The 71114-nt window shown below is 34.9% G+C and overlaps 6 protein-coding genes across 11 annotated transcripts; 5 read left to right on the plus strand and 1 right to left on the minus strand.

Moving 5' to 3' along the window:
- Positions 1-11044: 11044 nt before the first annotated feature.
- Positions 11045-13602, minus strand: LOC113781614 (vacuolar protein sorting-associated protein 51 homolog). Of its 3 annotated transcripts, none has more exons than XR_003469643.1 (3): positions 13560-13602; positions 11427-11693; positions 11045-11312 (listed from the first exon to the last, which is right to left on the minus strand). XR_003469643.1 is itself a non-coding variant. In XM_027327577.1 (2 exons), the coding sequence occupies exons 1-2, from the start codon at positions 11505-11507 to the stop codon at positions 11109-11111; spliced, it is 285 nt and encodes a 94-aa protein (XP_027183378.1). In that variant the 5' UTR covers positions 11508-11845; the 3' UTR covers positions 11060-11108. The 3 variants fall into 3 exon arrangements, 1 of the variants encoding a protein (XP_027183378.1); XR_003469644.1 differs by lacking the exon at positions 13560-13602 and having other exon boundaries at positions 11053-11312; positions 11427-11563; positions 11650-11846; XM_027327577.1 differs by lacking the exon at positions 13560-13602 and having other exon boundaries at positions 11060-11312; positions 11427-11845.
- A 1140-nt stretch (positions 13603-14742) lies between these two features.
- LOC113779909 (kelch repeat-containing protein At3g27220-like) lies at positions 14743-24219 on the plus strand. 4 transcript variants are annotated; one of them, XM_027325692.1, is made up of 11 exons: positions 14743-15098; positions 16692-17082; positions 17357-17545; positions 17654-17883; positions 18333-18503; positions 19167-19272; positions 19552-19758; positions 20321-22682; positions 23208-23348; positions 23530-23690; positions 23839-24219. In XM_027325692.1, the coding sequence occupies exons 2-8, from the start codon at positions 16861-16863 to the stop codon at positions 20483-20485; spliced, it is 1290 nt and encodes a 429-aa protein (XP_027181493.1). In that variant the 5' UTR covers positions 14743-15098; positions 16692-16860; the 3' UTR covers positions 20486-22682; positions 23208-23348; positions 23530-23690; positions 23839-24219. The 4 variants fall into 4 exon arrangements, with proteins under 4 accessions (XP_027181493.1, XP_027181495.1, XP_027181494.1 ...); XM_027325694.1 differs by having other exon boundaries at positions 23530-23600; XM_027325693.1 differs by having other exon boundaries at positions 20321-22465; positions 22558-22682; positions 23530-24219.
- LOC113780506 lies at positions 21912-30570 on the plus strand. The gene is made up of 4 exons (XM_027326305.1): positions 21912-22024; positions 23456-23600; positions 29228-29875; positions 29965-30570. The coding sequence occupies exons 1-4, from the start codon at positions 21912-21914 to the stop codon at positions 30550-30552; spliced, it is 1494 nt and encodes a 497-aa protein (XP_027182106.1). The 3' UTR covers positions 30553-30570.
- A 3322-nt stretch (positions 30571-33892) lies between these two features.
- Positions 33893-34430, plus strand: LOC113781731 (VQ motif-containing protein 19-like). Its single transcript, XM_027327714.1, has one exon. It carries the CDS (start codon positions 33933-33935, stop codon positions 34419-34421), a length of 489 nt encoding a protein of 162 aa, XP_027183515.1. The 5' UTR covers positions 33893-33932; the 3' UTR covers positions 34422-34430.
- Positions 34431-44424: 9994 nt separating this feature from the next.
- Positions 44425-53828, plus strand: LOC113780956 (probable monogalactosyldiacylglycerol synthase, chloroplastic). Its single transcript, XM_027326748.1, has 8 exons — positions 44425-45271; positions 45416-45588; positions 46460-46621; positions 46693-46834; positions 50772-50996; positions 51333-51395; positions 51525-51599; positions 53383-53828. Exons 1-8 carry the CDS (start codon positions 44759-44761, stop codon positions 53608-53610), a joined length of 1581 nt encoding a protein of 526 aa, XP_027182549.1. The 5' UTR covers positions 44425-44758; the 3' UTR covers positions 53611-53828.
- Positions 53829-58812: 4984 nt separating this feature from the next.
- On the plus strand, positions 58813-69411 carry LOC113779880 (thiamine-repressible mitochondrial transport protein THI74-like). Its single transcript, XM_027325645.1, has 8 exons — positions 58813-59230; positions 61134-61523; positions 62256-62470; positions 65678-65748; positions 65855-65956; positions 66502-66619; positions 68798-68933; positions 69017-69411. Exons 1-8 carry the CDS (start codon positions 59150-59152, stop codon positions 69074-69076), a joined length of 1173 nt encoding a protein of 390 aa, XP_027181446.1. The 5' UTR covers positions 58813-59149; the 3' UTR covers positions 69077-69411.
- Positions 69412-71114: the final 1703 nt, after the last annotated feature.

A 71114-nucleotide genomic window follows, 5' to 3' on the forward strand; every position in this document is an offset into this window, starting at 1 on the left:
TTGAAACATATTAATGTCAAAGGCAAAAGTTATCCCTTGATTACAACATAAAAAACTAGTCAATACTGTTCACTCAAAATTTACAGTATACGAAAAGCAGCTAAAAATCAAGAACAAATTAATCAAAAATATATATTTAATTACATTTGAAATTTAAAGGGTATAACTGTGAATTACTTTCTTTAAAAAAAAGATTCACTTGTTTCTTGCTCTTTTTTCTTTTGACGATAAATCAATAATAATTTGGTAATTGACAGAAGATTGTTAAAAACTTTTATACTTAAACACTTGAGTAGATCTTGAGGAACAACATCTCGTGATCTATGGAGAATTTGGAGATTTATAGCACTTGATATTTGAATAGATTTTCAGGAGAAATATCCTGATCTATCTATTTTTTTTTTACAAACCATGTAGAAGCCAACCCAAAATATTATTAATTAGAAAAAAAAAGGAGGGCGGCTTAAACCTTACAGCTGCAAAATACAAGAAAAGCTTAATGAAATAAGGAATATTTCCTTCTTAAGAGATCATCAAGATCTTTTGTAAAAGGGCTATCCATGATTTAATCAAAATCACTCAACTAACTCAAAAAGATTTAGAAAAGCAAGCTAAACAATAGAAAACTCATAGAATAATTTTCTGTCACAAAAAATATTTTTGACAACTTTTCAAAAAAAGAAACTTACAGGATTATCTTAGATACTAATAAACAGGTTGACCTACGAATTGAGAGAGAATTAGATTGGATGGTAAGGTAGAAGAAATTGTAAATAGATTGAGTAATTAGGGGAGGACTTAAGAGTTCAATGGTATTACACCAACTCATAGAGAAAATAATTTTCTACCACAATAAAAAAATAAGTTAAATAGTAGAAACTTATAGAGAACAATTTTTCTACCACAAAAAATATTTTTGACAACTTTTCAAAAAAAACTTATAGGATTATCTTAGATACTAATAGACAAGTTGATCTACGAATTGAGAAAGGATTGGATTGGGCAAAAAGATAAAAGGAATTGTAAATAGGTTGACCTAGAAATCAGAGGATGACTTAATAGTTCACTAGTATTACATTAACTAAGCAAAGATTTACAAGAAAGCACTCGAACAATATATATATATATATATATATTTATTTATTTATAGGAAAGTGTGGTGATTGCTATTTTTCTTTGCTCATTATGATATTGTTAATGTAGATATACAAGTTTAGATCTTTCTGATGGATTAGTTAGTTTGGTAATTACTATCTTTTTAAACATATTATAATATTGTTAGTATCGATCTATAAACCTAGATATGTATGATTAACATGGAACCTATAATTGCCAATAGCCGGTCCTGGCAATAAGACCATGAGATTTGACAGTAACATCTATAGAGCCGTTAAGATCCCCATGGTCCGAGATTTAGGGCGGTGAAATGTTTAAAAGATCAGATCTAATTTTCTGGATTTATATTACCTTTATTATAATTTGTTTGGAAATCTAGCGGTTGTCATAGTTAACTTGTTACAAAAGTTCAGATTTAACCTTTCAAGATCTATACTGTTTTTATTATAATCAGGATAGAAATATAATCATTCTCCATAGATTCTGAAGAATTCTGTGCCAAAGGAAAGAGATTTATAACGTTATTTTCTTATTTGTCTATTTTCTTTACTTGCTATTTCTTATGATTTCCTTTTTTAGAACAAACTCTAACTCTTCTAGTTCTTCCTCAAATACCAAACTAAAAGAAGAAATCAATATATCAGACATTAATTAAGACATAGACAATTGGAAAATCCCTAAATGTACTCAAACTGATATTTATGAAAAAGATAGAAAATATCCATTTTCTATCTCAAACTATACAATCAAAACAGTAGAACAAACTATAGCTTTATATGCAAATCACAAAGAAATCAAACTACTATTCAAAATAACAATAGAAAAACATAAAGAAAAATATAATTATATTCATTTTGCACTAGTACAAATTACAGTCAAACCATTAACAAGAGAAGAACTAAACACATTCTTATTCCTTTGCCTTAGAGACAACAAATTCTTAGAATTTAATGATTCTTTCTTAGGAATGGCAGAAATCAGCCTCTGTGAAGGATCAATATATTTTGAATATTTTTTAAACTTTACAGTCTCTTCAAAAGACGAAAATATTCTAGATGCTTTAACATTAAACATCAAAACTGTTAACTATAAAGTGTGACGCCCCCACTTCTCCCAAGAGCAAACTCAAGGGTATCCACGGAATGCCTGCCCAACTCTCGTCAGGACTCAATACAATTCGATTCAAATTTAAGAATAATATCCAAATAATAAAAGTCGAAACGAAGAAAAATCGCATCCTTAAATAAATATTCAAATTTTACAACACAAGTTCTCAAAAGTACATCACTTTCCCCAAAAGTACATTCACTAGAAGTCGGCTAATCAAATACCACCCAAAATACTAATCAAAAGTAATCAAACCGGCTTCTCCAAAAATTCTTTCCATTCCAAGCCCCTGTTAAGGAAAACAAAGCTAATGGGGTAAGCTGACGCTCAGTGAGGCCAAGAAAACATGCAAACACATAGTTCAAGTAGCAATGGCATTTGTATGAGAAACAAACAAGGAAGTTCAAATAACTCATAAATAACATTAACACACTTAATAAGGATTCAGGAGCTCTCAGGAGCTAGATTCCACTTGCTTCGCCAAGATTCAATCAAATACCTCCACGAGATGACACTCCGTCAAAATCGGGTAGGTATTAAGTCCTCAGAACTCCACTTACTCTTCATCCTCTTCACCGTTACACCCCCTGTCCCGGGCCCGCTCTTCTTTTATAAAAAACACTATTTCATGAGTATGCCAAGCGAGATCTCTTAATAGATCAAACTTACGATTATCTCATGGTTCACCGAGTTTCTCGACCAAGCCCATATTGGCTCGAGTCGCAAGGTCGGCCAATTGAGATTTGGGCGTCCCCCGAATACTATTATGAGTTGTTGAGATTCACTCCAATCGACGAATACAATTATAAGCCGATGAGATTCACTCCAATCGGCAAATACAACCACAATTACAATTCGATTATGAGCAATTCAATTATATAATCAGTTAAAAGAGAACGAGTGCGATAAAGTACACACTCGACTCGACAATTGTAAATCACTTAATCTATAAGAAGCAATTCACATAATTGGCAATTATTCATGCACTTGACACTCACCAATTCAAAATAAGAGAATAAGTGCAAACAAAATCTTTAGTGGTCGGCTCTGAGATTCTCTTCAAGATTCTCTTGAGTGCCTGAAGAAGTAAAAATTAACTATCACTCACAAATACTTACAAACCTCTTGCCAAACAAGGAAGAATGTACACTTGCATAATACTAAGACAATGTCTTAAAAAAGCGTTCATATCTCGAAAATCGAGATTCGAAAGTGAGGATTTAAAGTTACAAGAGAAACTAGCATCCTCCATGAAATTGAGTTTAAAACGAGCTATCAATGTCAAAAGGAAATGAAAAGTTCTAAAAACTCATTTCCTAAGAAATCATGAATTTTCAGCTTTGTGCGATAAATTTGATAAAATCAGATCTTGAGTTTGGTACATCCAAAAATGAAAAACTTTATACCGTTGGAAACTAAATCCAAAGTACTAAAAGTTCCCAGAAGACACTTTTCCAAGGTTCCAAATAAAAAATATTCATTTTTCAGCTCAAAGTTGCTAATTCAAGAAAGCAAAACAGAACCAGTCTTGGTTTTCGATGATGTTTGGAAATTCGGCAAAATTCACAGAAAGTAAATCAGTCTCTGAAATTGATAACACAATAAGAGTTTTAAACAAGGTTTCAAACACCACAAACGGAACTAAATTTGGAGTTTCGAACAACAAGATATAACAGTTTAAAGTCGGTTAAATTTCACTACTTGAACAGTAAATTTCCAGATTTGAAGAGCAATCTTTGGAGCATCATTTGGATGTCGAAATGGTATTGAAATTACACCAAATTTGGTACATTTAAACTTCCGTATGTGAACTATCTCTCTATCAAATTTTAGACAAAAACTCACGTGGGAAGGCAGTTAACGAAATGACTAAAGTTCATGAAATTTTCAAAGCAAATCTGCCAACCCACTCTTTCTTTCTTTCCAAAGGTTTTTGTCCAATGAAATCAATCCCAATTCACTCCATTTTTTAAACCAAAGTTCCAGTAACATTTAATAAGCAATTGATGGTGAAATGACACTAGAATTTTCGAAATATAATCTCCCAAAACAGGTTTGACCATTCGGCTAGAAAGAAAGGAAAAAGCTTCTAGTTTCCAGCTTTGTCGCGTTTTCGAAATCAAGCCATATCTAACTCTATACAAACTCAAATTGAGAATGGTTGGTGGAGTTGGAAACTAGGTTCCAAATGCCACAATTCATCAGAAGACATCATTTTGAAAATATTTTCACAAGTGGGACAAAATCAAGCCATAAAACGCAGCTTCCAGTTTCATTCGTATGAACAGTCAAAACAGAACAGTTAACTTTGCTGACTCACTGCGGTTCACTCAAAACGAACCAGCAGGAGATTTTTATACCATTGGAAAGCTATGAATGTCTAGTTTTGGTTGCTACAAACGGCACTCGATTTTGACTTTTGTACAAAGAGTTACGTTCAAAAAAAGAGCTACTGTCCGGACATCCTGATCACAAATTCCAGATTTCTTCCATTTTCGAAAACCCTAGTTTTGATCAACCAATTAAAATGATTTTTGGAAGGCACATTCTACACACAATATACAACATATATCCATCAATTTTACAGTCATCCAAGCATCAAAATTTTGGATTAAAATAGAGCAACAATGGACAGAATTTCGGCCAGCTCACTAACCAAAATTTTTCTAACTTTCTCTTCATTTTCTAACCGTAAACCTTTCATTCATCACACAAACAACATTAACCAAGCAACAAATCCTCAAAACAGCTACCTACAAGCCTTCTCAAGACCGCTAGCCTAGAGATTAAAGTAAGAAATGAAACACTTCAAATCCACTAGCCTATTCCTTGCTTAGGGTTGTAGACCCATGCCATCTAACCACTAAACTTTGATTAAATGGAAAGATTTAAAGGAGATGAGGGTTACTTCTTGAACTCTTGAAGAAACCAGAATTTTTTTCACCAAAACAATCCATAAGATGATGCCTTTCTCCAAGCTAGAACTAATCTCCAAGTAGTATGTGATTTGGGTGAGGATTTTCAAGTGAAATGGAAGCAAAAATTGGAGCAAGTGAAGAGAGCTTTCTTCCTTCCCTTTTTCTTCTAGTTTCGGCCGAACAAATAGAGGAGAGAGAGAGTGGTTTGAGTTGTGTGAATCTTGTCTTGGAAGCTTAAAGAAATTGTGGCCAAAAGCTTTGCAAAAGTCAACTATGAATAGGGTTCGAATAGTGTTTCGTTCCACCACTTTTCTCTCTTGTTTGTTGTACTAGGGCACTAATCCTCTAATGTAATTCCTTTAACACTATAATTATTCACTTTTAGTAGTCTAATATTAATTTCTCAAATCTCCATTTAGCCGTTCTGATGCGAAATATGCGAACTTCCGATTCACTGGCGATAAAGCGAAAATTTGGACTCACTCATCTTTAATCCCTCAATTAACTTTTCTTGGTCTACTATTGATCATTCTTACTTCTCCAAGATTATTGCACTCTCGGATCGAATATTGTCTTGAAAAATGTGTACTCGCTATTTCTCACTAAACGAGCCTCCGAAAAATTAAATTTGCTAACAGGACGTTTTAAAAATATAAGTGAGACATTGTTCCATGTAAATGGATTTAAAATGGTTGAAATAAATTATTCGAAAAAAATAGGTGAATAAATAATTAAATAAACCAGTAAAATAAGATAAAAATAAGAAAATTTTTTGGGTCCTCACATAGAGTCAAGATTGGGACTGTTCCAATAGCTATTATTTAAAGGATTCAATACAAGGTTATGAATTCAGCATTCAGGACATGAACCCTAAAAATACTACAAAAAAGGAGAAACAATCTTATTCCAAATAGATCTAGCTAGATCTCGAATCACTGTCTCAAAATCTATCACCTGAAACCAGATCACACTCCTAGAAAACTGGATACTTCCTGAGGTAGCACCAGCAGAACCAGTACAAAATACAATAGTCTCAAACATCCAACAGTTTGCTTCTGGAATTGTCCAAATTGAATTCGATACATCAATGAGTTTCAGGGTATCATCTTTCTTTTCTCCATGGGTGAAGTTCAACCAAAAAGCCCTAAGTTAAGCTTGTTACTCGAATTCAAAAACTTAGGAAAAACAGTATATAGCCTAGACAAAGACATTAATCGTTGCTATTCTGCTGATGTTTTTTCTGCAATCTTTTACCAAACTTAGCAAATGTAACATTGAAGGTGGATTCTCAACACCCCGCCTTCGGAAAAAAAAAATTGTGTCTATGCGCTCATACAAGCATAAATGTGTAAATGTATTCAGCATAATGTGGTGGTAAGCCTAGACTCTCCAGATGCAAATCCGTTACAGTAGGTGTTTGCTTTTGTACTGTGTTAGTTACTCCTTGAGTATTCTTTGGTCTCTTCTATTTCTGCTGCTGGTTATTTGCAACCGATTTTGCTGGTATCTTCTCATGAAACTTCTTTCTTGATCTGTATTTGACTTTCTGAAATATTTTTCTTTATTTGTTTTTGTTTTCAATCCTGGTTTTGGACTGCTAAAGAAATGGTCAGTGGTGGGAAAGCTTCCTTATTGAGTGAAAACTACTCTTGTTGGCTTTTGGAATGGATGGTTGTATTTCACTTCTGGACAATGGGACAGGAGACCTAACGATAACGATCCAGCACCAAGGAAGGTCATTGGGGAAATGTGGAGAACTAAGTTACACTTATGAGTTATTTTTTTGCCAGTTATTTTAATGTATGCAGCATATCTGAATTTTTTCTTTTTGGTAAGTTTAGAATGTAGGTTATAGTGATAATGATTTGTTTACATCGTCTGGAGGAAATGGAAAAGGGGTTGGGAATTGTGGGAAAGATTAGTTACATTTTTTTATTACTTTTGTATCTTTGCTAGTATGAGATCGATACGTAGGATTGATGGTTCTTCAAGAGGGGCACACACAAGCATGACTTGGTTCACTGGGATTCATGAACTTGTATGTAGTGCTCCCGAGAAGATGTCAAGTGAACGTTGTATAATACTGGAACTTTTGATTGTCAAAGTTCATTTCACTTGTTAGAATTTCTTCCTCAATAGTGTTCTAAATCATATAGTTGGCATGCGTATGTATATGCTCTAATGATTTCGCTCATAATTCGCCAAGTTCCTAACACAGGATCCTTTCTCTAATGATCTTGCATGTGGTAAGCAAGTTGCAAGTAGAGAATAGAAGGCATTGGATTATATATTCTTTTCTTCTTTCTTTATGAGTTGTAGATTGCCTCAAAGGTCATATGTCATCATATCAACGAAGTTTGGTCAATCTTAGGCAAGGTAAAAATTTTACAGGCAAGAAACATTTCCAGCCAAGTTCCTATAAATTGTAACGTAATGGGATCGCTAGTAAGCTGCTCAGTACGTTTCATAGGCATCTAAACAAGGGAATCGTAGTACAACAATATACGGTTTGGTTTGCTTTCTTTTTATCAAAGAATCATGGGTTTGCTGGGATATGAACACACGTTCCCATTCTCCATCCATCGCTAGTGTTAATTCCATATTTTATAGTAGCACAACACAAAAATACAGGCATATATGATACAACAGAAATCAAAGCCTGAAAAAGACCACGTCAAGGTAGGAAAAGAAGCATCTGGAATACCACCCAACTTTATCAGCCTTGAGAAGACTAAAATTTCACCGCTAAGGCCAATTCTGTTCAAGCCTCAGAAGGCATTTTCATCAACTAACTACTATCCGAGAAGGCAAATAACCACTCTGTTCGGCAAAGGAAATTTTGATGCTTTAAATTGGGACAGATGGCTTGCTGCTGTTGAAATAAAAAGTACCCATTGGCAAATTATATTATATTATATTAGGCCTGTTCTGCTTCAAGGGATATCTTTGTGTATTTCTCAATCCTTTGCTAGAGTTATTTTCCTCAATGTTAGCAAATCATCGGTCAATTTTAGTTCATAATTTGGCTGTTAAAAAAAGCTATAACTTCGTAACTTTGTAACCAGCCGTAGATAGACGAATTCAATGAGGTGAGGGACTAAATGGTCATTTAGCTTATGCCGGGCCACCCAAGTCATGAGGAGGGTCTATTAAAATTATACTATATCACTACTACTGTTTATGGCATACATGAATGATGTGCGTGCAACTAACTAATAAAAGAAATTTGTGTCACTTTTTTTTACTATATTTGAAATCATTTTCAAGAGAATTGGTTTTATGCTGTAGTAGTAGATATGTAGAAAATTCACTAAAATATAATATATAAATAAATAATTGTTTAGTAGTAATTCATAACCATAATTGATAGTTGTTAATAAATATTATGGTTCACTAAATAAGTTGAAAAACAAAATAATAAGAAATACATATTAGTTGAAAGGATATAAAGTACCATAAAAAAATTTACACCAACACCTCCTTTTCCCTTTATATATATAAAAAATAATATATGCAGTAGTAAATGTAGTATATATATAGGATAGATAGTATGGATTATACAAGGCAGAAATTGTAGTACGCTTACATTTTTTTTTTCAACCATCAATCCTACACTATCTTAATTTAAAGGGAAGATCCAATTGGGTCTAGGGGGGTTGATGGGAACTGAATCACCATTGGATCAGACGGGTGCATACCACACCCGTCTAAATTTTTTAAAAAATCACTTAATGTGGCAATTGGTAGGTCTTAAATGGTTGGTGGTTTAGTACGCTTACATTTAGATATGCATAGGGAGGAATAGCCATATGCATATAGCATTTCCCTGTACTAAACTAAAGTATTCTATACCTTCCTGGATTACAGTAACCAAAAAAAAAAAAAGAGTAGCGCAACTCCCATTTTTTTGCAGAGTCTAAATCGTGTAAAAGGAAGTGCAAATACCAGGGTGCATTCGATTTGAATCGAGTTCGAATAATGCATAACTCGAAATTGACTCAACATAAAATATTTGATCTGGAGTTCGACTTCAATTTACCTTATTGGAATTCAAACTTGATTTTAAGTTTAATTAAATCTAATCGAGTCTAATCAATCTCTATTGAATCCATTCAAGCTCGCATAATAAAAATTAATATTTTACATATAATTTTAAATAAAGAATTTAATTGACATTTTACAACAATAAAAATAAAAAATATATATATATTATAAAAAGCTTGATTAGGCATGTTGATCCTTCAAGTACAATAATTTGGAACTCGATTTGTGAGATCAAACGGGCAACCCAAATTCAAGTTCAAACTCGATTAAAGTGAGTTCAAATCGAGTTGTTGACTGAGTAGTTTGCGAGTTCAAGTTTAGATATTTGATTTAGCATCACCCTTAGTGAAAACCAGTGAGAAGGTAGAAAATGGGGTTTGTCATTGTTGGCTCGTGTCGGTGTTACTAATTAGCATTAAGTTAAGTGTTTATTTCACCTTGGTAATTGATTTTTATTTTCTAAACCTTTTGTTGTTGACAGTACCGTACAACTGCTAAAGATACCACTCTGTAGATGCGTCAGATTGCACTCTGACCGGTTCAACCAATCAAATTGCAAACTGATCATGCCATCGCTTCGATTCAATGAATAATTCGAAAAATAAATTGAACCGATCAAACACGATCGAATCGAGTTTTTTTAAAAAATTGTCATTATAAAAAAATTAAAAATAAAATTATGTTTTTTTTAAATAAGTATTTCAGTTACCAAAACAATAATGCAATGACCGAAAGAAATGAAAAAAATTATCCTCGTCACTGTATAGCATTGTGCGGCCACAGACAGGTTAAAATTTTTAAAAAATTTTCTCTTTTCTCACTGCATAATATTGTGTGACGACTAAGAGACGTTTTAAAAAAAAAAGAGGTGTCAAACTAAAGTGTTTGACACTTAAAAGAAAAAAAAAACATTCCCCACATTTGATTGGATGAGGTCTCGAGCACCCCCATTTTTGAGACAATTTTTTTAGATAATTTTGAGAAATTAGCCCTTATTTTCTTGTATTTCTTTCATTTTCTCTCGTTACTTATTTTTAATTTTCTTTTTACTATTTCAAAAATTCCAAACAGGTTCACTAGTCGCATTGTTAATAATACTAGGAGGAGAACACCGCGACGATGCGCGGTGTAATTTTCAGGCTTGCCCAGAAACATCCTGTTATTCAAATTAAAATATTAATTATAAAAAGTAAAATCTTTGCAACATTTACTAAAAGGACATCAATTAACCCATCTTATTTTGTAATAAAAAGATGGCTTTAGAGTTCAAACTATTGTTTTACCAAATGACATAAAAAAGTAAAGTTCAAGACTCTGACAAAATATTCATCCAATCAAACAAGAAAATTTCACGAAGAAATGCTATTGAAGTTGGCAATATAAAACTACATCCTCTAATAAACCATCAAAAAGTCAGAAAATTTGATTTGTTGATGTCCTTGATGTCCTTCAAGGATCATCATCATTACAAAGAACTAAAAAATAGCTATATTACCAGTGGGAATAATGTAAATTACCTAGCAACAAGCACTGCTACCAAACCTGTGTGAATTCAATTTTTCTAAATATCTCCATTTTTTGTTTAAACAATTTTGCTAGATGGGATTCTAGTAGCTGGCTCGTGGCCCTTTGGGTATTTGACCGGTTCATTCTGTCGTCTCTCAAAGGATTGCTGCGAGAAGAAGTGGTGCTCCCGTTACTGTCTGTATAGCAGATTCAAAGGATCTGATTGTGTCCATAATCTAGCGAGCTAGGGTAATAGTCCTCCAAAAATCACTACACAAATGTGAAAAGTAGAAATTTTGCATGTAGAAACTGAAGTTTTGAATGAGAACAAGAAATTTGGCTTCTTTGAAATAATAATATGAGATAGATTTTGAGTCTCGAATCTAGCGAGCTAGGCTAATAGCCCTCCAAATTTCACTACACAAATGTAACAATTTTGCACATAGAAAGTGAAAGTTTTTGAGCAAGAACAAGCAGTGCAAAAGATGATCCAAAAATCCATACATGGTCCAAGCACTTCTCCCCAGCTACCCGGAAGGTGCGACAAATCACTGCAGGGATGAAAGCAGGGCCATACTCATAACCCCGAGCACCACCAGAAGAAAAGGAAGAAGCTATTTCCTGACACCGTTAAAGATAGGATTTTTTAGAAAGTTTTCAGAATCTAATGGACATTACATATTCTCTAGTAGAATGCAGAAACAAACAAAATAAAAACACAGAACAGAAAGTGACCTCGGTAATTCTTGGGATAGCACTTTGCTCAATGAAAAGAGATAGTTGAGCAAGCAGAAGAACAATCCCAGGAAGGACCATTTCTCCTTGCACTCCCTGCGTCAAACTTAGATCTTGGCTACCTGACTTACTCTTGCCTGAAAGAAAAAGGAATCACTCATTGAGTTTTCTGAAGAATTCTTGAAATCCTTCTTGTACCCAGTGAATAGTTAAGTCTCTCAACTTCAATGATAGTTCAAGTTTTTCATCAAGAAGCTGACGGAAATCCTGAAATATGAAATCCATGGAAAAGACTGAGAACTAATCAAGAAGAACATAACAGGTAATCTTCCATTCAACGAAATCAGTATCATGCATTGCAGAATAAAGAACGAAGCCTCCTTTGCCACCCAAAAAAGAGAAACATGTCAAGAATTATGCAAATACGAACTTATGGGACCTGTTGAGCAACAACAATTGGTCACTGCCTACATAGTGTAGGACATCAATAGACTTCAAGATGTGGCTTTACAATATTGCAAGCATATTCATTACAATAAGCAATTCATTTAACACAAATCAACTAAGCATCAATACAAAATAAGTTTGTCTTCCTACATATGACAAAAGTTGTTCCCCGTGATGCATAAATCCCTAAACTTGTTAAACTTAATGAGTTTGAATCAATGTAATCTGGGTAGGAACACATTACCAGCATATGGCATTCATAAAATAGTGAATTGTATTTTATACAGAGAGAATCCACATTGTAGCTTTTCTGTTTTCTCCTCATAATTGGCAATTGATGGCAGGATTTGTGGTTGTTCAAGCTAGCAGGTGAAGGTATATTTACTTAAAAAATGGAACAACAAAACCTACTCCTCACCCCTACCTACAACACACACACACAAGCACAAAGGGGGAAAACAAAAAGAAACAGAGTTTCACAATGAAGTATAGCAGCACAGGCATTCATGAAAACAACCTTGATCATTACCCGCCATCCTCGAAACAACCTAGTTATTGATGTCCAACAACACTCTGTAGGCAGTGACATCAAGAGACTTCAACCTTGTTACACAGTGTAGGGGCAAGCAGAAAATGTAGAAAATCAGAGCATAGGCATTCTAGAAGACAACCTTGTTCATTACCCTCATCCCTGCCCCTCCTATTCCTTTTGATCCCCATATTTTAAAATTTTATTGAGAGACTTTCAAAGGAAATATGACATGCAATTTCAGAAGTCCTGGCTTTATCGAAAGCCACAAGCTACCAGCTCTTATCAGCAAGACATTCATACAGCCTTGAATCTGCTATACAAATTTTTCATACATTATTCCCAAATTTTTAAGCTGTTTTTTAACTGGCTAGGTTGACATTGCCAACCAAAATAAAGTTCCAACAAAAGGCAAACTACAAATTACCTAAGAAAACAACTTAATTTACTCTTCTTGCCACTACTGAGTTGATAAACAAAAAGAAAAGTAAATTATCAATAAGGTTGACAAATAAACAAAAACTAAAAAAACAAAAACAAGACATATCTCTAGAAAAAGGGAACAAGTAAAGCTACAAGCCAAACAGCAAATGTACAAGCAATAACATGTCTGAGTTGAATTCTGCAAAAAAAGAAATTGAGCTTTAGGTTCTGGCAATGTATGATTCTCAAACAGAGAACTCAAAACAATAAAAACGGAGCAAGTAAAACAAGTAAAAGAAAATAACTTCGGATCTAGAGGAAATAGGATGCCGTCACAAATTTTCACCCTTTCACTTTTTTAAAGACCAATAACAGAGGATAAAGAGAGCAGAAAGTTACAGTAAGTTACAATGAAAAAAAATCTGTTCACAAAAAAAAAAAAGAAATTAAAACATATCGTCAAGGCTTATTGAAGAAAAGTAGCATCCATTATCTTTTCTTCGTTAATCTAAGAAAGACTTAGAATAAGCAAGGCTGGCAAGAGCAAATTTATTAGGGGGAAAAAACGAAGAAGACAAAACCTTGGATCTACACTAAACAGATTAACATAGTCGAGACCAGCATGAACAATATTGGATTTTCTCATATTATAGTTGAAGAAAGAAACGAGTAAAAAAAAACACCATATTATCACAACCAAATAACCCAAAAAAATGAAAGGGCAAGAAACTAACTGTAATTCCTCCTTCAGTGGCCTTCCTTGTGTTTTTTTACCTGAGATAATCACACAAAAATTCCATAAGAACAAAATAATCATAGTAAAAAAAGTCACGAGAAAAATAAACATCATGTGAGATTTTTTACCTGGCGGGTTCTGTAGAGATTGAGGATACCAGATAATAACATGCAAAACCTTAAACTTGCACCCTGAAACAAACATGAAAAAAATCAGTCAAAATAAAGGAAAATTTTAAAACTAAAAAATGGCGAGATCAGCGGAGAGAAAATAAATCAGATAAGAAAGATCTCCAAGGTAATTATATACAAATAAAGAGAAAAATAACTGAGAGAAAATATAAACTTTTCTGCGCAGAAAGAGGGAAAAATCACAAGTTTATGAGGAAAAGGGATGTATAAAAATCAGAAACGGAAAAAGAAAAATCAATCGTGAGCAGTTGAGCAAACAAGATCGACCAAATCTTCAAGGTTCTCCTATTTCAGGATAAGAAGGAGACAAAACGGAAAAAAAACAGAGAGAATAAAAATGTGGGTTTTAAGTGTCATTTTTTTGAATAATCTTTAAAAGAGGGGAAGAGGGGAAAAATGAAGAACAAAGAGAGAATAGAAGCTGTGTGCCGTTATTCTGTTTCTTTTCTTAGGAAATCCATGGAAGGAATGGAGGAGAGAAAGGAGCCAGAGAGGCAAGAGAGAAAATGGCTCGGAGAAGAAGAGATACAGTGAGCCGGCGTAAATGAATTCTCAGCAACCCTATCAATCCAATGAGGAGGCGAAATCTCAATTTTGTCCTCATCTCAATTGATTGGGGGACGACCATCACTCTGCCAATCAGAAGATGCCACGTCAGCAATTGAAACTCAATTGAGAACCAATGGCACGCGAGTCTCACGTGATTGACGACCAAATTTCAGCCAATAAAAACGAACCACGTCAGCACAAAACCACCACACTTGACAACCCCATTCGCGCTTTTACTATATAGGTAGACAACCAGAGTATTTATTATCTCTCGGTTTTTTTTAAAAAAAAATTTCTGATTCTTTTAACTTTTAGTGTCCATATTTTAGTAGTAGGATGATGTATATATTTTTCAAAAAATGGGATGTTGGAGGACGTTATAGCCGGACAGGACAACAAACCCCTTGTTGCGGTTAGGGGTGCATTCGAAAAAATTAGTGAGAGAACAAAAGTAAACAAAGAAAGAAAGAAATGAAGTAAGATGTTGATGGGATCGCACCAGCAACGACAACAGCGCCGACATCAGCCGCAGCAACAGCAGCAGCAGCAGCAAAATCCCAACCATCGCTAACTGAACCCCCAAATTACGTCAATTAGAGTGAGACATCATCCCCCAAACCCCCATTTTCCTCTTTGCTCTTCCTCATCTCATCTCACCCCTTCTCATCTGTGTTAGTTGTGCTACTGCTATTATTCATATTCCATCAACCATCCCATTCTACTCCCATCTCATGTCTCCAGCTCTGTATTTCCCTCACGTTTCACCCTTCTCCTTCCTCTAGTTGCTACTATTTCAGGTAAACCTCCCTCCCTTCACCTAATTTGATTCTCTCTCTCTCTTTCTCTCTCTCTCATTCCTTTTGTTATTATTATTATTATTATTATTATTTTACCATTGTCTTTGCTTTCTCATTCTCCATTGGTTATGCCCCCGATCTTTGGCTGTTTCTCTCCTTTTTGCTCCAAATGGTGAAGTGGGTCTGCCTTGTTTTCTCGATTTGGTGTCAAAGTTTGTACTTTTGTTTGAGGTCTGCCACTATGAACTGGATAAATGTATGCCAATTTACATAGCTGTCTGTTATGGTAGGGTTATCAAATTTAGGCAGTTTCTCCTTGAATTATTTCTCGCTGATTTGCATTCCTGGACTGTCCAGAGCTCAGAATGACTCGGTTGAAGCTTTAACGGTGGAACGGGAAAATATACAAAAGGAAACCCTAGTGGAGTTGTTACTTCTTGGTCTGGTAAAAGGGCTGCTACCCATATATTAAGAAAAAATAGAAAAAAAAAAGTGTTTTATTTGGTTTGATCTAAGTCCCAGCTGTCTTACATCTCCATTTGGCCTTGTTGCTGACTTGTCTTTATTGATTTTGAAGAAAACGAAATGCCAATCCTGTGTTTTATTGCGGTTCTTTGCCCTAGCTGTTGCTCGCTTCACGTTTGCAATATCTATTTGTGTATGTTGATTTATGCTTCTTTATGGAAAACTTTTGGTTTTGCAAAAGATGCAACAGTTGTTCCATGTGATCTACCCCCGATTATCACTAATCTATCAACTCCGTTGAGTTGGTGTCTTTTTCAGGCTTTGTTTTGTCGACTTTCTCTACTTACATTTGTCAAAGATAGTATGCATATATTAGAACATTCTTTGATGCTTGTTGCTTCCAAATCTTTCATATGTTTAGTATTTGTTATGGTATCTGTTGATTATCTGTCTCTATCCACCTTCCTTTAACGTACTCTTTTGACCATCTCTATATTATTTCTTTCAAACTCATAGTGTGCTTGTTTGGGGTTTGTGTAGGAGTGTGTTGGATCAAATGAATGTAAATTTGTATTGAGATCAGTTTGTGAGAATCATAGTTGTGGCTATCCCCATGTAAATGATCTATTGGTTATAGTGTGGGTTGTACACTTTCATTGAAGAAACTTCCCTGAAATTAAATCCGGAATTTGAACTTTAAAACTTAGGTTTAAGCGTGAAAAGGGACCGATTGCAAGGGCTTGTCCTACATGATGTGCATTACTGTGAATAGGAAGTACACAATATTTTGGGACTCAAATTGCAAGAAAGAAAGTATTTGCTTCATCACATTCATCGTGCATTTTGAGATTTTGTTCTCAATTATCACTACCCTCTTATTTGGTTCGTGCTACTGAGATTTGCATAGCCATCCATTTTCTTCTTTGGATAATGAGGGAAAGCAGCTTCTGTTTCCACGTAATGATTGGTGTATGGTTTGTTTCTCAGTCAACTTGCCAGTTATTGTTATTGATTGCACACACCATAATTAGCGTGTTGCTCTTATTTCAATAATTTTGTTGTGCATTCTGCAACATGAAGCATGTTTTTGACTGACAACATTTTCCTTGGCTCAAATGGGGATATTAGATTTCACAGCCATCTATGAATGAATTGATGAGAGAAGAAGACGAGTGGATGATGATGATGATGGGTCATAGATCATAAACGAAAATGACTACTATTATATTTCATACAACAACAATGACAGAGAAGATGATGATGAGATCGCGACATTGTTGATATTGCGATTTGACATATGGGGAGGCCAACGGCAGCTATCGCCAAGCAGCATAAAACCACCGCCGCCAAGAAATTGCTGTTGCCCTGCATAATAGGCCTACTGGGTTTTGCTCTAATCGCAGATCTACTTTGGGCCGCTTCTTCTCCTTCTCCTGCCTCCTCCTCCTCTGCGCCCTTCATCGTCATCTCCCATTCTCCCTTCCCCAATCACACCCATTCCGCTGCCGCTCCCTTCAAGGTCCCCCCCCTCCTCCTCTTTCTCTCACCTTTCTTTTTTTTTATGCCCTCCTCTGCAAATTTCATATCTTTAGAGCAAACAACCAAAATAATAATAATAATAATAATAAACTCATAAACCCTAACACGGATATTTAGCAGCAACACTAATTCTGGTTTTTCAGTATTTATGTACCAAACCCCAGGTTGCTTTCTACTGCTACTGCTTCTGCCTTTCTTTCTTATCATTTTCCGAGTGTTTTATTTCCCCCTTGTGTACACTCTCATTTATGCAGGACAAGGACGCTGCTGACAAACATGTAAAGACCAATCAGAGGTTACTATCAGCTACCTTTTCTGATTTGCCAGCTCCCCTCTTGGAATGGGAGAAGATGGCCCCTGCCCCCGTCCCTCGTCTTGATGGTGCTGCCATTCAGATCGGCCATCTCCTTTATGTCTTTGCCGGATACAGAACCATTGATTATGTAAAACCCATTCCCACCTCTCCTTTTGTACTCTCTCTCGATTTACACCGAATATTTCCTACCTCAACTTGATTCACTATATCATCCCTTCATCTCTCTCTGCTGTAGGTGCATTCTCATGTGGACATTTACAACTTTACCGACAATACATGGGGAGGAAGGTTTGATATGCCTAAAGAGATGGCCCATTCACATTTGGGTATGGTAACAGATGGGAGGTATATTTATGTAGTTACTGGGCAATATGGCCCTCAGTGTAGAGGGCCTACTGCACGAACATTTGTGCTTGACACACAGACGAAGCAGTGGAGCAACATGCCTCCTCTACCTCTCCCTAGGTATGAATGTTCCATTCCACCTGGTTAGTTTTATTAATCTTCGATTTTATCGAGCTTTCAATTGATTTAGTTCGCATGAATTTGTCGTCCAAATGCCTCTTGTCCTGCTTCTATTTTGAGTTATGAATTCTCAAGTTGTTCTTCTTCGTTGTGTGTGTAATTTCTGGTATTTGGTCTTGGTTTTCTTGGGGACCAAATATTTCTTGTCTAGCACATAATGTTGCCCTCCGTCTTACTTAATGAAGAGCATGTTTGAAGCTGCACCTTTACTTTTGAGTGCAAGTTGGGGGTTGAATGGCCCTCTCTTATGGTTGTTAAAATGAAAGATGTGATGTGATTTTCAGCATGTACTGAATTCACTTTCCACTAGGTGTATCCCAGAATGTAACTGTGGTGTGGTTGTCGCTTCTGTACATGTCTTTGTTAAAGATTTACTCGGATAATTTCAGGTATGCACCTGCAACTCAACTCTGGAGGGAAAGACTACATGTGATGGGTGGCAGCAAAGAGAATCGTCATACACCTGGATTAGAGCATTGGAGTATTGCGGTAAAAGATGGCAAAGCTTTAGAGGAGGAGTGGCGGACTGAGGTTCCCATACCCCGTGGTGGACCTCACAGGTTTGTTTCCACTACTTACCTGGAATTAATTGTATGTCACAGTAAATAAAACAGTTAATCTGTTTGTGGGGATGAGAGTAATGGCGGAGAAGAAAGTTTGTTCGGGTTCTGTCTGTAAGAGTTCCTTTTTTTTCATTGGTTTATTTTCCAAAGAGGTTAGATTTCACTACATAAAAATTTAAGTTTGCATTTGGTTTCTTCTCTTATCTATACAATCGTGTTTTCCGTTGCTGGGAATTAAATTTCAAATAATTTAGAAAGATCAGATTTAAACATGCAAGTGTTTGATTTGTAAAGATTTGAATTTATTAAGGAGTCTATTCTCATTGTAATGTGACCATTCTATGTTGCTTGAATTTCTGATGTAATTAGACAACAAAGTTTTCTTAGCTTAAATTTGGTTTCGAAACTGTATTTGTGGATGACTACTGTTTCCGTCAAGATATGCTAAAACAATGGAAGGTGAAGAACTTATCTCTGATATTTATCATGCAATAGGGCTTTATTCTATAATTGATGGAGATTTTCTTAAAAGAAATTAGAGAAAACACTAAGGACGATTCAGAAACACTAGTTTATCAATTTGCAGTTGTAATTTCAATGAAATTTCCAGCACGAGTGAATGATCTTGTTGTTTCTGGTGTAAAAACCACATTCATGCAGGGCTTGTGTCGTGGTTGATGATCGATTGTATGTCATAGGCGGTCAAGAGGGTGATTTTATGGCAAAGCCTGGGTCTCCTATTTTTAAGTGCTCTCGCAGGAATGAGGTAATATACTTCTTTCACCTACATTAAGCACTTTTACTCGTGAAATGACAAAAAAAAAAAAGAGCAGCATAGTGCTTTATTCTTTTTCCAATTATGATTGTAGCAAGTGTCATTTTCTCTAATGGGACTTAATTTTTAATATCTCATGACATTGTTAGTTATGAGCTGATTTATTCACTTCTTCTTTAGTAGTAGACTGAGAATTTTGTCTAAAGCAAAATGAATGTTTTGGAAACATCTAAGATCTATTCTAAAGTATGCAGCTTGAGACTCTTACAGGTTGTCTATGGTGATGTTTACATGCTGGATGATGATATGAAGTGGAAGGTCTTACCGCCTATGCCAAAGCCTGATTCACACATAGAGTTTGCTTGGAAAATTGTGAATAATTCAATCATTATTGTTGGAGGCACAACAGAGAAGCACCCTGAAACAAAGAAGATTACACTTGTTGGAGAAGTATTCCGGTTTCAGTTAGATACACTGGTAAGCTTAATGTCTAAAAAACTTGATAATTAATGGTCTAATGTTTTTTATGCTAGAAAGACGCATCTTCTCCATGGGTGAAGTTCAGCCAAAAAGCCCTTAGTTAAGCTTGTTACCCGAATTCAAAAACTTAGGAAAAACAGTATATAGCCTAGACAAAGACATTAATCGTTGCTATTCTGCTGATGTTTTTCCTGCAATCTTTTACCAAACTCAGCAGATGTAACATTGGAGGTGGATTCTCAACACCCCCCCCCCCCTTCCCAAAAAAAAAAAAATGTCTGTGCGCTCATACAAGCATAAATGTGTACATGTATTCAGCATAATGTGGTGGTAAGCCTAGACTCTCCAGATGCAAATCCGTTACAGCAGGTGTTTGCTTTTGTACTGTGTCAGTCAGTCCTTGAGTATTCTTGGGTCTCTTCTATTTCTGCTGCTGGTTATTTGCAACCGATTTTGCTGGTATCTTCTCATGAAACTTCTTTCTTGATCTGCATTTGACTTTCTGAAATATTTTTCTTTATTTGTTTTTGTTTTCAATCCTGGTTTTGGACTGCTAAAGAAATGGTCAGTCGTGGGAAAGCTTCCTTATCGAGTGAAAACTACTCTTGTTGGCTTTTGGAATGGATGGTTGTACTTCACTTCTGGACAACGAGACAGGGGACCTGATGATCCAGCACCAAGGAAGATCATTGGGGAAATGTGGAGAACTAAGTTACACTTATGAGTTATTTTTTTGCCAGTTATTTGAATGTATTCAGCATATCTGCATTTTTTCTTTTTGGTCAGTTTAGAAGGTAGGTTGTAGTGGTAATGATTTGTTTACATCGTTTGGAGGAAATGGAAAAGGGGATGGGAATTGTGGGAAGGATTAGTTCCATTTTTTGATTACTTTTGTATCTTTGCTGGTATGAGATCGATATGTAGGATTGATGGTTCTTCAAGAGGGGCACACACAAGCATGACTTGGTTCACCGGGATTCATGAACTTGTATGTAGTGCTCCCGAGAAGATGTCAAGTGAACGTTGTATGATACTGGAACTTTTGATTGTCAAAGTTCATTTCACTTGTTAGAATTGCTTCCTCAATAGTGTTCTAAATCATATAGTTGGCACACATGTATATGCTCTAATGATTTCGCTCATAATTCGCCAAGTTCCTAACACAGGATCCTCTCTCTAATGATCTCGCACAAGGTAAGCAATTTGCAAGTAGAGAATAGAAGGCATTGGATTATATATTCTTTCTTCTTTCTTTATGAGTTGTAGATTGCCTCAAAGGTCATATGTCATCATATAAGGGTGAAAGCCGGGGTTCCACGTCGGCGTGGTTGTCCGCCACGTGGCAAGAGACGATTGGTTGGCTGGTGCTGGGTGTCCGGTTGTCTTTTTTTTTTTTCTTCTTTTGTGGTCTAAAAACAGTAGAGTCCGGTTGTCTTTTATTTTTTTTCCTTCTTTTTCTTTTGTGGTCAAAAAACGGTAGAGTTGTTGTTTGGTAATGGGTTGTTGGGATCAGAGATTGGCCAATATTACGGTTGTACCCCTTTGGTGTTCACCTATTTACGTTCCAACCTGTTATTGTATCTATAGGAGTTCCCCTTTTTTTTTTATTATCAAGGTGTGTTGGTAATGTGGCTTTGGCAGAAATTACGCTTCTTCTTTCTTCACCTTCCCACCGGAGCCCTATTCTATTATACCTTACAGCTTCTTCTGATGAGAGCGGTTCAATTCTCAGTGGTGAATCATGACTTTTTTTCACTGCCTCTTCCTCCTTATTCCTTGCCATTTGACTTTCATGTGGTTGTGTATTTGTCAAACAATTTTTACCCAGACTATTTCCCCCCTGTGGCTGCTCCTGAAGCGGTGAAGCAGTGATTTGGTAATGTGGTCGTTGGGCTCCTAGCCCCGTTGATATTACCATTTTAGCACTTCGCTGTGCTCTTTTTTACGCTTGCCCTTTTATTGTATTTTTTTGTTCTGCTGTTTTCTGGAGGTTGTATTGGTAATGTAGTCTTTATTGCGTCTCGCTTGCTTAGCCAGATAGAGTCGCCTTCTTGTTGGAGAAGGTGGGTGAACTGACTTTGTGTTCAGAAGCCGTACATTTCGTCCACTGTTTCTTTCTGTTCTTTCCCGAGGATTAGGTGCTTGCGATGATGAGACCTGTTGGTTGTCCCCGTTACTTTTTCAAGCATATAGCTAATTGGTATGGTGGTGCCTGTTATGTTGTTACTATTCCTTCTTATCGTTCACCATCCAGCAGTATCAGGTGAGCTCTTCTGCTCTTTTATGGACCTATTTTACATTTCCTTGCACGTTTCCCCCTTTTCTCTTCCAATCTTTGGTTGTTACCATTTCCATATCTTAAATTGCCTTGTGGATATTTTGCTACATATATGCTATTGTTTAGCTTTACTTTGCGTTATTTATTTATTGCGTTGATTTCCTTTTCATTGCCTTAGTCGTTTCCCTCCGCATTTTGTCATAATTTTTTTGTTTACTTGCCTTGCTTTTATTGCTTTTTTTTTTCCCTTCTAAGACATTACTTGTTCTGCTTTATTTTGTCTTATGTATGAATAGTTCTTCATTCACTGCTCGTTTCATGCTACAGAGTCACTGCAAATAGTATATCATACTTAAATATTGGGGTTTAGGTGCACTGCAATGCTTATTATAAAGGGTTGTTTTGCTCCCCTTTGAAGGAGAGACGGTTTGACTTCTTCACTTAGTCTTCTGCATTTAGTATTCTGATATCAAGAGAAACAAATGATTTAGATTTATATGTGAGATGATGCTTTACAGAGATTTGGTGTGAAACAAAAGAAGAAGATTGCTTCTTTTAAAACCTCAGTTGACGTACTCACGCTTTCAGCAACGCCTATTCCACGAACCCTCTATTTAGCTTTGACTGGGTTTTGTGATGCCAGGTAATTTTTGCTCATTAAAATGAAAAGTTTCAGGTGCTAAATTCTTGAGTAAATTCAAATTGATGTGAGTTGATATTCTGCTACGTCATTTTTATGATCTTTTACTTGATAGGTAGTTCCAGTCAATGTTCTATTAAACTAATTATCTCTAACCACTGCCTGGGCCACTGTTTGCTGTTTTGTCCTCAGGGGGTTGGGTGAGTCTTGTGTTTGTGTGAATAGGAGGAGCTGGTTTTTGCACTCTGTTGTTTGTCAATGGCGCTCCACTTGACTTTTTAACCATATGAAAGGATAGAAGTACCCCTATCTTTTGTCCCTTTACAGCCTGAGTGAAAATGGAGTGGTGTAATTACAAAGAAACATATGGGCTGGTGATATCAGCTAATACCATTTTGAATATGGAGTGGTTGTAATTAGACTAGAATATGGGCTGGTGATCTCAGCTAATACCATTTTGTTTGTGCAAGTTTTCTTGAATGTGATGTCCTTATTTTTTTATGTATATTTTGTTTCAACCTTTTGCAGTTTAATATCTACACCACCTCCTGAAAGAGTTCCTAATAAGAACCCGTCTTTCATCATATTCTAAGGAAAAGATGATATCAGCTACAAAGTATGAGCTGGACCGAGATGGACAGGTTTTTTATGTGTTGCCCAGAATCAAAGGTGAATTGACTACATTGGCTTTCTTGTTATGACCTTTATATATGATTTTAGACAGTCATCAGGAGATTTATGTCTCATGTGGTTTTAACTTTGAAATTTCTGAGCAGTTTGTACGAGTTTCTTAGATGGTGTTCAGTTACACCGACATTTATTATTCATGGACTTGTGAACTATTTTATAGGGCTTGAAGGAGTCATGGAGCTTCTTGAAGAATCGTTTCCAGAGGTTGAAATAGCTATTGCTCATGGAAAGGTAATTCATTGCTTGAAGCGGAGAGCTAGATCTATGACCACTTCACTCAGCATGGGTAAAATACAAAACTACAAAGCACCAAACCACTATGTAAGGACTGACACCATTAAGAACAAATTTTAGCAGCTTTGTATGAGGGAGACTTGAATTCAGTTAATCACATTGGCAAAGGTGGTTACAGAAGTTTATGATAACCTGCTATGTTGTTTGTTAAGTTTTGATATCTTATTTCCTATAGTGAAACAAGACAAAGAGGGATGCATATGAGGACAACGAAAGCACTATGAGCCACTAACAAAGTTCTTCAAGTATAATGACTGTCTTTAGAAGGCACAGAACTGGAGATGGGAAGAAGATTAACATCACAGGGCCCCAGAAAGTGGTTTTGTGAGAATGAAATGTCTAGATGCCATTGTGTGGAAAAATACACGATTATATGATGTCATGTAGTTTAGGATCTTCGGATTGAAGTATTGCGTGCATTTAATCCATCCACATGAAACAAACATTGTCCTTTTGAACTTTTGTAAATTCTGAATTCCTGCGTAAATAGGATTTATAGTCATTCAGATCTTGTTAATTATTAATAAAGAGTTTGGATTTTGATGGGTGGCAGATATTTCTGTGCTTTAGGATGGGTATATTATAGTAAAACTTTTGACGCTTTTGGGTTTTCTCCAAGCAATATATGCCATTACATTCTCTTATTTGTCTATGGCTTTTGCTGCATATTTAATGATGTAGATACATTGCCACTGATAGAACTTAGTTTCGAGCCACTCTAATATTGAAATTAGAGATCAGTGCTTGGGAAGCTAGAACCATTTTGAAAAGTATATTTAGTCTATGGGATTGATTGGTGAATTATTTAATCCATTATTAGTAATGATATTTTATTGAAGCCAGTGGACACTAGCAGCATTTGATAGGAGAAAAGTAGGTCTGTCTAAAATTTGTGATATAAATTGATTTGTGCATGAAAACTGATGTATTAATGCCTTCCTACAACTAAAAGTGTATGTGAAATTAATCCTCTTAAACTATTTCATATATATATACTTTTTTCAAATTTCTTTCGATATAACATTTTCCACTCTTCTTCCCAACTTTACTTGTTTCTGGTCCTCCTAAATGCCAAAATGTTAGATTTTGCATTTTGATGCATTGTGAAAGCCTCTGTTCTGTACCCATGCATGAATAACTTCTTAACAAGCATAGGTTATAAGGCAGCTGCCCAGCAATGAGAGAACCGTACTCTTCCATCTCCAGTGCAGTAATCCTTTTCGACAACCAAAAATAATGAAACAAAAAGAAGAAAAACGAAAGAATGTGACTTGTGGTTATCACCAATGGTAATTGTGGTTCTTTTGTTTGTTGTCATCTCGTAAATAAATCCTATGCTGTTTCTGCTTGGTAGATCATTTTGTTCCCCGTGCTGCAATGACTGTAATGCCTACTGCTCAAAAGGAAATCAAACAATGGTTTGTATCGAAACGAAGATTGTGGCTGCCTGTACTGTATAAACCTATGAAAAGTACGATCTTGCACATATTTCTCTCACAAAAATCAACTAGAACCTCTTGTATCGAAACTTATTTGATTTTCATATTTAGAATGCCTGTAGAACTAGAACCTCTTTCAGATGACTATTCAATATTTATAACAAAACTGTATTGCTCAAATAATTTTACTCTGTTTAGTATTTCACTAATTTTCATTCTCACCATGATCATTAACTAACCATTAACTGGGCATATATACAATATATTTAATCACAACGGTAGACACCACCTTGTATGTCATCACATCAACGAAGTCTGGTCGATCTCAGGCGAGGTAAAAATTTTACAGGCAAGAAACATTTCCAGCCGAGTTGCTGTAAAGTGTAACGTAATGGGATCGCTAGTAAGCTGCTCAGTACGTTTCATAGGCATCTAAACAAGGGAATCGCAGTACAAAAGTATACGGTTTGGTTTGCTTTCTTTTTATCGCAGAATCATGGGTTTGCTGGGATATGAACGCACGTTCCCATTCTCCATCCATCACTAGTGTTAATTCCATACTTTATAGTAGCACAACACAAAAATACAGCCGTATATGATACAGCAGAAATCAAAACCTGAAAAAAAAGAAGCATCCGGAATACCACCGAATTTTGTCAGCCTTGAGAAGACTAAAATTTCAGTGCTAAGGCCAATTCTGTTCAAGCCTCAGAAGGCATTTTCATCAACTAACTACCATCCGAGAAGGCAAATAACCACTCTGTTCGGCAAGGAGTTCCCCGGTTAGTCCTCCTCTTTTTTTTTTTTTTTTGGGGGTCCCTTTTTAATCAGCAAACCAGTCATGTCTTTTCCTCTAGGATTGCTCCTTAACGAAGGCTATCAACATGAATCTTAATGAAGCACTTCACAGATACCTTTTCTTTAGTCAAACATTTAACCTACAATATCATACTAGGAAAATCCTTTATCAAACAATCAGACCAATCAGACTCCTGATAAAGGCCGAACATCATATTAGGACCAGGTTTCTGATGAATCAACCTGGGATCAGATTCCTAATGAATCAACCTCAAATTGGTTCCAAGCAACTGACGAAAATTCAACACTAGATTAGACCCAAACAACTGAAGTCCAAACTCTAGAAGATGATGAAAATCCATTCTTGATTCCTGGAGATCCTGCTATGCACCCTACTACTCAACCCTTTTACATGAAACTCAGAGATAATGCCTTTTCATGACTCTAGGTAGAGTACCATTCTTACGGAAATGACTGCAAAGAATCTAGGATCAGAAACTTTGATAGTGTATTTTTTAACCATGATACTGGTGAAAGAATCTCAATCTACCTCATACGCAAATACAACCATGTCAGAATAAGAGATTCAAGCTGCTCTGCCCAAACCCTGAAAGAACAATATGTTTCATGAAAAAGAGGAATATTCAAAGAATGATTCTCAACGAATACTTGCTCAAGAAATGGGGAGTCAACGCACAACATTACAAGGAATGGATTAAAAAAACATTAGAAGAGTTATTAGCAACTATTTGCTAAAAACAAATGGTTGCGAAAGACATTCAAACTGTCTCAAATGAATTAAGAGCAACAAAATCAACAAGAAAAATCTCACTATAGCACCGGAAGTCATTATAATGGTCCGGTAAGTTACTGAACAAATACGGCAGCAAAATCGCACTATACATTGTAGTGTGTGCTGTAACGGTACTATACATTGTAACAAACAATAAAAATCACTATAGCGGTACTGTAGTAATACGAAAAAATTGCTATAAATACCTCTTAATCCCAACACAACTCTTAGACAACTCTTCTTCAAATTCTCTCTCTCTCTAAACTTGAAAAACTCTCCTCCTTCTCTCTAGAATACAAATTAGTTAGGTTTCAAACTTAGAAATAAGTTTCGATCAAGGATCAGGCAAGTTTCAAACTTGTAAGTTTTTCTTTCAAACTTTTATTCAATAACATTTTGTTGAATGGTCGGCTAAACCAGCTAGTATTCATATTCACTTACTTGTTTAGATGTTCTATTTATATTCATAGATCTCATTACTGGTTATAGCACCTGATCTGTTAGTGACAATCCAACTGAGATCCACTTCCTTACTCTTATTGTTTATGTTCATTATTTTTCTGGTTTAAGGGGCTAACCTTATCCTGCCATATATATATATATATATGTGTGTGTGTGTGTGTGTGGCAATTCATACTTCTAGTCAAACCTATATTGAAGAAAAGCCAACTGGGCTAAAGGGAGAGGATCTCACATCTAAACCAAAGGGATTGCACTACTACACACCCTTAGAATTTTTTGCAAGTGCAAAGATTTGAACTCTTGACTTGTAGTCAGGCCTACACCTTATGCTTTATTTGGTGACCAACTCATCTAAAACGAGTTGGCTTTATAGTAGATATATATGCTTTATAGTGGAATTGCACCTTGTGTTTCGCGTGATGACCAACTCATCTAAAGAGAGTTTGGCTATCTAGTAGCTACATAAGCTTGGCAGTGGAATTGTGGAGTACAATTCGTGGCCCAAATCAAGGTGAGCTTTCCAAATTTCGGACTTTGACAATAAAAACAAATGAATTAAATTGAATGACTCGGATTGATCTTAGCTATTATATTTATGGCTTGACGTGGATGATCAAGCATACTATGTAGGTGCATAAGTTCTTGATCTAGCTAGTTTGACCGTACCCTATTTCTACTACATCTAATTAACATGCTTATTTAATGCAGTTCACTTAGTGTGAATTATTCCTGTAATATTGTCGATTGGACTTCTTTTGTTGTTTATAAAACCTTGGGGAATTGTTTTTTTCCTTGATATGGATTGGGGTACCCTGGCGCATCATCTCACATGCATATCGGCCTAATCTATATTCCATATATGGCCCCAACGTGCTTGTGAAATGTGGCAACTGTGTACCCAATCCATAATAGGCCCTCCCTGGGAAATTCCATACGACCACTCCTTAACGTGTTTGGTGACCTCTAAAACGCATAATTTGAGGTGTAAAGGAGATTAATGTATTTGGTCTCTGATGGCATGGCCTTAAAAATTCTTAGTCCCACGTGAAACAAGTTCTAATAGTCTTCCACTTCGATTATGGTCATGAGAAAAAGATTGTTGTTAACTTTTAAATTTTTAATCACCTGAAGAGGGTGCTCGCTCATGTACGACTAGTGTGAAAGAGAGAGGCAAGTGCCTTCGTGTGATAAACGTTGCTTTGGCTCAATAAAGCGTGCTACTATTATTTTGTTTGGTAAGAACCCATTCGTTTCAATTTATTAAGTCAAAGGAAGAGTTTTCGTTATTTTAAATCTCTTAATGATTGGGGTCACTTCTATTGTGCACCCTTCAATTATACCTCAATTTCTACTTTTGCTCCTTTAAGTATAAATGGGGATACTTTAGTGCTTAAACTATAAATACCGTCTCATTTAAGTACAACCATTAATGAAATCCCTAAAACTAATAAAATACTTGTAACAAGCAGAAAATAACATTAAATAATAACCAAAAAAGTTCTAAAATTAGAGGAAGGAAAGAATTTTAAGAATCAAAATGACAATCGAGATATAGTTTCAGGACTAAAATGTCACAAATTAGAGTTTAGTGGTCAATGTAAGAATTGGGGTATAATTTATGGACTAAAGCGTCCCAATTTATAATTTAAGAACCAAAGTGTAAATCAAAATATAATTGCAGGGTGTAAAACAAAATTAACCTTAATAATTATTGTGCCACCTTTTTGCATCCTTCTTCACAAACTATCTGCGTGCCTTCAGCCTTGCCCGAGCTAAATGTACCATCTTTGTTTCTTTACTGCAACTATAACCAGCCACGGATTTAAGGGGGGGCTGGTGGGGGCTTAAGCCCCCCCCCAAGGCGCCGGAAAACCCGTGGCTGTGGTGGTGAGATATTTGTTTGGTTTGGTGGAATTATCAAATCAGTTGGACATACGTGGAAACCCGTATGGATTGCTTGCCGCGCACCCATTGGCGCCACTGGTGTCACTGCACCATCTGGACTACGTGCAGCCCCTGTTTCCGGGCACCAATCGCATTGACTCCGTCAAGATTCTGGTTGAGGCTTACAGGTCCGACCCAGTGAATTCTTTGTCTATGTCTCTATGATTGTCAATTTAACTGGAGCATCATGTAAAAGGAGAGATCAATTAAGACAAATAGAACATGATAAGATTGTTACACTTTTAGACAGTGGAGATATTATTAGTGGAAAAGGCAAAAATCAAGAAACTAGTTTAGCAAGACCAGGGGATACTCGTTGGGGATCACACTATCTAACATTACTTCGTCTATCCTCTATGTGGGCTTCGGTGATTGGAATATTGGGAAATATACAAGATGATGCCACCACTTCTGACAATAGAGGTATGGCCAGGGGTTTGATTGATAGAATGAATGATTATGAATTTGTTTTTGCATTGCACCTGATGAAGTATTTATTGGGAATCACAAATGACTTGTCACTTGTTTTGCAACAAAGGGATCAAAATATTGTCCAAGCCATGAGTTTGATTGATACTATGAAATCTCAATTGCAAGACTTTAGGGAAGAGGGATGGCAAATAATTTTAGATGAAGTCAACAATTTTTGTCAGTTGAATATGATTCCCGTGATTGATATGGAAGACAGTATAGCAATCCGTGGCAATGCCAGGCGCAGTCGCAGAGGTCAAACCATCACTAATTTTCATCATTATCGCGTGGAAATTTTTTGTGAGGTATTATTTTTGAAATTATTATTTTATTACATTTGTTACTTGTTAGCAGATTTTCTTAGTTATTAATTTTATTATTGTTGTGATGTCAGGTTGTTGATTTAATTATACAAGAGATGAATAATCGTTTCTCGGAAGTTAGCACGGAATTGCTTAGTTGCATAGCATGTCTTGATCCAAAAAGTTCTTTCTCTCAATTCAATGTGCAGAAACTACTCCGTCTTGCTGATTTATATCCTGAAGACTTCTCAAGTAACGATTATTTATATCTTGAGTCTCAACTTCGAAATTATATTTATAATGTGCAACGCGATCCTCAATTTTCAGAAGTTGGAGATTTGGGAAGTCTTGCTCAACAAATGGTTAAAACTGGTAAAAATACAGTTTTTCCATTGGTTTATCGTCTGATCCAGTTGGCATTAGTTCTACCAGTTGCGACTGCTTCTGTTGAAAGAGTATTTTCTGCAATGAATATTGTCAAGACTGATTTGCGCAACAAAATGGGAGACGAGTGGATGAATGACTGTCTGGTTGTATACATCGAGAAGGATATTTTTGCAACAATTGAAAATGAGCAAATATTGCAGCGTTTTCAACGGATGAAGACTCGCAGAATGCAATTGCCTCCTCTTCGTTATTCGAGTGCAACAACTACCAATACTTCAAGTGTTAATCAATAACAAATTTTTGGGTATGTATAATTATATGTTTTTATTATTTTTATAATTATTGATTCTAAATTTTACTTATTAAATATATTTATTTCGTCACAAAAAAATTTTTTTAATACACTTCAGCCCCCCCAAAAATAAATTTCTGGGTCCGTCCCTGTACACATTGATACTTTTTACCCTTCCTTACATTTATGCACTTTTTCTTATTAACTTTATTTTTTTCAAATTTAATATAAAACCTGCATCTTAACAAGTGCCCATTTATTAGACATAAATATGTTATAAATGCATTGTACAACAAACAAAAAAAGATCCAATAATAGAGGCTAACTAATAAAAAATTCACTAATAAAACAACATGTGCTAGATAGAGACTATGGTGCGAGCTTCTAAAGTGAAAAAATGTTTGCTGTAAGAGCATGGTTGACGCCTTATATACTGTAAAGCTAATTGATACAAATTCGTGTAGATCTAACAATGAGCAGATGACCTAAATAGTCCCTTAACTACTTGGATAAAGCCAAAATCGTCCCTCAACTTTATTCTTAATCAAGATAGTCCTTTAATTTTATTTTTTTTTTTAGCCTCCCACCCTTTCCCACACTCTTCCTATCCCCATCTGCCACTTTTACTATTTTGTTATGGCTAATTGGATTCTTATTTGGTTGAGCCACCCAAATAGTACTTAGTTGTGTTTGGATTGCATTTTTCTAGATTTTTTGTAGAAAAATTACTGTAGCGATTTGATCTATGTGAGTTAAAAAGGTAATTGGGAAATGTGATCACGGAAAAAGTAACAATTTTTCAAAGCTGTCCAAACAAGGCTTCTCCACTGATGACTGGTTACAGCGGAGTGCAAAATAAAAAAGCCATCCACAACCCTTCTTAAAATTAGGGAAGCCTGATTTACTGGAGCAAATTGCAAAGAAAATGAATCAGAGAGTGAAATTTGGAGCCTTTTTAACAATATTTTTAAAATACAAGGACTATTTGTTGAAAAATATTTTTTAGTGTAAATTTGATTCAATTTCTTTGTAATTTGCCTGATTAAATCCAATTTTATTTTTTAATTTTAAGACAGCTATGTGTGACTTTTCTATTTTGCCCCGCCTTTGACTAGTCATCAATGGAGAAATCTTACATTTTGGGTGGCTCAACCAAATAAGTTTTCTATTGGCTACAACAAAGTATTTGAAGGAATAAATTGGCTAAAAACAAAATTGAGAGACCATTTTGATTTTAGTAAAATAGTTGAGTCATATTATTTAGGTCACTTGCGGTACAAAATTAAACTAATGTCATTACTAACAACTATTGTCCATTGGCCCAACTAGGTTTGCAAACGAGTCGAACTCGAGCCGAGTTTTGGCCTAATCGAGCCAAACTCGAGTTAATTTTGTAAAGCTCGAACTCGAGCTCGAACTCGACGAACTCAAAATATCAAGCTCGAGCTCGACTCAAATTCGAGTCTTGAGTCGAGCTTGAACTCGAGCTCGAGTTTAAAAAATAAAAAAATAATTATTATTATTTTATTTTTAAAAAATAATTATTATTATTTTATTTTTAAAAAATAAAAAATAAATATTTATTTTTAAAAATGAATAAAATAATAATTTTTTAACAAATAATAAAATATAAGAGATATATATGTAATTTTACTATTAAATAAAAAAATAAAAAATATATATAATTGAGCTCGCGAGCCAACGAGTTTAATGTTTTTGAGCTCGAGATCGACTTAATTAGCTCGAACTCGACTCGAACTTCGAACTCGATATTGACGAGCTCGAGTCAAGCTTGTATTCGAGCTGCTTGCCATCGATTCGCGAGCGGTTCGATTCGTGAACACCCCTAGGCCCAACGTCATATCTAGAGTCAGTTGAGGAATACAAGTAGATAACAATCAGTTTGCAGGTCAAACGAAAAGCAGTTTAACTGTACGGTACCATGTTGCTGTTTAAGCAATCAAAAAAACAAAAAAAAAAGGAGGAAATATAGATCCTGTATTGACGTTTCATTTGGCAACTTCCATTTGGCCCTGGCCCCTGTCCTTATCTATCGTCCAACTATACCAAGAAACACAATTGAGTTGCGGCTGCTAGAGGACAAATGCAGAAATTTAGGCAGAAAGTGTGACATTGTGGAAAAAGGCAATCATATTCATCTTGTTTGCATGTTTTAGGTGACCAGGAATCCGGGATAGAAAACCACTGAGCTTTGCCTCAATGATCCAAAAAAAAAGATTAAATTTCTCTTTAAAATATAGATCGGGAATTCGAATATCATCTATAATTAAAAAAAATTCAAAAGAAATGTCAAAATATTCATTTGATCTAATCAGAATTAGAAGTGTCAAAGCACTCATTTGATGTAATCAGATCTGTATATCTCCTAGGAATTCAATATAAAAAAATGAGAAAACAAAAACTTTATGTCCCAAATTGAACAAAAGGGAGAGAGAAACAAAGGAGAATTTTACATGCAAAACTAACAAACGATAAACAAATAAGAGTTGGTCTAAAAAACAAAAGAAACAAATAAGAGTATTATAAATGAATCCATTCTAAACTTTACATTCATAAGGTAGACCTACCAAAATTTCCTTTTTCTTTTGCTTCCTATTTTTTCTTACAAGTAGAATTTTTTCTTTTTTTTTCTGCAACGGTAGATTTTGTATTGATTAGCAAAAGATGTACACCTAGTTTTTCTTACAAGTAGAATTTTTTCTTTCAATGCTATAAATTTCGAAATCAGACCCTAAATGACTATGAACAGAATAAACAGCAAGCCATAGTGCTGTACATAAGATTAATTGAATTTCTCCATATTTCTGTCCAGAGAGTTGGCCTGCAAAAATTCAGTATGATATCATTCCTAAACTAGTACTCCATGTCTTTTTTTTATTGATATCTAGTTCTTAAAGAATTTCTTGAAAAATATTACTGTTACACTTTCTGTTTAGTCATGTAATTAATACAATTGTATGCATAACATGACAAAACTGGTTGGAAGATTAATATCTGAAATCCAAGAGGTTGACTTGCAACGATGATATCCCTCTCAAAACAACTTTGTTGGAAAGAAAAAGAATAGAAAACTGCTAAATGTGCAAAATTTCATAATTTATTTCAACTTTGACTCTATGGCTTAAACCAAAACAGCATTCTTAAATGAGTATATCATTTCCACACTCCTAACCAAAATTATAGTCTAATAACTCATAAATTATTTTGACAATCTTCCACCTTTTCTCCCCTTTCTCTTCCATCTATATATATGATTAAGGACCATATAGTATATACATCTTCTTTAAAACCATATGGCCAAAGAAAAATTAGTTTCAAGATAAAATAAAGTTTGAATGAAAAAAACCCTTCAACAAGAAAATGGGACAGTCACCGCCGGAACTAGGAACATATTTTCAGGTAGACAAAACCACCTTTAGAGAACTAGTCCAGAAGTTAACCGGAGCAACCGGTAACTCCACCAACAAACCACCGGAAATCCAAAGCCCCTCAACTTCACCAAAACGCCACGGCCATATTGACCCACCCGGTGTTCGTAGGTCACCGCTCAAGCTTCGAGAAAGAAGGCAACAAACTGCCATGCGTAAAATGGAGATCAAACTCGGCCTTAAAGCAGCTGGTGAATCAGTGAGTCAGCCCGACTCTCCTGGCTGCCCGCCGACGCCAGTGCATAGCCCCATGACGCCACTCGGGCGTAACTCAGTGGTCTCCACCCGAGTTGGGACCGAGTCACCACCCTCTGAGGAGGAAAGAGCTATTGCGGAGAAGGGCTTTTATTTGCATCCCTCCCCAAGAAAACCGGAGCCGCCGGAGCTGTTAACTTTGTTCCCGTTGACATCTCCAAGATAAGAGCCTTGGGCTTCGTGTTTTTCTTTCTTTCTTTTCCTTTTTTTTTATTGCTGATTTCAGCACTTTGGTTGTTTATGATATATTCGAATCGATCAGAAAACAATCCATTTCCTTTTTACTATCTTTAATGCAAAGATTTTGGTACCCGTAACTGTTATTTAATATCTGTCATCTAAAATTCTGTCATTATGTCTTTTTATTAAAAGGTTATAAAAATTTAATGGTTTCAATCAAGTCGAGCAATGTGATAGAAATTTACAATAAAATGTACTTAAATGCTAAAATTGTCAGTTTAGGGTCCACTTTGATAGGTGATATTTCAAGGGTACAAATTACAGCCAAACTTTTTTCTAACATTAAGGTATTCTTGGAGTTTGCTGCTCCTTGGGTTTTTATTGATGCAAGTTTCGAACAAGACCCTTAGAAATGAGAAATGGCAGTGTTAAGGCTTTGTTTTGTTTTTCTATTTGGAATCCAAATCTATGAATATACACCACGTTTGGAAAAGTTAAAAAAGGATGGTATGCCTTAGCTTAAATGTCAAAAATTCATCAAATGGCTATTAGTACTTGATTTGCATGACTACACCCAATAGTGCCAAATCCTTGTGTTGACTGGGAGTTTTGAAGTTGGAATTGTTGAAGATAAGGTTAGAGACAGTAAGGATGCGAATTGAAAATGTGATATGAAAATGTAGTTAAAAAAATAATTGAAATGTGCTTATAATGTAATGCTAAAATTTTTTCAAATAAAACTCTACTAAACAAACCCATTCAACTTATTTTTTCTTGTGTCTTCACCCTTTATGAAAGTCACGAAAGGTCTTTTCAACTTTGCTTTGTGCACTGGTGCGTTAAAAAGTACCCTTTTTTCAAGGGATAATTTCAGAAACCTCTCTTGAGGTTTCTGATAATTGCACTCGACTCCCCTCAGGTTTAAAAAATTACGCTTAGCTCCTTTGGCATAGTAAAATACCTATAATGCCCTCTACTTGGTAAACAATTTTAAATTTAAGGCAAAAACCCAAAAAAAAGTCCATTTTTTGTCTCTTATCTATTTTCTCTCCTCTCTTTTCTAATTAATATAACCTTTTTTATTATTTTCAATTTTATGGATATTAGCAAATTGAAATTACAAAATCAACAGAAAGAGCAGATTATGTGTCAAATTAGAACAAAATAAAGAGACTCGTAGTAATGCAAAAATAAATAATGAAATTGATGAAATTAGAAGAACTAAAGATGTAGAATTTGTCATATTTTGTTTGTTTTCAAGAAAATCTTTATAAAATGTCAATAATTACATAAGAATTTCTTTCATTGGATTAGAAATTTTTATTATGATTTTATTATGGAGGTAGAATTTATTCTCTAGTTTGAGATATTAATATTTTTAAGACTATAGGAGGGTTATAATGGTAGTTCTAATTCAGACTAGCTTGTATTGAAAAGATATTTAAGCATTCACATTTAATTTTGGAGTACAACTGGTTGTCAATGGGGTTTGTATGTGTATTTTTTTCTTTTTTCTTTTTTTGGCGTGGCAAGCATTGATACAGTATGTGCAATTTGAAAATTTTTAAATGGCTATTTGGTTTTAGAACTTATATTTGAATGATTATTAGGGATTAAGCTTATTGATTTATGCAAAGTGTGGAAGAAAATGATTGAGTATACTATATTTTTCTTTCTTAGTTTTGTACAAAAGGGCAATTTAGAATTTTTGCGAGAAAATCTATCTTATTGGACCTACATTGTTACTAAACATTAAAAGTAGGGGAGATATATGTCATTTTTAAAACCTAAGGAGAGCTCTCCGTAATTATTAAGGGAGGTTTGTGAAATTATCCCTTTTTTTAATTCTATAGGAGATTCCAACCTTATAAGGAGAAAGGGAGAAGGAAAAGAGATTAAAAATTGAATCAGAGATCTTACAATCATATGATTAATCAACTTAAAGAATCTCTCTTTTTATCAATTCAAACTCGAATTCAATGAGTTTAAAACTTTGAACGCAGCTTGTAAAGTAATGAAATTGAAATTGATTTGATTTGTTTAGAGTTCTATGCCTAAAACGAGATAAAATTACTTGTTGAAGAAAGCCTTGATACAGCAAAAATATTAAGATTATTAGGTGGTCTATGGCAATGCTCGCCATACATAGTGAAAATAGTTATAAGATGATTAGGCAGTCTACGGTAATGATCGATCGTATTGAGCATTCAGTCGTTTTGTGCGCTTGATCGAGGGTTACATGTTTGTAGTGCCCAACACGATATCATACAGAAATGAACTTTGTGTGTTTTATAGTGCCCAACACGATATCATACAGAAATGAAGTTTGTGTGTTTCTTGTTGGTGTTAGGTGGTACACAAAGTACAACAAGCACACAAAAATGCAAAAATTTGTATTACATAAATTTCACAAAGAAAGTGATGATGAAAATGATAATCTTGAGGTGTGTTTGACACTGTTCTTAAAGTGACATTTGCTCTCTCTATACAAAATATTTACTACAGAGTTATGGCAAATTACATTTAAGATATAATAAAATTTAGAGAAAATGAGATATCAAATATTCTAATTTTCTCACGAAAATGATGAATGGTTAATAATTAGTTGATTTGTTAAGAGATATGTTGTTTGGATAAAAAGAAACAATAATGTTTTCATAAGAAGCACACACATTCATACTCTTTCTTAGATGTTCAAACATCTTTTTGGATTAAAACAATTAAATTCACACATGAAAAGGTGCTAAAACAAAGTTTAGAAGTTTCTGAATGTTGTCAGGATCCGCGAGCGAATCCAAATATCCGTAGAAGCCGAACCGCAATTTTGAGACCAAGTCTCTAAGGATCCACACGCAGATCCACTCTCCGTAGGAGCGGATCCAAGGTGCAGATTCGATTCTGTGATCAGTCACCTGTCTGGACATGATCCATGCTTGGATGAGACTTTATTTATTTATTAATCTGTTGATAAGTGAGAGGTTTCAAATCTAAAACTCTTTATTTACACTCCCTCCTCCTATATCATCAAACTCATCCCTCTTCGCATGCCTAGATTGGACTTGAATCAAATTGAATTTGCATTCGGATCTTTAGTGTGACGATCCCACCTTCCCCCTAGGGCGTACCCAAGGGTTTGGAGGACTGTCTGTCCAACTCTCGTCAGAACTCACTAACTCACTCAATCAACTCTCAAGAGCAAGTAAAGATGTGCCAATCAAACTTAACATATATACAAACATTAACACAGATATACAATCCTCAAAGTTAAGTACAAAAAGTTCAGGATCCAACCAACTACTAATACTATTACTATTACACAACAAAAGTTCTAGTCAAAAGTTTAGTCTTTCTCTAATCATTCGTCCTTGCTCTCAAACCCTGTAAGGAAAACAAATGAAACGGAATAGAGAGATGAGCTAAAACTCAGTGAGGTTCCCATACACATTAATCAAGCAATTGAAACAAGGACATTAGTCATTTAATAACAATCAATCGAAAAAACATTAATAATATAAAATCAATGAGAACACACTCATTAAAAGGGTACATGCTCACGTGGAGCCATTCGTTTATTCATTCGCCAATCATTTTCCTTATCCCTCCAATATTAGAAAACATTTGCAAGTGAAAACTCCTTCAGTATTTTTTACATTCATTCATTGATTTCATTTCCCGCCACTAGCCAATTCACTGGCCAATTCTCCACCAACCTTCGTGGTCATACTCGAGTATGCCAAACATTATCCCAGGATCACCAGTCGCCCGACCGAATCCAATTCTGACTCGAGTCGACTGGCAACGAAAAGCAAGGGTCCAATTCAGCCAATGCGGTACCATACAGCCCACATAACTTACATTCATGCACAAGTAATGCTCAATCAGTTAATCATTTGAAAATTTACTTTCACTTAGATCAAGTGCGATAAAGTATACACTCAACCATTGAAAATGCATTTAACAGGCATTGGAAGGCATTTAACACTCAATCGAATATTCACAACAAGTACACAGTCATTTAATACACAAACATGCAAGAAACACTCACCCTAAACAAGTCACGTTTTGTCAAAATTCAGTTCAGGGCCGGCACCTTGGCCACTCTCGAAATCTACAGTCAAATATTGTCCACAAAGAGCCAATCATACACGAGTGCAAGCTGCATAACTTATATTTCTATATTAAAGGAAAAGGCATGAAAAGTATAGTAAGTCATATAGGCAAGGTGCATGCATAATTTGTAAAAGAAAATGATCAAAAATGGTTAAATTCAAAGCTAATATGTACAACTAAAAACCATGTTTTAAATACTTGTTTAGAATGTTAGAAATCAGGTTTAGAACACTGGAGAAGTACATGTTAAATCGGACCAAGGAAACGGAAAACAAGAGAAAGGCAACGAGAAACAATGAAGATGGCAGCTTTGCCATCCTTTGGTGTTTTGATCACAACTGAAACTACACTTATCGGATTAAGGCAAATTTTATGGCGTTTCGAAACTAAGACATAGAACTACATTTCTTATGAAGACATTGACACCCAATTCTTGCATTTTCAGGGTAAAAAATGAACGGTCAGAAGCACATGAAAAACAGGTCAGGAAAATTAGAGTTTTTGTGCAGTCAGGAGTGCTTTGGCCAAATCATAAGCCAAAATGATCCAATTGATCTGAAATTTTGCAGGTAGAAAGTAACTCAAATCTCTATAACTTTCATGTTTTGCCCAAAAGCTGATTCAGTCTAAAACATGGAGAAATTCACAGCCCAAGTTGAGTCCAAAAATAGGGCAAAATTGAAATTACACTTCTTAAGCTAAAATTTGCATATAACCATCACTAATTGCGATTAAAAGTTAGAAATTGCACCTTAACACTAAACTAGCTTCTACTAATCATATAAATGTCAAAGTAAAGATGAAATAACTTATATAAAATCTGAAAAATATCAATAAAACTGAAATTTATCATCCCAACCCTAAAATCGCAAGAATCTCCAGAAAATCAATCAAAATCAAGTTATCCAACAACATTTAAAGAACAAAAGGAGCTTCTAATGATTATACCTTCCAACACCTTGAAAACAATTAAGGCAAACCCTTTTCTTCTCAAAACACTCTACCCTTAACTTGCTATCACCTTAGATGCGAAGTTAATCGGGGTAGATTTTGGTAATTGGAAGAAATCTCTCAAGATTTGGTGAAGGAAATCAAAGGAAAATGGAGTTTTTTCTCTTGGTCTTGCTCCTCTTGAGGTTCGTCCAACTAGTAAGAAAGGGTGAAGGGTTTTTGTGCTCCAAATGAAGTGATAAGAATGAAAACTTAAGTGCTCCAAGACTAAATGAAAACGCGACACGTGACACTACTTTGACTAATGCTTATCTCTTGATCTTTCTTCCTAGTTTCTAATTACTCATCTATGTGGTGTTCCTCTGGCTCACTCTTAACACTGTTAGGCATATATTCCTTGGTATATAACATCCGTTCATGTCCACTAAATTTAATACACATTTACTAGTGAGCCACACTACCAAAATGCACTATAATTAAACACGCACCATAATATAAAATCAAACAATTAAAATTTAACTCAACCATAAAAATACCTTAAAAATTAAAAGATTTAAACTGGAGTAAGTCAAAATATTATTTAACGCATGCAAAACGAGAAAAGAATTTAAATTTTTTTTTCAAAATCTCACACTTAGTTCATTTTGATTTTCATTTCATGTCTCATTTGTATTCCAACTCTTAATTGTACATTACTTAAGATTCAATTGTACATTTTGAATCTTATTTATACATTTCTAGTTTCACTTGTAAATTATACATTTCATTTACACACTATACCAACAATTCAAGCTTTTGCTACAGGGTTATGGCAAGTTACTTCTAGGATAGTGTCAAATATACCTCAAGATCATCATTTTCATCTCCAATTTCTTTATAAAATTTGTGCAGTACAAATTTTTGTAATTTTTTTTGGTATTTGTATTACTTTGTGTACCATCTAAGACCAACAATTTTTTGGTGGCTAGACACCATTTAATAGATGTTGCTTAGTGATATATTATCCAACACAAGAAGTTTCTATTAGTGTCGTTAGCGAAAATGAAGTGCCAATGACACAAGCCAGCTGAACTCTACTTTCCTAGATGCTTACACGCTTTTAGTTATACATTATGACCATTTCTTTTTTACTCTATAACGTACTTTCGGGAAATTTGCCATGTTATATTTTTTTTGAAAAAATCGTTTAAAACATTGATCACATTTCATCAAATGAATTTTTCCGTCTTTCATTTTTAAAATGGTAACTTTAGATCTCTTACAAAATCAAGTCAGTAAAATTTTTGGTCCCAACCTAAGTTTTTAATCAGTTTTTATCTTGAATTCATCACATAACCCACACATAGTCATTTGTTAGGAGCCAAAAAAGTTAGATCCTATTTGTCGTTAAACAAATAACCTAATCTATGTTCATTTTTGCCCTTGAAAAAGTAGGATATGACTTAAATCATATTCATTTTTCTCCTAAAAAAAGGATCTGACTCAATCTATATTAATTTTTCCACTAAAAAGTAAGATATGATCTTTTTTTACATTAAAAATGATTGTATGTGAGTCACGTGATGATTTTCACGCTAAAAATGGTTGGAAATATAGGTTGGGACCAAATTTTACTAATTTGACTTTATAAGAGGCGTTAGGTTAACATTTCAAAAGTGATTGACGAAAGAATTGAATTGGCAAAATGTGAGGAATGTTTTAAACTATTTTCTCTAATTTCTTTTGCAAGTTTATGATGTCTTTATTTGATAGATAGTTTTAGTTGTTTAACTATAAAATAATACTCATTCTTTTAATAACATTCAAACAAATTCGTCCACTTTTAACATGATAAAAATTTTGGTTATACTTCAAATAATGACATTTATGCTAGTAGAATGGAAACTAGGGTAATTACTTTTAACAATAGGGAATTTGTACAAGAATTCTATGATATACTTATCTAATATATTTATATAAAGATTTTCAATGTATTGATAATGTGAGGGGCCAATTACGGTTGATCAAAGCCAATTACGCTAAAATTAAATATTTGAATACTACAAAAGTATAATGAAACATATTAATTAATAATTATAGCGCTCTTGAGTATAGGTCTAGTTAGTGTTTAGATTTGGGTATGAATTAGGGTTTGGATCCTACTAAATCAAACCCCTCCTTGGCCATAATTTTCTTACAAGGTCTGGATTTAGGTAAAATCTAGATTTGGAAATTTGAGTTCAAACCCATTACAAACATGATGAGTTTGGATTGAATCTAGATGAGACCCGACTCACCTTGATATGTCTAGACATGAATACAATTTACATTGTCATTTTTGATAGTCTATGAAGGAATGAATCATCCATCTAATAGAAGAGAATTAAAAGAGGCAATTTTAAAGATGTAACAAGGGGCTCACCTATGGATATCGAGCAGAGTGGGTGCCCACGGGTAGAATAATGGGTCCGGTGTGGGGATTTTTCTCCCTCTGCTTTAGATAAAAAATAATACTTATATGTGTGTGGTAAAAGGATAAATTTGTTATGTTAATTTACTTTACTCCTTTCTTTTTAATTTCATGAATCGCATGTTGTTTACAAGGAAAAAAAAAAGTATCAGTTATTGGTTTAGATTCTACACGGTATCAAATATGAGGTAGCAAATTCAGTAGGTTTTTAGATTTTTTTTTTAATTTTTTTTAATGTAAGTGGAAGGTTTCGAACCCGAAATCTCTCACTTGCACTCCCTCATCCTGTATCATTCAATCCATTCCTTTCTCCCCAATTTTTAGACTTGATTTCCTATTGACTATTTAGCTACAAATTCAAAAGAATGATTAATAAATTGTTATAGCTTTTATTTATGTATAGAAAAACAAAATAAATTAAAATATTAAAATTTGAGCAGCCACCATAGGGCTGGCCAGTGGGCGGGCATGGATGGGGAAATGGGGAATGGCCGAATGGGGCGTGAGACCAGGAGAGGCTTTACAAGCTACAACGCGGGCAAGGGGGTTGGTTAAAGTTCCCCCCCTCCAAATCCTCTTTGTTGTCATCTTTAGGCTCACTTTTAAAAAAAAAAAAATTATATAGTGCTTTACTGGCACCTAATTTGAAAAAAAAACATTTTTTTTTAATTTTTACAAGCTAACTTTATATATGTCAAAGTTTTTTGCTTAAAGCTAACAGTCATTTGATCTGTTAGTCACTATCAAGACTTTAAGTTTTGGTTGTCCACTATTTGTGATTTGTCACTTTTAGTGATTTTCTCTGATGGTGTTTTTCGTTGGTTAGGTCCCTCTTCTTTCCGGAATAGAATAGAGTAGGTTATAGAAATGTTATCGTTGTGACAAAAATTTTTTTTTTTCTTTGCTTGGACATTGAATTGGATTCTCAAGGTTTGGTTACTTTGCCGGTTTCTAATGCTCATTCAAAATGGCCACTCAGCTGTAATCTTTCACACATTCGAAGCGTTCTACAGCTTATTCAAGGATTAGTTCGACAAAATTTCCAGGAAGTGAATTCAACAATATATTATTCCAGTTAAAGTGGATTTGCCAAAAAAGGGTTCTCTCATGGTAATTAAATGACCTTTTCTATTCTATGCTCTTAGGATACAAGATAAGTACACAAAATAGAGGGGATAAAATTTAAACACTATTATGATATTATCCACCCTCTAAATTGAGGAAACTTTTGTCTACAAAATTTAAAAATTTTCAGACAACTACACCTGTTATCCTATGCCCTAAGGGCACATATTAATTCGGGATATTTTAGATTACAATAAGGGAACATTTTCAGCTTATTTTAGATTATAAGAAGGGAACATTACTCCTTTATTTTTTAATGCTTTTGATTACTCATTGTATTGGAATTTGCCAAAAAATAAAAATAAAATCATTTTTTTTGGTTTTTATGCACCACGTAAGTGTTGTTAATTATTTTGTACAACTAATGCATTATATAGTCGAATTTGTACACTTTCTAGTGATTCACTTTGCTACACTAAAAGATAAGACCTAATAATTAGACAACGGTTGAACCGGTTGAATTGGATATTGGGTGGGCGTTACTCTAAGCATGTGCTAAAAATTTGAATGTCTGTTAATCGATCAAACTCAAAAAAACAAAACTCACTTGCAAAAAATAAAACAAAACTCAGGTAATAGGTGCATTTTTTTTTTTAAAAAAAAGGTGTCTCATACCACTTCTTGATTTATTGCTTTCTCTTTTCCTCAAAATTCTCAATATTTGTGGACAGGTCAAAATTCTTGATTCGACATTTTAAATTTATTAAAATTCATCACGTGTAGGTCATGTGACGATTTCATACAAAACTTCAAAAAGTAATTTTGGAATTGAATTGGTAAATTCTATTTTCTATGAAAGACGTAACATATCATCATTATAAAAGTGAGAGACTAATCCTTGTTTAACACTGAATTTTTAAAAAAAATTTGCTACAAAAAAAAGTGATAAAACTAATTTTTTTTTTTTGTCGATACGATAAATTATTTTATACTAGAGAGGAGGGAGAGGAACTGAAAAAGTCCAAAAATAACTCGGAGGGAATTGAATCGCCACCAGACTAGACGGGTACACTACACATCCGTCTGAATTTTTTAAACATAGCCACTTTAACGCGACAAATTAGTGGGAGGCAAAGAACCGCCAAACTTTAATACATTGGTGATGGCCACCGCCTAAAGGCCGTTCACTTATTAGTCAAACACATACAAAACGCATTTCAGTATGCTACGAGTTATAATCCAATTTGCTAACGATTTTCTATACCATTTATAATGATTAGAAGACTAACAATTCTAAGTTATTACCGACGGCGACCACCCTAGCGTTACCGACCACCCTAGCGAGCCAAAGACAGTAGTGTTTTTGTTTAGAAGGGAAATCGCAGGCGTTTATCACATGCCAGTCTCCGAATATTACAATGAGAATTTTCATAGATTCGAATCCCTCCAAATATCAAACTCCTCCCACTAAATCCACTCTCTGTGGCTCCCAATTCCCTTCTCTTTCTGTCTTGCTTTCATACAGTCCCCAGAAGTCTCTCCTTCTCTCAGCCATAATCTCAAGCACTTGTTGTACTTCACTGCCTTTTGTTTTTCCCTACTACTTGTCCCTGTCTTCTTCCTCTTCTCTTGTTTTCTACTGAAAGAACCAAACTTTTTGCTATATGAAGAAAAACCCACAATTTTTTTTTTCACATGACTAAAGACCCTTATGGATTGATTGAGATTTCAGAATAGCAAAAGAAGCTATGCAGCCTTCATCTGTTTCTCAAGAACCCATTAATTTGTGGAACTCTGCATCCCAATTGGGTTCTTTTTTACTTGATAATTCTGTTAAGTTCAATGGGAATTTCAATTATGAGGGCTACTCCTCATTATTGTCCAACAGTTTGCGTTTTGATGGCTTAGTTAGTTCATTTTCTCAAAAGAAGCCAAATACTGTTGCTTCATTGAGTTTGAGTACTAAAGGTGCTGCCTTTAGGATTAGGAGAGTTTTGAATCAGTTTAATAGGTTCATTAAGTTTAATTGTGAGAAAATCCCACTTGGGTTTGCCTCATTAGGGTCTAATTATGGGGAAAGCAATGGCTTTAGGGAGGATGACAATGGAGTTTGTGTGAGTGAGGGAGTGCCTGTTAATGGTGTTGAATCAGAAAATCCTAAAAAAGTACTAATTTTGATGAGTGACACCGGTGGTGGTCACAGGGCGTCTGCTGAGGCTATTAAGGCTGCCTTTAATGAAGAATTTGGGGATGATTATCAGGTTAGCTTTCTGAAGTTAATGATAGATATATTTCTTTTATTATTGATGATCAATTGCTGTAAATTGATTCTGCAAAGGGATTACTTGTTGGATGGGTGTGTTTACGTGTTGATTGTGGTATGTTTTAAAGAGTGTGTGTTGCAGGTGTATATTACTGATTTATGGACTGATCATACGCCTTGGCCTTTCAACCAACTGCCAAGGAGTTATAACTTCTTGGTGAAACATGGACCTTTGTGGAAAATGACATATTATGCTTCTGCCCCACGTGTGGTTCATCAATCCAACTTTGCTGCAACATCAACTTTTATAGCTCGGTGAGACTTATTCCTTGCTGTAGTTATTTTCTCCCATTGTTGCATTTCTGCAACCAATGTGAAACTGTTTGTTTCAGTTGCTATAAGGACCTAGGAGTTTGTTGATAATAACATGGAAAGAAAGCATATGCATGCCTGTACTTGCTTTTTTAATGTTTATGAAACATCTAATTTTCTGTGCCATACTTGTTATGACGTAACAGGTTTTCCTCGCCTATGAATTGACTGAATGAATAAACTGTCATGTTGCTACTTAAGCACCTTATGTTTGGACTGATACTTGGACCTATATACTAGGTTATTTCTTGTAGGCTACTTGATTGAATGAGGTTTTGTACCTTTGGAAATTGGAACCTTTATTTTGCTGTCTCTGGGCTTTTGTAAGCTGAGATTGGATAGTAAGTGTTTGCTATGGTGCTAGAATTGTTTTGCATCTTAGTGTTGCAGCACTGCACCTCCACAGCATGAAACAAATTAGTTCTTACTTCTTAGTACTCACCTTTTTTTTGGCTAATAAATGAGAAGGTAGCTAAGGTCCTCCGCACCATTTTTTGTCTACTTAGATCCGATCGGACCTATGTGGTGGCAGAACCTTAGGACCCTCTGAGGGTGGTGTGGTTATAATGAAGCCACACTTGGAACTTATAGATCTTCTTTGCTTGATTGTCTGATCCTGATGGATGAATTTCACAGCAATCACTTATGTATCGAGATTTCTGCTAATCAATACGATAAAACAGAAAAGAGAAATAGAGGAAAGATGTTTCTTTCTTCTTTTCTGGCTTTTCGGTTCGTGCTCAATTTTTTTCAAATTGGTGCTTTAAAGGTAAATGATATAGTGTCTCATGCTGCTCCTGTTTCACTGGTTCAGGGAGGTTGCTAAAGGTTTAATGAAGTACCAACCAGATATTATTATTAGTGTACATCCCTTGATGCAGCATGTCCCACTCCGTATATTGAGAGCAAAGGGTCTTCTGGAGAAGATTGTATTTACCACTGTGGTGACAGATTTGTGCACGTGTCATCCCACATGGTAAGAATTGTGGGCATTTTGCAAACTGTCCTATTTTCCTACAGGTTTGATGATTTGTCTTTAATGACTAGGTTTCACAAGCTTGTAACAAGATGCTACTCTCCATCTGACGAGGTGGCAAAACGAGCGGTAAAAGCTGGATTGAAGCCCTCCCAAATTAAGGTTTATGGCCTTCCAGTCCGACCTTCCTTTGTCAAGCCTGTTCGTCCTAAGGTTGGTAGATTTTCCTGGGAGATAGGAATCAACTTTTTCAATTTTTTTGAGCTGTTACAATTGATTTCCTTTTAAATCCCATATATATGCCGTATGGTGCTGCACCTGGTGTTATATATTTTTTCAATCATCTAAGAAGCAAGAAGTGATGCCCAAAATTATGAAAAGTGCAAATTAGATGGTAACATGTTCCTCCTTTAATGGTTCAAGTGTTCCGTTAAGAAGATATATGCATTTTTTGAACATGAATGTTGTAAGTTTGCATAAATGTTGTAAGCAGTGCCCAAAAAAAAGTGATGACTTTTTAGAGATGGCATATTTTTCTTTTTTGTTTTGTTGGGTTGATGTGGTTGAAATTATTAACTGCATAAGGAGGGCATATTGTTGGAAACTCTCAAATTACATTCAAGTGTAATTTTAGTACCCTTTTAAACCCATATTTGGGTAATATTGTTGCAGTATATGTTTGGGTAAGTTAGGTTGGGAGCTTTTGACCCAACTGTTGTCGCAGGGCTGATTTAGTACGTTAGGCTGATTTAGTACGTTAGGTAGGTTGGGTTATATGCATCAGGAGTTTGAAATTATGTTTTTTTCCTCGTCCAAGTCTTGTACGATCTGTGGTCTGATGCATTAAAATTGATTTAGAATGGAATTAATGGATGGAGGGTGTGTGGTACAACATTATACCTTTACTATGCTGCCTATTAGCCAAATGTGTCTTTCCTCTCTGCTCAATTTTTCCGTGGTCATGTTTCCAAATATTCTAGTCATAGGTGATTTAATTCTTCTTTCCTTTTTCATCCTTGGTAACAGCATAGCTGTTCCCTAGCCTTTCAGTAAACCTACCCTCAGCCAGTAATCAGACCATTTTTTTTTGCTGTAAAAGTTGCACTGCTGAAGTTTAGCGGCTTCACCAGATTGATATCGGAGCCCACTCAGCACTGTTTAATGTTGATAGATGCAGGAAGGAGCAAATGATCTTCAGGCCGTGTTTGATAACCCAATTCAGTACTTAAAGTTTATAAATTCAGATCTTAACATGTTTCGATGCATTCGATAATCAAAAATTGAACATTTGAATTACTTAAGTGGCACTGAATTTTCTAAGCAAAACTTGTTCACAAAGATAAGTGATAAGTTATTCACTTATCACTTAATGTGATATACACTCAAATATATCAAATTTAATATTTAACAATTCAATAACTTAATGACTTCAGACTTTAGGTTTCAAATTTTAGTATTCAGACTTCAGTTTTATCAAACGCATCCTCAGTATTTTGAGACGACTTGGAGTCTTTGAGAAATAATGATTTGTTAAAAGTTTGATGGATCAACTTTGCGGAGCTGAAATTTTAGGATTTTTAGCAAGAGGTGGTTGTGGTAGTACCATCCTTTTGAGGTCACTTCAAATTAAAGTTTACGTGCAAGACTAGATCTTATTGCTGGTTTTATATTACAGGTATACCTGCAGGATGTAGAATCACCACTAAGCATTCCATAAGAAGATATGAAATTTTTAATGAAGATATATGTTGCTGCACACCGTCATCAGTAGCTCTATAGATTTTGCAGAGTCAACAGCAGGAGAATTAAGTGTAATTTGAGTTTAAAAAATGGTCCAAGTTTAAATTCTTGATGATCCTGATTGAATAATAGCCTGAGGCAAAGATTTTTTTTGGAGGGGGGGGGGAGTGAGTGGAATTAATTGCCATGTTGGCTGTAGTTGGCCATTAAAAAGATGTGCCTGAGATGCTTGTAATTTGCAAAAGTGGCTTCAGAGCCAAGTTTGGCAGCAGAAAAGACCTTCTAGTGCTACTTTGTGGTGCAATAACTGCTACTTTGCTTTGTCAAATGCTTCAAGACTTTGTGCTTTAGTGAGCTTTGGTTTCACAGCCAAAAGAAATTGACTATGGGAGCCAGAAGTACCGATTGCTTTAGTTTTGGATGCCCCATAACTAGCCAAGCCAAAGTTTCTATAGAAGGGAATCAAGTGGAAACGCATCAGGCTATGAACATGTTTAAAAAGTTCTGTAGCTTTGTCAAGAGTTTCACATGCAAGGCTTGTGTCTTAAGCAGAATTTGGAGCTATAACCTTTTCTTAGTCCGTGTGCTCATATATGACTTTAAGACAGCTGTTATATCCAACTTATGCTTGTACCTCCCAGCTTTAAGTTGGACTTAGCTGTCTACATCCCCAATAAAGAGTTCCTAACAATGTTTAAAGTGCATTCTTGTTCAAGATGTTCAAACTTTGGGCCCAAATTTATTCCACCACATAAATGGTTCTATTGCTTTGAACGGTTAAATCATATTATTATTTATTAATAGAGGACTAAGGATGTCTGATGCATCTATATCTTGGCTCTGATTCATCAAATTCTGCGTGAGAGTTTTTCTTCTCTTTTTAACCTTGGATATAGTTTTTTGAATTTCTGATCAAAAAGCTGCCTGGCTTTGGTTTTTTATTTCAAATAGTTTTTATAGTTTCATATTTTGGTCCTTTGCTTCTTGATTTCTCGAGACATTTAGTTAGTAAATCCTTATAATTATGAATAAAGCACCACTTTCATGGAGCTAACATTATGCTGTGCTGAATTGTCATGATCTTGCAACTAGTAACCAATTAGAGCATTGTAACTTAACAGCTCCTTATCTTTGCTGTACGTGGACTTTTGACTTGAGATGGTGGTCTACCAGCATTATTACATGATATATTAATGTGTTGGTTAAAAATTTTGATCCAGGTAGGCCAAACGGCCATTGCTACACATATCGGAAAGTGTAGAATGTGGTTATTTTTAGTTAGTACTAATCTAGCCAGCAAGACACTTTTTAATAATCAGTACTCTGGAAGCTCATAACATTGGTCTTGATAAGATCGCATTCATGATTAAACATATAGATCAAATGAGATTGTTTGCTCATGTCAAAGACCATGCCTGAAGTCCCTGATATCCCATTTTTTCTTGAAAACTCCAGCAGAGAGTATTATTCAGTTATATTCTCCTTAAAATTAGGATAGTATGTTGCGCATGCATTGTCCTTTTCCGTATGATTTAGGGGTTTTTGGCATTTCAGTAGTTTGTATGTCTTTTAAGTCACTTGTAACTGAACAAGTGTGACTCAATTTCTGCTGGCTTTCTCCATTTCTGACTTGTCTAAATACATAGGCTACATTATATCATTTTAGCTATACTTCTTACTCTGGTTTATGGGAGTCTCAATGTAGTTTCAAAGAACAGATGGTATCTTTGTGTATCTAGCTTGAGCATTGTAAGGGAGTTCTGTTTTTCTCTGCTTGTTCCTCCTTTTATATGTTGTGGGCCCCCGAGCAGTGCAAACAGGCGTGATCTATGTTGTTGGTCCCTAGACTATGTTTATGACCATGCCTAGCTTAAGTTTTCATTCTTCTTTATGCTTGTACAGATTGGGATGTAGGACCAACTAGCAAAATCATGATCTACATGGAGAACCTTGGTCTAAATAATTCTCTTTCTCGACTATCATGTTGGTCATAGAAGACTCAAAGGAAAGGGATGCAAAGTTTGGGGCAAAAATAAAAGCTGGAAAACTTATTAAATTGGTCAACAAATTCAACTTTTAGCTGATGAGATACTTGCTTGAAAAAAGAATACAGAAAACTCAAGCAGAATACCTGGAAATGAATTATTGAAGCAAATGAAAATCCAGGTTATTGAAAATGATTGTACTACGTAGTTAAAAAAAAAAGAAAGAAAGAATGTCATTGTAGTAAAATATGTAGAATTACTGAGTCAATACCTAGGTGTTACCCAACAATATTATAAATAAAACCATATTAGTTTTCTGTGCATGCGTATGTGGAATTCCTTCTGGGTCATGAATCCATTTGTTTCATCAGAGCCCTGGCTTTAGTTGTCCATGTTAACTACTTTACTTTGTGTTAAATTTCTAGGTTGAGTTGAGGAGGGAGTTGGGGATGGACGAGTACCTTCCTGCTGTATTGCTGATGGGTGGTGGGGAAGGAATGGGTCCTATTGAGACTACTGCACGAGCTCTTGGTGATGCATTATATGATGAAAGGACTGGGGAGCCCATAGGTCAGGTCCTTGTAATATGTGGTCGCAATAAAAAGCTTGCCAGCAGATTGCTCGCCAATGATTGGAAGATTCCGTTCCAGGTATGCAATTCCTTGGAAATTTGGCAATAGCCTCAGCATGATTTCCTTTTTCTCTAAAGAAATGTGTGGGCCTGAATAGAAGCAGAATATTCTGTACAATGTCAAGCCTTTTATTCAGTTTTGCTGTTTTCTGCCACTTCCCTACTTTGCTAATTTGTGACGTGTTGTAGAACTATGAAAACAATTTTTTGACTATACACTTTTTTTCACTTTTACCTTTGGAATTTGGCACTACTTGATATTTTTGTCAGAAGAATGTGTGTTTGGGTCTAGGACTGCAGTTTTTGTATCTTCTTGCACAAGTAGATATGACTTACATGAGATGCTTCTTTTTAGGTTAAGGGTTTTGTCACGAAAATGGAGGAATGCATGGGCGCTTGTGATTGCATCATTACCAAGGTAAATCTCCCATTAACTGATTCCAAACCTTTTCTGCTCAGATAAAGACTGATGGTAAATTGCCTTGAAAAAAAAAAGGACTAATGGGAAATTTCCAATTATCCAACTTATTCCTTTGTTCTTCTATAGGCTGGCCCAGGAACTATTGCAGAATCTATGATTCGAGGCCTTCCTATAATTCTCAATGACTACATTGCTGGGCAGGTAATGTGTTGAACTCCTCTCACTTTTTCTTGTTTTAGGGAGAGTTTTCGCTGTTGATTATGATTGATGTCTTTTTGTAATCAGTTCATCTTCTTTTGTCCTCTCAACATGTTTGATTGTCTCTTTCTACCAAGAAGTTGGAGACAAAATTCTCTAATGGGAATTATTTCTAGATAATTTACTGGTAAAATAACAACCTGGAGTAATTTTTTATATATATTTTTTATGTAAATTATTATTTTTTTTATCTTTTAGAAATGCTAAAAGATCCCATTTCGTTCTCGTATAATGCAAGACTGTGGAAGAGATCTGGGTAAAAGATGCCGATATTTGAGCAAACCAACATAAGTAGATGATATGATGTGGTTTTATCTTCCGTTTGTTGCATTAGATGTTTGAGGAGGAGCAGATAGCTCAGATCGCTTCCTGTTATTTTTAGCCTCTTGATGTTACATAAAAGCATTAGGTTTTTCTGAAATCCTTGCCCTTCTTATGGTAATTAAAGGCATTGTGTGTTTTAGAAATCATTGAGTTTGTTTGGACGAGTTTATTTGGATGATTTGTTTGAAATAATTACTGTAGCACTTTTTGTGATGTGATGTATGTGAGATAAAAAGATGATTGGAAAGATAAAAAGGTGATTGGGATTTGTGAGGCAAATTATTATTTTTTCAAATATCTCAATCCAAACACGCTCATTGCCTCTTGTTGCATGCCGATCTTTTATGGTAATTTGGTTGAGTTTCAGTGGTTTGCCTGAGTTAGTTATTCAGACAAACATATTGTTTGAGTGGCAATATGGATTTATAGAACAGTGAAAGCTGGTAATCTCCCTCTCACCTGCCCTCACTCTTTGTTTCTCTTATAGTCTCTGTTTCTTTGTTGCTCAAATTGTACACGTTATGCATACACCTTTTTTTTTTTTTTTTTTTTTTTTATTAATACCTCTGTTGGTAAGCTTACGTACCCCTTCTATGATGTTTTCATGCTGGCCCTATGTTGATTAAGTTTTGCCATACCTCTAAAGGTTCTAATTTGATTTTGCAAAATATGGTCTACCTTCGCTACTGGAGGGAAGGTGGCACAGAAAACCCTTCGGTTTAACTGGAGACTTTCTTCCGGCTGTCTCATCTCTTTTTTTCTGTGTTCCCTTTTAATCCCCATTTCCTTCTCTATTTCTTTTAGAACGTTAATCTCAGATCGTCATTAACATCAACAGTGTAAGATGCTGATGGCTAGCCTAAGGTGTTTGCTGGGTCTCAGTGTCAGTTGTGCAATTCCATTTTAGTGCTTCCCAGAATATGAAGAGAAAATAATAAAGAAACAAGAGGCTAAATGCAATTGGCAATGCAGAAGTAGTGAAAGCAGACTGAAAATTATGACACCAGTTTAAAGATTTGCTAAGTTGTTTAGCGCGACATGGATGATTCGCTGAATAATACATTGCTGACTTCACCACAATCGGTCAACTTCAATCTCACTTCTTTCATTCTCCTTGACTGTGGGACTCGAGTCTCTCTTTTTTTTTTGTAAAACCATTCCTCTCTTCCTTGACGTCTATTCACACTGAATTAGAATGAAAATGGTGGATGGTATTGGCTATTCTAGCAAAAGAAATATCTAGCTTCTACACTCAAAGAGTAGCAAGACTATGCAATGATCTTGTAATATGTTTTATACCTATTTCACAATATTTTTGATGACTAATTGATGAAAATATTGGAGATTTACATATAAGCCCATGACCCCAAAAGTAACGCTGTCCCCATGTCTGTGATTGCAGGAAGCTGGAAATGTGCCATATGTTGTTGAAAATGGATGCGGGAAGTATTCAAAATCTCCAAAAGACATAGCTAGAATAGTTTCTCAATGGTTTGGTCCAAAGCAAGATGAGCTCAAAGCCATGTCACAGAATGCACTGAGACTGGCAAAGCCAGATGCTGTATTTAAGATTGTCCATGATCTACATGAGCTCGTCAGACACAGAATTTTTGTACCGCAATACTGTTAAACCTACTGACTAAATTTAAGTTTTGATTCATTTTACCAAAAAAGAAAAAAAAAAGTGCTGTTTTTACACAATAAACAATGCGTTGTCTTCCTCTAGAGAATCCCATATATTTTGCTGTGTGAGTATTTATGCTGATTAGAAAAGGGTAAGGATAGAAAGGAATATGACTACAAGACTTGTTCTTAGAGATGATTATTTTCCAAGGTTGCCTGTTGTTATGTTTCTGTTTTAGAAGAAGCAAATGCAAGCTGATATAGATGTCATCTCTGTGTCCATTGGTCTTTTGCTTGATCATGGTTCGATTTCCGCAATTGCCTTTTCCCACGCCTTTTCCGGTTAGATGACAGATCAAGAAATGGATATCCAATTTTCCAGTAAGTATCAAGGCACTGCCATGAATGAATCCTGTCATGCGATGAGCTTGAGTATTGACCTACTAAAAGTGGAGAATACCTAATATGCCTTGAAATGGAATGGCCCATGGAATAGACTAACAGCTATTATGGAGTTAAGCTGACCATTTTGTGATGGTTATACTTTAGCCTGGTATACTTTTTTAGATCAAGTCTTTCATTCTAACTATGATGTAGGTCTTACATGAAACTAACACACAATGAACGAGCGGAAAACAAAAGAAATTTATAATAGGGAGTCAAAGAGTGATTAAATTATGAAGGGACTTGGGGCCTATTTTGGCTCTGTCCAAGCTCACAATTTAGTACTTTATTATGCATTTAACATTATTTGTTTTTATAAATTAGTGATAAATTGCAAATTGTGTACATTATAACATATATAATCAAATTATGCATATTTAAATGAATTACTTTTTGGACCGAGCTTTAATATGATCGAATTTAGTAATGCCCAAACTTGGTCACGACTAAATTGGGTTTCATAGTAATGTTCAAGTTTTACTTAATTCAAAAATACATAAAGCTCGGACTCAAATTCTTTGGGCCAAGCTCAGATTAATCCAACCTATTAACAGTCCTAGATCGTAATGTGGATGGGATATCTTCCGACAATTTTAGATTGGCTAGCATAGGGGGTCTTATAAGGGACTTCTCAGGTACTTGGAAGGTGAGCTTTTCTAACAAAATAGGGATTGCTAGTAATTTTGGCAGCTGAGTTTTGGGCCATAGTGCTTGGATTGCAATTGCCTTGGACTCGGGGTTGGGCAAAATTTATCCTGGAATTTGACTCCTTTTTTTTTTGGGTACTGAGGGAGAGGTAAAGCCTCAAAACAGCAACAAAAAAATTTTTGACTCTTCAATGACCATAGAACTGGTTAAGAAAACTGATCAGAAGCGTCCCCACTATAACTTACTCCATAGGTGAGGCATTAGTTGGATATGCCTTGTGATGGCTCTCTTAAGCAGGCTTGGAGAGAAGGAAATTATTGTGCTAATGGAATGACAAAATTGGCTTGAGAAACGGGAGAGTGGCAAAAACAGTTTTCAATGCAATTGTTCATGAACAATGTAATAAATTTTTTTTGAACAAGTTGTAATTTAGAACAAACTATTTCTACAACTTTGTAACGGCTATATTATATTCAAATAGTATTCACATGAGCTTGTACACATCAGCTACATTAGAGTTAGTGGCGTGATTTAAGCTGTACATTTTCAAAATTCCACCTGCTTGCTAAATCTGGACAGCTGAATCTCACAACCACCCCCCTTTCCCTAGAGAAGCTGCATGGGATTGACTACATTTGCTATAGGAATAATTTCATAAACCTTCACTGAGGCATTTTTTAGGGTCATTGGTTTCCTGTAAAGTTTTAGAAATATTACATACCTTCTCTAATTCATATGTTTTTATAACATGTCAATCCAAGTGAGACTAAAAAACTAATTTCATGGGAGAGAAGATAATTTTATCCCCCAAATGCCCTTTTACTATCCTCAACATTAGTTTGTTTACATATCTAATTTTTGGCTTTAATTCAAATTGCCCCCAATAATTACAGGTGTATAGCAATTATACCAAGTGCTTTCGTATCCATATTAAGAAATTTTTAATGCTCAAATACATACTTTTTATTTCTTATGAAAAATTTTAATCGCCATAATTAGACATCATAAATGAAAAAGTTAACAACCTCATATCATACAATAAATGTCAACAACAATAAAAGTTAAATGATCGATAACAATGTTGCACTTTTAATCCTATTTATTATTGCCTCTTATCTTTTTTTATCCTTATTAACATTTCTCTTTATGCTCAAATGTATATTCTTATTGTTTCAAGGAGAATATATAATTATGTGAAATTATATAAGAAATTAAATATATGCATATAGTATAAAAGTTTTATTAATTTTCTATTTTTATTAGTATTGCTAGTTATTAGCATACTTTACTTTTTATTAACAATTAATGCTTCACCTAGAAATTAGTAATTTATTTTTTGAACAATAACTAAAAAATGATAAATTAATTGTTAAAAATGTTAAAATGACATAAATGACACTATATATTAGAGAAGAAGCTTATTCAAATCAAAAGTTTATTTGAACATATACACCTGAATATAAAATAAAATGCACTAGCAACGTAAAAAAAGGAAGAAGAAAAAAGATGAAAGAGAAAGAAGGAAAAGAAATATGAATGTTAAACTTATAAGAAAAAACACATATAGAGTGAAACTTAAAAGAAACATATATGAAAATGTCGGCATTTCTATCCAACATATAAGTGGAGAATCATTAGAAGGTTAATGGCGTTAGTCATCGTGAGGCATTCTTTTATTTTGTAAAAACATTAAGAAAATAGTTATCGACACCTATATATATTGGTGTAATCTGTAATTAATCCAAAATATATATCTCAATCAAAGTAGGGTGTAAGAGTCATTTCACTATTACTAATGTCAATAGTAGGCCCAATTGACTGATAGGAGAGGTATGTGATATTTTTTTAAAGTTGAGGGCGAGTAATAACATTGCCAAAAACCTTAGGGGAGAGTTCAAAAATTATTCCTTTACCATACCACCATCTTAGTTAGGAGCTCATTGGACTTTAATCTTGTGGGAGTAGTTTCTCCGCGTTTTGCACATTGCTAATGGGTCATTTGGCCCTCTTACCAAAAGCAAAAACTAAAAGTCAAACATGTGATTATTGGTAGCCGATTAACACACACCCCCCCCCCTCTTCCCCTCCTCCTCCTTCTGCTCCTTTCTTGGTGGATCAAAAGTTGTCCTATTTGTATTGTACTAATTGATTAATTGTATCCAAAAGTTGCAATTTAGCCCAAAGTCTCATTCTACAACCTATATACCAATCCATAATTTGGAGGAACCCCACCCCCACCCCCCGCCCTCGGGGTTTCCTGATTTTGGATTTAGACTTGTTAAGTTCTTATATTAGAAAAAAGAAAAAAGAAAAAGAAAAAGAAAACTTTGTTATGTTAGAACTGGGTATTTGACTAGGCGACCACGAAATTATTATATTCTCCACTAATCATTATTTTCCATTACCCTATTTTAATTGGGATACCAAAAACATAAATGAACGTAGAGATGCCAGCGGATCAAACTCTTAAAAATCCATCATATCAAATCCTAACCTGTATATTTAAATCTTTTACAAAAATCTATCATTCAATCCTATGACTTTTAATTCTCATTACTAAATCCTTTCGTTTTGGGTTCGGATTACCTGTCAGGTACTCTCTATCTGCTAATATGAATAATTAAAAAAAAGGAATTAATTTTTATTAAACTAAAATCAATACACATCATGTTAAACTAACACACTACATTGAATTTTAAACTTGACCAGAGCTATAAAGAAATTCAGCATTTTTATGAAGGGTGAATTTACCAATCCTCTAAAAGATGATTTAAACAGCTATCTACAAGAATTGTAAATAGAACATGATAAATAACAGTTTACAAGACAAACATGTGTATCAACTAAATACAAATTAAAGAGAATAAGCAAGTTCTATAGACATACCAATTCCTTAGTACATACATACATACATATGTGTATATGTGTGTGTATGTGTATTATTGGTTTTTTGGGATTCTCTTATTAGGGAGAGGGTGGACTGGGTGATTTGGAAAAAGGGAGTATAAGTGAGAGATCTCGGGTTCGAACACTCTCGCTTATACTAAAAAAAAAAAAAAACTCTTGTCTAATCAGATTAACCACCATTCATCAATATCAAACCCTAATACCAAACTCTAATAGATTATTTATGTGTAGTCTAACCTGATTAACCATCAGGTCGAATACCCACGGAGACCGAGTTTTACCCTACTCATTGCCATCTATGAATAACCATGTTCAAAATCAAATGAATGACAATTGTATTCAAGATGCAATCCAATTTTAACCCCTTGCCTTGATAATTTAAAAAATGTTACTATATTTCCCATGTGCGTGTGTATATATATATATATATTTCCCATGTGTGTGTATATATATTGTGTAAATGAGAGATCTTGAACGCAGGATCTCCTATAGTTTCCATGCATATAGCTTGGAATGCAATGTAGTTCTAATCCTAGATACATAAACACTTGTTAAGTTATTTACGATTTTAGTATAAAATTTTGGAAAAAATTTGAAAAAGGGGATAGAAAAATTGAAAATTCATAAACAGGGTATACGTTTTTAAAAATTTAAAAATAGAGTATGAGACACAATTCATGAATTAAAATAATTAATTTTTTATCATTAAATGACCAAATTACCCCCCACAAATGTGCACTTTTTAAAAATAAAAACATGTACCTTACCAAATGAAAATGTATATCTTGGTAAATATAGATATACATCCAAATGTGCACATTTAAATTGATATATGTGCACATACATATATATATATATGCTCGAATGTGCATATTTCGTGTTTGTGCACACAGAAGTGCTAATCGTGTATGTAAGGGCAAATTCATAATTTTGACTACAACAAAAATACTTTTATAAATTATGAACAATGGTCCATACCCAGTCACAATTTTCTTAAAAGTTGAACACGGTTATAAATTTCTACTTTTCCTGTCTTCCCCATTCCGGTTTCCAAAATAAACCGAAGCTCTAAAGCTATAAATAAATTTTTTTTTGGGTGTGTAGTTTTGTCTTAAACTCCACTAATTAAGTTATTAGTACTCCTACTCAGATTATTACTCCAAAATTGCTCACAAGGGAACTGTAGGCGAAAGCAGGAATCCTAACCGAAAATGCGTAAAAATTCTTCTTAAGGTTAATACTTTAACGTAGCTAACGTTTGACATCAGCCTTGTCATATTCACAGATGTTAGAACATAGAAGCTAGAACAAGTTCCAGTCAACCGCGCCAAGCTCCAAGAAAACCCAACTAACTTTCTACCATTTTGTATGCAGTGCACCTTTCCAAGTCAAATTGTTCTACTAAATTGAAACTCCTCCAGGGCATTAAATATTACGTTGAAAACCAAGAATATTTAATATTTTTATCCCTTTAAATAGTGATTTTGCTGGCAGGATTTTTTTTTCTTTTTTTTTTGAAATTTAATTGTTTCTCCTGTTTTGGGGTGATGGGGTGGAAGTACCATGCCGGGTTGGGGTTGATTGGAGCTGTTGTGTTGATATGGGTTGCTTCTGCAGAGATTACTCAGGTTGGATATATTTTGCTCATTTATTAGTTTATTGGTATCTGAATTTTTTCTTTTTTTTCTTGAATTTGAATGATGTATTTGTTACTTTTTCTTGGTTAATTGTTACTATAGCTTTTCTGATGGTAATTGATGCATGATCTTCTTGTAGCTATGCTAGGACTAATTAGGTATGTTTCAGGCATGCAAGGTTAGCTTAGTTGATTAGCAGTCATGAAATGTTAGAAATTGTTGGAGGGTTTATTCTCTCTCTGTCTTCCCTTCCCCCCCGCTCCCACTCCTTCCAACCCTTAATTTCAGTATTTTTTAGGTGGAGGTAGCAATTTTTAAGAATTCATATGAATTTGGGTGGGACGAGGGGCCTGATGTTAATACAAAAAGTTTCTTGTATGGTCTTCACATGGACTTGTAAGAACAAAGAAAAAAAAGTAAAGAGAAAATAATTGTTGATTGTAAAAGCAAGAAAGTCAGTTTTAGAAATGTTGAAAGGTGTATTCCAGAAAAAGTAAAGAAAAAAAAAGGGACATTGCAGGAGGCTAGATGTTGTCAACAAGTCGAAGGTTAGATGTCAATCAAACATAAAGAGAGAAGGGGACGATGTTTAACATCTTGGAAAGCTGGATGGGTTGGGGAAGGAAGGGGATGGAGTGGACTGTACTGATATGATCAAGGTTGATATTTGAGAAGTTCTAGGATAGTGGATGCGTGGAAAGGAGGCAAACAATTAGAATTCTCAAAATTGAGGAAGAAGCTTGACAAAGTTGCAGAGAGGGGTGATTTGGAGTTCCTAACATGATAAATGTTAATCTTGTACAAATGTTTTACAATAGAGGATGTATAAAACTGTGTCGTAACCAGTTTTAGGCATTCCCATTTAGCATTTGCTGGTTTGGGCTTCTTCATGAATTTGCTCACTGATTGGTGGTATAATTCAGTTCCTGTGTAAAAAAAGTGAGGAAAAAAAATTATTAGATGCAATCATATGCAATATGGGAGGTATATTAGAAGTCTCATGACTCGAATTCATTCATAGCCTTTGACTTGTGAATTGCATTTATTTTGTCCAGTGCTTCCGTGCATTTTGATTGCCTGGAATTAGAGTATTATAATGTCTGACGGGCATTAATTGTTGGTGTTGCTTGTGTGGCTTCTTCAACTCTGGTATGTTGGATATTCCAAATTTCGCCTGAGTAAAAGGTTATTATTATTTATGGATATCTTTCAGGTACATATATGGTGCATACCGTGCTTAACATTTCACTAAGAAAACAAAGGAACAGAGAAGTGAGAAAGAGTGCTAGTTTTTGTTCTGCCTTTTTCTGTCAGATACCTGGTTATAGGAGTGATAGTACTGTTTTCATTGATTTAGTACTGGACATTGAACAAGTATCTTAGATGCCTATTAAGATGGACTTCTATATCCTTTTGTGAAATTCTAGTGTGTAGCCTATCTATTGCAACCTATAGTTTTCCTGGAGTCTTGGTCACTCTACATTCAGTAATCATTTGAGTTTAATCTTGTGCCGTGCAATTGTTTGCCCTTTGAGTTTGTTCTTTCTTGCTGCTTTTTAATTTTAGATACTATAGATCAATCAGCTGGCTATATGAAGACATATTTGTCACCAGGCTGGGTATTGTTTCTAGGATAATTAGTGTCATCCTCTGATTTAATTGGGAACCAGAAAGAACTTCCCTTTTTATATACATTGGAAAGGACTGCAATTCTTGAAATTTATGTCAAGTTGATATAAGTTTCATAAATGTCAAGTGCCAAAACAAATGCCATATTTCTTTTATTATTGGTTTAATATGTGATTTTATCCACTTCTAAATGAAAGTTAACCTATTTGCGGGATTCGATTTGTGCATTAAATCTCTAAAGTCAAGCACCTGCAACTTCTTGCAGAAAATTTTTGCTCAGTATAGACAACCGTTTGCTCTTACTTATCTGGGGGTATCCCTAATGGTGCTATTCCTGCCAATAGCAGTTTGTAAAGATTGGATTTTCCATTTATTGGGCAAGAGCTCGTCTACTAAGTTTTACGGGGACAATCTACTCATAGATCCATCAATTGAACTGGATGTTCCTCTAAGAGCAAGTGAAACTACCTTTGATTCAAGGGACATATTGAAGAGCTGCGATCTTGATGATACAAACCTAAATGCAACAGAAGAAGGGCTTTTGACGTTTAACCGAGATGATGAAATTCCTATACTCGAAAAGGCTTATAAACTTAGTTCGTGGGAAATTGTCAAATGCAGCTTTTATCTTGCTCCAATATGGTTTGCGACTGAGGTAATTGTTTTTTTTCGATTGTTGGCCTCAAAATCACATCTTATCTTAATACACACCCTCAACACAGTTGTAGGAAAAGTCTTGACTATACTTGACTTATTTTAGACTTCAAAACATGTATTTTTTGCCAACCAATTAAAAATTTTAAAAAAGAAGGAAAAGAAAGGAGAAGAGGAGATAGAGGACTCCATAGAACAGGGTTTAAGAAATTTCAACTCTTACCTTAAACATCTTAAGCTATATGCAGGCCATACTTTTTTAGTCATAAAACAAAAAAACTTATTCAACTACAATTTGATATTTCCATATTCACAAAGTAATCTTTGAAAAGTTTGCAAAGTGGTAGAGAGGTAGCAATCAACCTAAAGGATGGCTTGCTATTTGTTAGAAAAATTGTTTTCAATAGACTCGTATCAGTGCAATATTGATGTTTTTCATGTGATGTAAAACTGTTTTGACTCGTATCAGTGAAAATGAGTTTTGTTTGGCCAATAATTGTTATCCTAAGTTGCACAATAAAGCTTTTCAACATTTTGTTTGAACAAGTAAAAAAGGAGCTAAAGAGGAGGGAAATGCAAGTATTTAAATGATTCTCTTAAAAGTCAGCCATATGCACTGTTGCATGAATTGTGCCTACCATCTGTACATATTGATGCTGGATCCTTTAGATTATCCGTTAGATGACCAACCATGATTGTCCATTAAATGTTGACCACTTTGAAACTTTTGCAGTATTTATCAAACTCTGCCCTTGCTAATACTAGTGTGGCCAGTACGACAGTGTTGACTTCAACATCAGGGCTCTTCACTCTATTCTTTGCAGCTCTCATTGGTCAGGATTCCATAAATGTTGCTAAGGTTCTTGCTGTATTTGTTAGTATTGCTGGTGTTCTCATGACCACCATTGGGAAAACATGGGCTTCGGATGAAATGCTGAGTGCCTCTCAGTAAGTATTATTCGTTGAAAGCTTTCTACATTTTCCCCTCAACAATCATGTACAATAAATTGCTCCCATTTTTTTTTTTTTTTTTGGAAATTTTCTTTATTAAGTTGCATCTTTGATACTTGATTTCTCCATATGGTGTAGACTCTTTTTTAGTATTTCACCTTAGTGACTTCTTCCAGAAGAATATCTGGCAAAATAAATGTTTTCCCAATGTGCAAGCCCTCTAAAAATTTATGACAAGTTCTCCAAAAAAAGTGGAAATTTCTGACAAATAAAGCAAACTGATGGAAACTAGATTACTATATGGCATTGACATTGGTTTGAACCTAAATGCTTAGTGGTCAAACTTGTTTATAGTACGATCTTATGGTGTTTCATTATCTGATGTGAACTCAACTTCAATGAATAATGGATGTAGTAATAATCAAACCAAACATATTGTATAAAAATGTACACCGTGTCAGAAATATCAAAGATTTTTTTTTACTGAAACACAGACGGTAGGTGAAAATCTCAAAAGTTGGTACATATGTATGAAGATATATACGGTCATCTTTCTTTGTCAGTTGCTGCCATAACTAAAACTCTCACAACTAGCAGTGATGTTTCTTTCTACCCTCAGGAACTTTGCTCAGTCCAAAAAGTACCATTGTTGACAATCACTAATTCTTTTGAACACAATGTGATGGATATCACATCAGTTGTTAACTTGGCGTGTATGTCTAACACATCATCTGTCATGCTCTGAACCTAGGCATTTCTTGACAGTGCACAATTACATAAATGCCCATTTTCATGAAAACCTTGGACAGTCTCATGCCTACTAGGCTACCAATCCCAAACTTAGCCATATGGAAGCTTATCATAAATACACACTACTGTCACCCAATCCTTTTAATAGGACATTCTCATTTTCTGCCTAGTGTTGATTTGTCTCTTTTCGTTTGGCACTATCTCAGTCCTGCCAAAACTTATGTGAGCCTCCTAGAATAACTGACCAGAGATTTACCTCAATGACCATTACTTTCCTCAGTATAAGTAGTGGAAAGAGTGTATTAACTGGCAAGAAATCCCACTCAGAATTTTCATAGCATTCGTATTTGCAAATGCATGCGTCTGAGTCAAAACATCAGGCCTACTTATAACTCGCCTGCACCTAGGGTCATGCTGATTCTCTGAAGTAAGTCTTTCCTGCACTTTTTATGTACTATTTGAATAAATACCACTAGGCTTTGTTTCACTTTCTATATTTGGACTGATTGAGGTTCCACATGTGGTTGGGCTGCTGGACAGTTAGCATTCCGCCATATTCAAGATGTTAAAACTGCAGAGCTCTTTTTTTGTCAAGAAGATTACTAACTGGTGCATACAGTGTAGATCTGAAGTTTCCAAAGTGAGCTCTTGTAAATCTTGTACCTGAAGAAGGAAGTAAAAGGAATGTTTTGAATTGACAAAAAGCTATATGACACAAATCATAAACATGCAAAGTTCTGAGTAATATACTATAAATTATAATAATCTAGTAGTACTGAATACATGCACTAAGCACCCATGCTTGTCATTCATCAGCTAATCATTTTTCAGTTGAGTATCCTCGCAAGTAACACACTTTATTTTCACTTAACACTTGCATTATTTCCCTTATACTGGCATTTTCTCATGTCAGGACCCAATGGTTATGATTTAATTTGCTTTTGAAGACAGATTATCAAGTAATATTTTGAAATGCTTTTATGACAGTGTTAGATATTACATTTTTTTTTGTTTTAATGAAATATATTCAGGTATAGCATGTGTCTCTACATTTTTATGTTCATGATATCATCCCTTTGTTAACTATGCTTTCCAAGCAGAAACCACGGGGGTGCTAGGATAAAGTTTCTCCCATATTGTTGTTTCATGTAGTGTACATTTTCACTTATCTTTGAATTTTTCCTATAGAATGAGGAAGCTTTTCCTCATATAGGAAATTTCCAGAAAATAACATTGTGATTGAAATTTACCATGTGAATTCAACAGCAGAAGCCTCTTCTATGTCTTTCCACTAAAGGGCAAACAGAAAGAGAGAAACCAAAGCTTTTACTCTCTACCATTAGAGTTACCTAGACTTTTTTCTTATTAGTCAAGTGGTAAGCTAGGGCACTATTTGATGAAGAAAATATACTTCAGAAAAATAGTTCACGTAGCTCAGCTGGTTAGAGCAAAGGACTGAAAAGGTAGCCAGTACAAAGAAGTTCTGGGAGCTTAAGAATGAAGTGTCTAGCTCATAGTGGTCATGAGTCGAGAACAGGAATTGAATTTATCCTTCGCCTCCCTCAGCTCCTCTTGAGAAACTTGAAATTGGATTGATGACAAAAGAGAATCCTGGGTCTCCATCGGGCCCTCTTATCTGTTCCTTCTCTGAGCTTGCACAATACGTCCAATCGATTAGAATTAAAAAATTCTCTCCCTATTGTTACAAGCATACGATTCATGGGGAGATAAAGAAATAGATCTAGCTGAGTGCCTGTGGAACTCCTGTTGATGGTTCAATCAATTACTTCGTTGGAATGTTTGCTAATGATTTTATTAAAATCTGGCCCAAATCCTTTTTTCCTTATTGATTTTATTCTTTTCTTTCAACTTCCAAATAAAAAGATCTAATGTTTATTCAAGTTCCTAGTAAATACCAAGCAAGATTTCATTGATTCGGTCTTTTGTTTATTTGGATCATAAAAAATGATCGATTTGAAAAGGCTGTAAGAAAAGAAAAATCAATTTTTTCCATGTTTCATAATATGCTTAACCAACATGGCGACAGTCATGCAGTAAACAGAGCTACTGATCCATGCCGCTACGAAAGACATTGGAAATCTAGCCTGGAAGTAACCATTCGATAGCATTGAGAAAGGGCAGATGTATAGAACTTTTCGACGTGATAGTATTAGACATAACACGATTCCAAATAGCAAAAACTTAAATCATTTCCATTACTTTATGAGGGAAAAAAGTCCACATCTATTCTTTCTTACAATTTCTTTGTACTAACATGACTTGCATGTCTATTTACTTGACAAGTCCAGTTTATGTGCTAGATCTTAATAAGATCTTCTTGCCTGATCGTCCTAGATTAGTTTTAATATCTAATTGCTCAAGAGGTCTCTGCTTTTTCCTCTAGTATTTCTTTATTGTTCACTTTATTAATTAAATTTGCTTTACATTGCCTAGGAGTAAAAGACATAGCATCATTGGAGATTTTTTTGGTCTTCTCTCAGCAGTGTCCTACGGCTTATTTACGGGTATAGAATATACTTTCATCAAGAAGTTCTGTTTATTAATTTTAATTTATATTTTGCTTCGGTGAAGTGGACGACTTTTTCTAAATAAATGCATCCTCAAATCCAGTGCTACTAAAGAGATCTGCTGGATCAGATGGAGAGAGAGTTGATATGCAGAAGATTCTTGGATATATTGGACTTTTTACTCTTCTTGGCCTTTGGTGGATTAGTAAGTGACAAGTAGCTCAATGCATTCCCTGCAGAATTTTGTGTGGCTAAAGAGGACTATCATGCAAAATTTGGAACATAGAATTACTACATTAGTTTTGGCACAAAGCGATCACATTTGTATGGATTTTGATGTTAAGTTGGTGGAAAAAAAGGCCAACTAAATGGGCTTTAAGATGTCCTGGTTCCACAATAGTACATTGTACAATGAGGAGCCAACAATAGCGTTTCACAATAGACTTCTAGAAAGGAGATTAATACTGATACTGTTCCTATGCCAAAATAAGGAACCTCCAAGTCACACCATCTGTACTTTTTAAGTGGTCATACATCCATAAAGTCCTGTACTTGTTCAGTTTTGCTAAAGCTTCATCCTCCATAGAACAGTTTTAGCTTTTAGACCACTGCACTATCTTCGTTATTCAAAAGGAAATCCAAATGCTTATTGTTTTTTCCCATTTTTTTCCCTCCAAATACTGTCTCCTTTGAAGTTCATTTAACTTTTAACTACATTGCTTTATTTACTCTCGAGTTATGTTTTTTCAGTATGGCCACTTAATGCTCTTGGAATAGAACCGACTTTCGAATTTCCAAGTTCAGCATCCATCAAAGAAGCTGTGCTGTTAAATGGCTTAGTGGGGAGCGTTATTTCAGATTATTTATGGTATGGTCTACCTTTCATACTATTACAAGTAGTTAGTCTTTTACATTATATATGGTATGTTTTCATAGATATCTTCTGTGTCTTGGTTAATCTGCCTTGGCTCTTGGTTCCAGAAATGTATTTAGTGTATGAGAGATATTTATTGAAGTTCTATAACTGGGATATGTAAACAAAGAACTTTTGGTATGACACAATGTCAAGTGGCTTATGCCACCAAAGCACTTCACTATAATACACTTGCCTGGATAACTCTACAAAAAAGCAGTTTAGTCATTTATGGTCTAAAGGGTAACAGGAAAATTAAGACCACTGGAGTTACATTTCCTTCTACTAAGGTAATGAATAGAATAAAGTACTGTACTGGGTGATTTGTGAGTAGATCAACATCACTGGATCTTCAGTTGCAGTATTTAGTCAAAGCAACTTCAGATCTGTTTTCCCATTCATAGGACTTACTATTTTTTTTTTTTTTTTTTGTGTTGGGGGGGGGGGGGAAGAAATCATGTGTTTTAATAAATGTGGACATTTATCTTTTTGATATCCTCCAAAAGATATGCTACATGGACAATGTATGACAAGTTTAATACAGCAGAAGATTTATAGAAATCAGAAGTTGTTTTGCTACTATAAAATACAACTTCAAACTTGACCAATAACAGAAGTTAACTAAGAGGTAACCTTGCTTTCAACTCTCAGGGAAAGCCCAACACAATGTCACTGAACTTAATCAATAACATTCATTTAATTCCAGTATGATTTTTGTCACAGTAAGCAGACCAGAGATTCGAAAATCATAGTTATGGCTTCACGAGATGATTAAGTGGTTCCTGCCACTGATGTTTTGACTAACCTATGGTATTTTCTACTAGTTTTCTGCTTTTGAGCAAATTAATGAGCTAGTACCTGTTACTTAGCTGGAAGAACAGAAGTTAATAAAATGTATAAGGTATATCTACATGCATAAAAAAGAAGTGAACAAGAAAAGAGAAAGATTACAGGAAAAGGATTCCAACCATGTAAATCCAATTTGGAGTTTTACATAGTTTTTTGGTAGTCTTCTTTTTTTAGTTCTTCCCAAGAAAGCAGGGAAAATTTACTGGAGATACAGATAGAAAAAAGACAGTATGCTTTGTGTTTTGCGGTTTGTCATATGTGAAATTTTAATAAACCATCTGAGTCTATGCATTTCAGTATTTCCTTCATGCATAGATTATAACAATTAATGAATCTCCGAATGAATCTCTCATCCTCTCTTCGTGGCTATGATTTTCTATTGTAGTTGTCTCACAAAGAATTTCATGGCCACAATTTAAAGGTGAATTACCAAATTTCATAAGGCACTCTTCTTCTTTTTCTTTTAATGCACTCTTCTTCTTTTTCTTTTCAAGGTGCTTAATCTCAATATTTTTATTTGAAATTGTTCTCATGAGAATTACTTTTGGAATGTCTTTGAAAAAATTAACTATTATGTATACCTATTGAAAACTATGTGGCTGCCAAAAGTGATAAAAAAATAATAGGGCTAATATGTATTCATTCGTGTTTAGTTAATCAACCTAGGAAAAAAGAGAGTAAAAAAAAAAAAAAAAACTAAACCCCCACTTGAATTAAAGCAGCACTATGAAAAGGATAGATCTTCTTGTTCGGATTTCCTAACTGGTCGTTATGAAATGACTGTCTCCCTATGGCGAAAGATGGAAAGATCTACCTTAAATAATGGATGTTGGTTAGATTGTGAGTAGGCAAATTGTTCGAGGTAGTCAGCTCTCTTGTTGATTAAGCTTTGCAGGTAGCAATAACTGCTGTTGATTACCATTTGTATTCATACGTGCCTACTAGCTCTACTCTTTGGAGTAGTCTTCTGTTATTTGAGTGCCTTACGAGCTTGATTTAAGGATATTTTGTATGTTTGACTGCAAGTCATGCTTCTATGTTCTGATGTTTCAATTTGTAATTTGCTTCTACAGCAAGTAGTTAGCCCCATGTGAGTGACTAAGGTTGTGAATTCGATTCATCTTAGCTAAACTTTAGGACAAGATTCTAATCACAACTGGATTAGCTTATTTTACTTGTGCAATTTTGTCTTTCCTATTCAATCAAACTTCCAGTTTTCTTTTATATGTCCCCTCCAACATTGTGGTACTATTATGGATTTATCTAGTGTTCTCTATGAAACAGGGCGCTTTCTGTGGTGTGGACTACGCCATTAGTCGCGACACTTGGCATGTCCTTGACAATCCCCTTGGGAATGCTGGCTGACATGCTTATCCATGGCCGTCACTACTCTGCAATCTACATCCTTGGATGCGTCCAGGTTTAGTTAACTTATTTTTCTGAACTGACTTGGATATGGTGTATTCAGTTTGTAACTTACTGATAAATGGAGGACGCAATCAGGTGTTTGCAGGTTTTGTCATTGCTAACCTCTCTGATAAGTTTGGGGGTAACAGAAGATGAAGTGCTTTACCAACTACATGACCTTAACCTTTTGACAACGCTGGAAGAAAGTTAATTTTTCCTATACAGAATATTATCTATGTGTTAATATGATTAGGTGATAGAACTATATTCCCATATTTTTCGTGGTCAGTATGTAAAGTGTGTGAGGGCTGCAATGTTATGCATGCCTCTTTCTTCAACATCCTATTGCCTAGTGTTAATTAAGGTGTAATCTTGGATACTTGTTTTAGTATTCTGGAACAATGTTTGGTCCTTAGTCCTTTTCTGATGGAAAGCTGCAAATGTGAAGTAAATCCTCTAGCTTATTACCAGCAATTCTCATAATTGACCTACAACTTTGTCCTCCTCCTTGCTCAGCTGGAGGATATGAAATGCCAGAAAGATTGGATCCTCAATGGATCGTTTTATTTCTTATTAGACGACAAAATACGTAGAAAGCTAGAGATATTCAAGTAAATCACAATGTTTTACTTCTTTAAAACTTTTCAAGATGAATTCCCAAGTTTTGGATAATAAAAGGGGGTAAAAATAATCTTTTCAATGCACCCAATTTGAATTCTAGTTTGCTTCAAAGTAGAGTTTTAACTTTCTTAAACTTTTCTTTGACTTTTCGTATTCTTTAATTTTTAGGGATAATTTCAGAAACCTCCCCTGAGGTTTCTGACAATTTCACTCACCTCCCTTCAGGTTTGAATAATTACACTAACCTCTCTTTATGTAGTAAAATGATTATGATATCCTTCACTTATAAATAATTTTTACATACAAAAAAAGTCTACAATCACAACTAGTCTTTTATTCTAAAATAGCTGCTGACACACAAACTAAACTCTTGTTCTATCTCTCAAACTCTTTCTCTTACCTTTTTTCTCCTACATCTCTTTTTTAGCAAATAAACACACTCTCTCTTTTTTGTTTTATAAGTATTATTGAATTGAAATTACAAAATGACAAGTTGTCGGATCATATTTGTTATCAAACTAAATGAAGGTGAAAAAGATGGCCGGTAATACAAAGTACATACAAGAAAATAAAAATGATAGCTAAAAAAGGAATGTGGATTAAAGAAGGTTACGATATTATACCAATTGTGTAAAAAATAATTTTGAGATATAAAAACTATAATCAAATTTGCCTGGAGACATGGGATGTGGTCTTTAGTGTTGCTTTTGGTTGTTCCGTGTTGATATTCTTGGAAGGTTACATTATTTTAGTAACAACAAGGTTGAATACTGACATTGGTCAATTCAAACATTGAATTTAGGCAAAAAAATGAGGCTAAATATTAGGTTGAATGCAGACTTTAATTGTCACAATTGATTTGCATGGGAAGCTTTGGGGCGGCAATAGTAGGATGTCAAAATTGTAAGAATATGGGAATTAAGGTGAAGTGATTTATTGAGTTCGTTATAATGGTGGTTATGTTGTTTACAATAGTTGCAATGTGAAAGAAATTTATTAGTTTGTTTTTCCCCCTTCTAATTAATAAAAGAGTATTTTAGGATTTTTGAGGAAAAAGTTAGCATATTGGTTCTATATTGTAACTGAAATGCTAATCATAGGAGAGGTAAGTATAATTTTTTAAACTAGAAGGGAGCTTCTTGCAATAGTCAGAAACCTCAGGGGAGGTTTCTGAAATTATCCCTAATTTTTATGTGAAGGTTCAATTTCAATTTTTAAAACATATTAGCAAAATTACCATTTTCTTGGAGTTCCAACCTTGAAAGCATCCTAGCCAATACAAATTAGTTTTTAAGTTTCTTGGCGCATGCCCCTGAAATTGCATTGTCAAATTCATTTTGAGACCTTAGTTTTCATGTCCCAAAACTAGATTGCGAATGACTCAACCCACGTTTTTAAATCTTGATTAGACCCAAAACTACTACTTACAAGACACATTGTCTAAATCTTGGATGGACACATAAATCCTACACTTACAAACCACATTGTCAAATCTCGAATGGACACATGACTACTACTCACGATTGGATCTGGCTAAAAGTCTACACAAGTTAAAACTAATGGTTAAATGCCA

Source organism: Coffea eugenioides, chromosome 8 (assembly GCF_003713205.1).
Source record: "Coffea eugenioides isolate CCC68of chromosome 8, Ceug_1.0, whole genome shotgun sequence".
In the NCBI taxonomy this organism is placed as follows: Eukaryota; Viridiplantae; Streptophyta; class Magnoliopsida; order Gentianales; family Rubiaceae; genus Coffea; species Coffea eugenioides.

What these genes read in the sequence shown, in the direction of transcription:
- LOC113781614 (XM_027327577.1), bottom strand. Translation starts at nt 11,507, where the DNA reads ATGGTCCTTCCTGGGATTGTTCTTCTGCTTGCTCAACTATCTCTTTTC. An exon ending in CTATCCCAAGAATTACCGAG is followed by an intron (nt 11,313 to 11,426) that starts GTCACTTTCTGT and finishes TAACGGTGTCAG; the next exon opens with GAAATAGCTTCTTCCTTTTC.
- LOC113779909 (XM_027325691.1), top strand. Translation starts at nt 16,861, where the DNA reads ATGGGGAGGCCAACGGCAGCTATCGCCAAGCAGCATAAAACCACCGCC. An exon ending in GATACAGAACCATTGATTAT is followed by an intron (nt 17,546 to 17,653) that starts GTAAAACCCATT and finishes TCTCTGCTGTAG; the next exon opens with GTGCATTCTCATGTGGACAT. An exon ending in CCTCCTCTACCTCTCCCTAG is followed by an intron (nt 17,884 to 18,332) that starts GTATGAATGTTC and finishes GGATAATTTCAG; the next exon opens with GTATGCACCTGCAACTCAAC.
- LOC113780506 (XM_027326305.1), top strand. Translation starts at nt 21,912, where the DNA reads ATGAGACCTGTTGGTTGTCCCCGTTACTTTTTCAAGCATATAGCTAAT. An exon ending in TAGCTATTGCTCATGGAAAG is followed by an intron (nt 23,601 to 29,227) that starts GTAATTCATTGC and finishes TGAGGCTTACAG; the next exon opens with GTCCGACCCAGTGAATTCTT. An exon ending in GCGTGGAAATTTTTTGTGAG is followed by an intron (nt 29,876 to 29,964) that starts GTATTATTTTTG and finishes TTGTGATGTCAG; the next exon opens with GTTGTTGATTTAATTATACA.
- LOC113781731 (XM_027327714.1), top strand. Translation starts at nt 33,933, where the DNA reads ATGGGACAGTCACCGCCGGAACTAGGAACATATTTTCAGGTAGACAAA.
- LOC113780956 (XM_027326748.1), top strand. Translation starts at nt 44,759, where the DNA reads ATGCAGCCTTCATCTGTTTCTCAAGAACCCATTAATTTGTGGAACTCT. An exon ending in ACATCAACTTTTATAGCTCG is followed by an intron (nt 45,589 to 46,459) that starts GTGAGACTTATT and finishes TCACTGGTTCAG; the next exon opens with GGAGGTTGCTAAAGGTTTAA. An exon ending in GTGATTGCATCATTACCAAG is followed by an intron (nt 51,396 to 51,524) that starts GTAAATCTCCCA and finishes GTTCTTCTATAG; the next exon opens with GCTGGCCCAGGAACTATTGC.
- LOC113779880 (XM_027325645.1), top strand. Translation starts at nt 59,150, where the DNA reads ATGGGGTGGAAGTACCATGCCGGGTTGGGGTTGATTGGAGCTGTTGTG. An exon ending in GTTATTTCAGATTATTTATG is followed by an intron (nt 66,620 to 68,797) that starts GTATGGTCTACC and finishes TCTATGAAACAG; the next exon opens with GGCGCTTTCTGTGGTGTGGA. An exon ending in ACATCCTTGGATGCGTCCAG is followed by an intron (nt 68,934 to 69,016) that starts GTTTAGTTAACT and finishes GGACGCAATCAG; the next exon opens with GTGTTTGCAGGTTTTGTCAT.